Below are 71906 nucleotides of genomic sequence, written 5' to 3' on the forward strand. Positions count from 1 at the left end.
CCCAGCCAAGAGCTGTGGTTGTCTGTGCAAACCTTGAATCATGGAGTCACAGAATGGGTTGGATTTGAAGCCACCGTAATGATCATCCACTTCCTAAACCCCTGCCATGAGGGGTTTAATCCTCTAGATTAGGTTACTCCAAGCCCCTTCCAACCTTGAATAAGTGTTCAAGGCAGCCACAGCTTCTCTGAGCAACCTGTGCCATGGCCTTGCCACCCTCAAAGAGAATTTATTTTTAATATCTAACTGAAAACTGCCCCTTTCAGTCTTTCCTCCTTGTCCAAAGTCCCTCTCCAGCTCTCCTGGAGCCCCTCCAGGCCCTGCAAGGGGCTCTGAGCTCTCCCTGGAGCCTTCTCCTCTCCAGGTGAGCACCTCCAGCTCCCCCAGCCTGGCTCCAGAGCAGAGATGTTCCAGCCCTGGAACATCTCTGTGGCCTCCTCTGGACTCTATTCCAACAGCTCTGTGTCCTTTTTGTGTTGAGGGCCTGTCCTGGATTGCCAAGATAATTGTATTCTATTTCCCATCTGTATGGCAGTTGTCTTCTGTTCAGTGGGCAGTTTTCCTTATCTCTTCCACAACTGAGGGGACACCTGCTGATAACAGCTATTGAATGTCACTGCACGGCTGATAAGAACTACAGCATCCCATTGGGAGATGTGAGCCCAGAGGGAGGAGCCAAGCATTCCTACCCAGATATAATCCAGAGGTTTTTGAGACACCAGCACGGCTTCTCCACTGGATTCCCCAGAGGAACAGCAGCTGCCTCTCCTTCCACTGGATCTTCAGAGGAAGAATCCATCCTTCTCTACAGGATCCCTGCTCCAGCAGAACCACCCCTGACACTGCAGGAGGGCTGAGCCACAATTCCAATGGGACTGCTGCCAACACCCTGACCCACAGGGTGTCAGGTTGGGTTCTGACTCTGGCAGTGTTGTTTTAGTGCACTGCATTGTTTATCCTTTTATTTTCTTCCCTATTAAAGAACTGTTATTTCCCGCTCCCATATTTTTGCCTGAGAGTCCCTCAATTTAAAATTTATAGCAATTCAAAAAAATGGGGAGGGTTTATATTTTCCATTTCAGGGGAGGTTCCTGCCTTCCTTAGCAGACTCCTGTCTTTCCAAACCAAGACAGGGCCCCAGAGCCTGACACAGCACTGCAGGTGGGGCCTCACAAGGACAGAGCAGTCTGGAACAATCCCCTCACTCTGCATCCTGTTGGATTTATGAGACTCCAGCCAGGCAGTGCTTTATCAAACCTTGGGTCAGTGCCCCTCTCCCTCCCTTCTTAGCCTGCTGCCTCAGATTCAAGGGCACAATTCCCACAGTGTAAAGAGTCACAGGGTGATAGCTGAGCCCTGGTTGCTGCATTTCCCAGTGCCAGGTGTTCCTCACAAAGGCAAGGTGGCATTTTCACCTCATTTCTTTCACTACAGCTATAGGTGTCCATTCCTTATCTCTTTAAGGCCCTGTAAGTCCCAGAATGAAGACCAGGCCTAAGGGTCACATGAAAAGGAATTTTTTAGCACAAGGTTGCAATGATGTCACAGATAGTGCTCAACCCAGGATCACCCAATTCCCCCATAAGTCAGAAGGATTTTTGTGGGGGAAAAAAACCTGTTTTCCTAAGTGCTTTTTTTTCTTCCTGGGAGTTCAGGCTCAGCAGGAGTTGGCTGCCTCTCCCAAAAACTCTGTGTCAGGTTAGGCCAGCTCTGAATTTGTTCCTGCAGCTGGTTTTTGTGACCACACTCCCATAAATAGGAGCTGAGCAACAATTGCAGGCAATATTGTGGGTGCCCCTGCCAGCACCTTGAGGCTTTACTACAAGGTGGTTATTGATCCTGGTAGATAACAGCCTTTCCTGTGGAAACCAACAGTATCTCCCACAGCTGATTAGGCTGTAAATTACTGGGGATTATTTTCATAACTTTGGACTTGGCTCTATCTTGTTGTCTTTTTCCGAGGGAAGAAACAGTCATGGTTTATTTTCATAGGAATCTTCTTAAGGTTTATTGATGGGAGTCAATTTCAGGGCTCATTTAAATGAGACACATCCTCAAAGCCTTTGTTGAATCAAAGCTCAGAGCTCTCCTAGCATTTCAGGCTTTTCTTTTTTTTCCTTTTTTTCTTTTTCCTTCCACTTCACCTTTTAGTTACGTGATCCTGAGGGCAGAGATGGTGTGATAGGAGCTCCAGCTGTGAGGCTGGGGGTGCTGGGATTGCCAGCAGGATGAAACTGGTGATAAGGCACAGCTCCCTCCTGTGATAGGTGCTCCCAGTGCTGGCTGCATTTGATCCTGAACCATGCAAAACAAGAGGAACATTGCATTCCTCTGCCTCCCATTCATGTGTTTCACCACAAGGGCTGTTCTCTGGCTGCTCCACGGTGGGTGTGAAAGATTAGCATCTGCCACAGCAGAGCCAAACCCTGGCTGCAGATAATTATGCAGAAGGTATCTCATCCTCCCCGGGGTCACTCTTCTACCAAGTGTTTTCACTCAACCTGCCAGTTTTTTGGGGGAGATAAACCTGCTTGAGCATGTCTCCTGAGCTGCAGAGCAGAGCTGTTAATATTGGATAGAGCTGGCTGCTCATTTCCTCTTCTACCTGCTCTCTTCTGTGCTTTTGACAACAAAAAAGAGAAATGCTTTGTGCTTCTTAAACTGCAGTGAGGATCTTCCCATTCCTCATAGCATGAAAGCACCCGGGCAAAGAGACACTCAGCCACTAAGGCTTGGTTTGGAATGCAAAGATGTGCCCAAAACAGCATCTTCTGTCTCCAGTATTTGTTAGTTCATTAGGAGATTAGGGGAGCAATGATCATAAAATCCTTGGTTTGAGCTGCAAGGGACCTTAAAGATCATCTCATCCCACCCCCTGTCATGGTCAGGGACACCTTCCACATCCCAGGGTGCTCCAATCCCTGCCCAACCTGGCCTTGGGCACTTCCAGGGATCCAGGGGCAGCCACAGCTGCTCTGGGCACCCTGTGCCAGGGCCTCCCTGTGACAGTGTTCACAGGGGTCTTAGGATGAGGGAAGAGATGAGAATGTTCACTCCACGTTTCAGAAGGCTGATTTATTACTTTATGATATATATATATAATATTAAAACTATGCTAAAAGAATAGAAAAAAGGATTTCATCAGAAGGCTGGCTAAGAATAGAAAAGGAATGATAACAAAGGCTTGTGACTGACTGAGACAGTCCGGACAGCTGGGCTGTGATTGGCCATTAATTAGAAACAACCACATGAGACCAATCCCAGATGCACCTGTTGCATTCCACAGCAGCAGATAATCAATGCTTGCATTTTGTTCCTAAGGCCTTTCAGCTTCTCAGGAGGAAAAATCCTAAGGAAAGGATTTTTCATAAAACATGTCTATGACACCTCCCCACCCTCCCAGGGATGGATTTCCACCTGACATCTCATCTAAACATCCCCTCTGCCAGTTTAAAGGCATTGTCCCTTGTCCTGTCTCTTCATGCTGTTGTCAAAAGCCACTCTCCAGCTCCCCTGTACCCTCATTTATTGATGAAGCCAAATGGCCTCTTCTTTGGGCTTGTCCCCTTCCCACAGCCCACAGAGGAACCTGCAGAAGATGTTCAGATCCCTCCAGGTAAGAGGTGAGACTCACCTCACCCAGGATTTTCACAGGAGTTCTCTGTGCCCAGGCTCCCTTCAGAGCCAGGAGTGAGAAAATGGCAGTCTCTGAGGGGACCTAATTTAAATGTCAATTTTGGGATTAAATTAATCATGTTCCAGCAGTTCCCATTGCTCTCCACTGTTACAAGCAGGGTTTTGAACACCCCAGAGAGACAAACTCCCCACCAGTGCTTGCTGTGAGCGTTGTGGTCCCCTCTCCCAGTGAGATGCAGCCTGTCTTCATGTGAGGAGCAACAGGAGATGGGGCTAGGCTGGGTAAAAATAAGGTTATTTCCCTTTCCCCTCACTGTTACTGAAGGACAAGGAAGGCAGCTCAGATTATCTGCTCCTCTCAGGGCTTCTGGCTTCGTCTTTTAGCTGCTGTGATCATTAATTGATCAAATAGAGAAGCAGAAGAGGGTTTGGGATGTGTGGCTCTGCCATCCCAGCTGGTGAGACGAGCAGACTCAAAGCAGAGAATTGATCCTGCTCCTGCAAAGGGCCTTCTTAAGATGTCTAAAGCTGCATGGACCAATCATTTTGTATTAAGTTGATTTGGCACAGTTTGCTCTGCTGCCTCTTTCATAGAGAAGAGCAGCCTTCCTCCAGAAACTGAAAGCCACCAGCATTTTCTAGAAGTGGGCAGTGACAAAAGAAAAGGAAAATAGAAAACCAGACATAAAAAAAAACCAAAAAAAAAATCCCAAAAAAACAAACAACAAAACCTTTTAAATAGCAGCTGAAAGACATATCATGCAACTTCCAGGGAACTCAGACAAACCTTGAGATGCTCCAGCCAGCAGAGGTGAAAATGGAAATGTAGGAAGTGTGGTGTGAAATTGCAGGACCCTCCTGGCTCTGCAGCCCGCGCCTTGGCGTGATTCTGGAGTGCAGATTTAGCACAGCATCCTGGGAGAGCACATTTCAGTTCCTGCATTTCATTCATTTTTATGCCTTTCTAATGCAGATGCAGCTGAACTATACCATTGATTCATGCACACACCTCTTTTCCATATAGATGATGACTGCATCAAAGGAGCCAGCGCTCTGAAATAGCACACAGTGAAATACCACAGCAATTCTCATTTGGAGTCTATAGTGGGAGAGCAATTTCCAAAAATGAAGGGCAAGGTTCCTAATCCATAGCAGCTTTCTGCCAGAGAGATGTGGGAGAGAAGAAACAGGATGCATCCTGCATGAATCATCGCTGTAACCACCCTGGATTTATTAACTGAAATTATGAGGAATAACCAAAAGTGATTAAAAGCTCAGATGTCTGCTGAAAGGCGTCGCCTCAAGCACTGGCTGTTGTGAGATAGTGCCACAGTCTTCCTGTTGATTTCAAAGAATTGAGGGCTAAAAGGTCAAGCTTTCAAGAGCAAATAATTCATTGTTTAAAATTGTGGGACAACCACCTATCACAGAGAGGGGTAAAGACATCCCCAGGTCCTGGGAGCCTCGTGCTTCCCCAAAACAGGGTGACTGCAACCACCCCTTCTCCTTTTCACTCACTGGTATTTGCACAGCTGCTGCCTCCCACTCCTGCCTTAGAGACCCCAAATTCCCCCTTCATTTCCACCACCACCACCTGTAGATTCACCCTCCACGTCCTTTGCATGGAGAATGTCCAGGTTTGGGGCCCAGGTTTTGGCAGAGCAGTCACAGTTTCTCCTTGAGGTTCTTCCTCCAGGTGTTGCTTTGTGAACCCATCCCAGACTGCCTGGCCAGGAGAAGGGCACAAGCCACCCCACACTGGAATAATTTTCTGTATCCAAAATTATGCTCAGTGCTGCACATTCTGAGCTGCTCCTTTGACCTTCCCCCAAAACAATTCCTGAGATGCCAGAAGCTGGGAGCTCTGTGAGCTCAGGGGGTGTGAAGGGGCCATGGGGTGATCAGTGGAAGGAGCAGCAGGACTTTTCTTGCCCTTCAAGTCACATCCCTTGCAGTGCCCTCACTCCATATTTTACGAGCTTATTTGTGCATTCAAATTCTCCTGGGTTGTGTCCTGGCTATCGCGGGTTCCAAATCAAAATTCCTGCTCTATCCAGCTGGTTCTGCAGGGCTGTCCTTGGCAGCTGGTTCCTGCAGGCTCCTGGAGGGAATCAGGGATGCTGCTTTCCTTTGCTGGTCATCTCCCAATATCAGCTTCCCCTTTCCTTGTCCTTGGACATCTTCACTGTGCCCAGGCTCCAGAGCCCTCCCTGCTGTGCTTCAGCCCCATGAGCTCCCTTTGGTATGAGTGCAGGAATCTTTTCCCTCCATCTGCCACATCCTGGCCTGAGCTTCTGCCCACTCTCAGCCTCATCCAAACCTCTCAGGAGGGAGTTTTATGGTCCTGAACAGGGAAATCATCACTGCAGTGAGAAATGCTGGAGAGTCCAGAGCACCTCCTGAGCGCCCTGAACAAGCTGGAAGAAAATGGTCACTGGGTAACATCAAGGACACACATCAAGGACTCCCAGTGAAGCTTGGGGCACACAGCCCTCATCTCTCTCCGTGCTCACTCAAGGGGTGGCTCTGTTTTTCCGTCCCTTTTTTCCAGCTGCTGATGGAGAAGCGAGGAGGGAAGCAGAGATGGAGATGTTCCTCCCACAGGGGTCTGCTTCTCCTTGGGCAGCCCTGAGGATCTGGAGATAACAATGTGTGTTTCCCCTGTATTTTAGAGAGGCAGGGAAGCTCAGAGCCAAGTCACCAGCCAGGTCATTTCCATTTCATGCTGTCAGAGCTCAAGCAGAGGGAGGAGAAGGTTTTTGTTTTGTTGGTTTTGTTTTGAGGGTTTTCTGTTTGTTGGTTTTTCCCTTCCCTGTGCTCAACAGTGACACTCCAGCATCCTGGAAAACACAGCAGAGGTAGGTGGCTCTACCCAGGAGGAAAACAGCCTAAATTGTAGCACTTAAACACAGGGACATCCTGTCAACATTACGGTTTCTGTATAAACCAACCAAGGGGTGAAAAATCTGGAAGGGATGGGCATGGATTTGCCAGGCATGAAGGGAGGGTGAGGAATTCCTGGGATCAAGGACTGGAAAGGGCATTGGGAGACCAGGCAGCCTCTCCATGGCCTGCATGGCTCAGCTCTGGGCTCTGCATCCCTGAAGGCTCTCCCCACATTCAGGGCTGTTCATCTGGGGAGGCTGAATACCCACTCCTTGCTATTTTTAAAGCTGAATGTTAATATCTTTAATTGCCAGAGCTCCAGGAAGGGAGCCAGAGCTAAAAAGTATCTACTAAGAAACTGCCAAGAAACACTGTTAAACAGGATCTAGGAAAAAAGCCAGGCACAAAAATTTATGATCTTTATCTCTGCAATAATAATTTCTCAGTGGTCAACCGAGGAGCGGAACAAAGGTCACTGGTTTTGTATCAGCTGGAGTTTGTGAAATCCTTTGTTTCCTTCACTCTGAGCTTGTCCTGTGGGTCTCTACAAATGAACACAAAAACCTGACAGTCCTCACTGACCCATTTGTCCCCATTCTTTCCCCAAGACCCAAAAACTCTGCAACTCCAAATCAGAGACCCTTCCCAGCCCAGGGAAAAGCCCAGCCTGGATCCTCATCTTGTTTCACCTCATTTACTAAACAAGATATCCATAGGAATGGTCCAGTGAACTTCTGTATTGCTAAAGCCACCTCACATGAACAGTCAGGTTGATTCTATCTAAGAATTTTGCATTTGCACAGATGCAGGAACCAACCTCATCTCAGGTTTCCTTTGTTCCAGCATGATGGGGGACAAGCAAGGGACCCATGGAGACTTCTGCAAATAAATTAAAGGAGAAGGGGCTCTTTTTTTATTATTATTTCCTGGTTCTATAGTGGAAACAATTCTAGGCAAAATATACACGGTTTGCTTCTTGACATGGCTGCCAAGATTCCCAACTTTACAACGAGCATCAGATTTCAGAATGCTTCCAAACCAACCCCCACAAAAAAAAAAAATTAATTGACTATCCAGGAAACTCTTGGCTTTGGATGTTGTTTATTTTTAAGGTAAAGTTCTGATCCCAGTGAACTGCAGAGGGGAACACTGAAAATATGATCTCTGTGAGCCTGAATGACTCAGGGGGTGGCATCCAGTGCCTACACACAGGGGCCTGGTGCCATCTGAGATGCCCTTGTGCATCTGAGACATCCCACAGAGCTGGCAAAGGGACACAGAGCCCAGGGAAGACAAGCAGGAGCTGGAGTCTGGGGCTGGATACCCCAGAGCTCCTAACTTGGCTCTGGGAATGGTGTTTGGACAGCCCAGCCCAGCCCTAACACACACACAGAAAATGTATATAATCAAATCAATCAGCCACTCAATCAATCACGGGAGATACTTCCAGATCTTGGGGTTTCATGTCAGCTCTGGAGGCAATTTAAACAGCATTTCAACACTCAGGGCTGTGTTAGAAACACACTATTTGCTTCACTGACACTTCCAAGCATGCTGAAGCACTCAGCTGGCCCGGGCTCCATGCTCCCACCCTTGCTGCTCACATCCTCTCTCCATCCTCTGTTCCTTCTGCAGCTCCACCACAGATTACAAGAGAAAAAGAAGAGATTTTTATTATTTTTTTTCCAAAGGAGAGGTGTGCAAAATGCAGGAGGCAAAGACTTTCCACTGGGCAAGGCTGTGATGAGGTTTATGGCACCCTCAGGGACTGTAGAAGGGGCTGGCACACGAAGCACCAGCAGCTCTGGGGCAGCATTACCTCAGAAAGTCAGCGCCCTCACGGAAAAAGCAGGATATTTTTAGTTTACCAGTGTATTTAAATCATCATGGAGTACATTAAAATTACAGTAATTATCCCACCTTCTCATGTGGGATCCTGGGAGGTGACGGATTGGTGGATCGTGTGCTCGTTGGAGTCATCTTTGGTGAGGTCCTTCTGCAAAACAGAATTGTTTTGTTTTCCCCATTTCACAGCTGCAGCATTCCTGGCCCATTAATGCCTGTCATTTGAATTCTGGGATCTGTTCACAAACCACCCTTCCCTCTCCAGCAGCCAAGACAACCCCTGTGACACCAACTCCTTCAGAACAAAAATGCATTTACACGCTCCTGGAGTTGGGATTTCCACATGCTGATGCTTTCTGCATGGCAATATTTAACCTCTGGATTATTTCTGCTTCCCCTTGCGTGGCTGCACTGAGGGGAAATGCAGGGAAACCTGATGGTCCCTGCTCTCATCTCACCAGTGCAGGCAAGAGAAGGGGATTTGTTCCACTGCAGCAGCAGCAGTTTTGGGAAAGAACTGTGAAAAAATGCAACTTTTTTCACAGAAAAATAAGAAAAAAAAGATGCATTCTTTCCCAGATCAGAAGCTTCATGTTTCTGATTGCAAAGAAAAAAAAAATAGGGAGGGATTGAACAGAAAAGTCTTGACGAAGAAATAATTTCGCTTATAAACTGTCATCACCAAATTCTGGGCTATCTCCATTTTTAAACCCTCTCTTGAAAGATGGTGCATCTGATTTCAAGACGAGGTCTCTTCTTCTTCTTTTTTGTTTCTTTTCAGGAGAACAAGAATATTTGTCTTAAAAATGGTTTCTTGGTGGATCAGAGGTGTGGAGAAGTCCCCAGCATCTCTCCTGGTGGAGTTCCAGGTTTCTGCCAAGCCTTGAGCTGTCCCCTAGCCCAGCAGCACCTTGCAGGTCCCCCAACCCTCACGGTCCCAAACCCTGTGGCAGCTCTGCATCCCTGTGGGGTGGGAGATGTCCCCACTGTCCTCCCCTGCTCGTGAGGAGCCTTGCCAGCATCCCCTGCCTCACAGCCCTGCTCTCTGCCCCCTTCCCAGCTCCTCCAGCAGCATGGTCCTGATTATTTACTCCCTCTAAATGCTGCAGAAAAATGCTGCTTCTCCTGAATACTAAGTAAGGAAGTGGAAAAAAAAAAAGCCCATTCCCTTTCTGGACTGTGTTTGGTCTGTGGTTTGAAGTTTGCTGGTGCTGCTGAAAGCTTTTCGACCCTTGTAGGTATTTGATCCAAGGGACCTCTGGTGTTTGGGGCACTGATACAGTCCCACACCGAGCTTGTTCTTGCATAGATCTTAAATATCTGTGCATCCATCTATCCATACATAACTACCTTCCTCTCTCTCTCTCATTCCAGTGCTATCTGATCAGTTCTTGGCTTTCCTTACACTTCTTTCATCGAATTAATATCATTCCCCTGAGGATGTGTTCTCCCTCTCCCGGATTTTCTCTTTTTACATCCTGTCATTTCCCTCTCCCTGCTGACCCACTCCCCTTCCCTCCATGCTGCCAGTTTGCAGTTGCCTTATGTAACTACAATATTTTATATTTATATATATATATATATATGTGTGTGTGTGTGTGTATTTATATAGTTATATACATATATATATATGTATTTATATAGTTATATACATATATATAATAGAAATATATTATAATATATAAATACAATATATTATAAACCATAATATATATAATATATATAATATATTATCAATATTTATTATTTATATTATATATAAATATATAATATGCTATATATAAAAATATATAATATATATAGGGTAAATATATAATATACTATATATATATATACACAGTATATATATTTATAAATGGTGTTTTTTTGTTTTGGGGTCGGGGTTTTTTGATTTTTTGGGGTTTTTTGGTTGTTTTTTGTTGTTTTGTTTTGGGGGTTTTTTTGTGGGGGTTTTTTGGGGTTTTTTTGGACTTTTTTGTGGTTTTTTTGTGTTTGGTTTTTGGGTTTTTTTCATTTTTTGGGTTTTCTGGTTGTTTCTTTGGTTTTGTTTTTTTTGTTTTTTTTTTTTTTTTGGTTTGGTTTGAGGCTTTTTTTGGTTTTTGTAGGGTTTTTTTGGTTTTTGTTTGTTTGTTTTTTGGGTTTTTTTAAATTTTTTTTTTTTTGTTTTGGGGAGGGGGTTTCGTTTTGGTTTTTTTTTTTGGGGGTTTTGGTTTGTTTTTTTTTTAATGGGATGATTTCCACTCCTGTATGTAGCCTGGCCCGTTAATTTCAATAGTGGAGCTGCCAGCCCAGGCCTGGAGTCTCCTTGCCTGGTGCCACATGAGTTCAGCTGCTCCAACTTGACAGGGAACTGTTTCCAGCGCCCCGGCTGCACATCTGCAGCAGGAAGGAAATTCTTTCTGCAGCACTGGAAAAAATAAAGCTGCTTAGATTTCCCTCCCTCCCCACCGCCCCCACATGATGATATTCATCATTCAAACGTTTCAGCTGAGTGGGTGTTTAATTCAGAGTTTGGAGGGGACGTTTGGGGTGTGTTATGAGCTTTGCTGTTCAGCCTTTGCTCCAGCCAAGGTGGTGCTGCTTTTACCAAGGGCTTCTCCCAAACCTCTCAGAGCACCAACCTCATCCAGCAGTGCTGGGGACCCTGATGTTCTCAGAACCAGCTGCTGGATTAAAATGGAGGATGTGTTTTTCCTCTATGAGGTGGTTATGTTGATAAATTAGAGCAGGGGGAAAACAGAGGGATTTATCTGACATGGCTTTAGCAGGACTTGAATAGACAATGCCAGTTATGGGCCAAGTCCTGGTCTGAGGCATCACTGAGGGCTTAAGGGCTTTGAAGATCATGAAAGGCCTAGAGGAGAAGCCATATGAGGAGCAGCTGAGGTCACTTGCCTTGTTCAGCCTGGAGAAGAAGAGACTGAGAGGAGACCTGACCATTGTCTGAAGCTTGAGGGTCAGGTACTGCTCTCTGCTCTCTAGACCAGAGACAGGACCTGAGGGAACAGCTGGAGCTGTGCCAGGGCAGGTTTAGGTTGGATATCATGGAAAGGCTCCACACTCAGAGGGTGTTTGGGCACTGGAACATTCTCCTCAGGGAATGGTCCTGGCCCTGAGGCTGCCAGAGCTCAGTGCTCCCAGCCATGGGGGCTGATTCTGTGGGCTGGGATGCGCAGGACCAGGAGTTGGGCTCAGTGATCTTTCTGGGTCTCTTCCAGCTCAGGATGTTCTGTGATTCAATGATTTTATGACCAGCTTTGCTGATGGGACCCAGAAGACCACATCAGCAAAGCTTCAGGAATTGACTCAAACTTTTCAGGGTTTCGCTTCCAGCTGTGCCAGGAAAATGTTTCCATTAACACCAAAAACCCCTCCAGCTTTTCCTTCTCAGAGTAAGCTGAGTATTCTCACCCACCACATCCTCAGGTGCCCAGAAGGACTGAGATACCTCTAGGGGAGGTTTTGTGCTGCAGCCTTTTGGTGACTTGTGCTCCCACATTTCACCCTGCATGTCATCTTCTCCTTGTTGGATCTTCTCCTTGTTGGATCCTCCTCCTTGTTGGAGGAGGAGAAGGACCATAAATGCCACTCATAGGATGCAGCCATGGGGGATAATCAGTTCAAACCTGAATGAACATGAAAAGAAGGGAGAGCCATGGAAGCAGGGCTGTTGCTTTCAACAGGACAGCAAGAGAAGCCAAGTCTGCAGGATAGACTACACACTCCCCTCCTTCAGAGTACAAACCAATGTTTTCAATCTCTGGTGTTGCTTTCCCATCTCTCTGAGCAAAAATCAGGTGCTGAGGATATTGTCACTATTTATATAATTCACTATTTATACAATTCTTGCTGCAGCATGCAGCAGCTTTGCCTGGAAATGGAGCATGAGCACAGGTCTAAATGTGTCACGAAGTGTCAGAAAGTGCATTAAACTGAGCAACTCAAGGTGGGACACTGAGAGCTTTGGGCTGGTTTTGGAGGGTAATCAGCTGCTTTAACGTGGAGGAAAAAGAAATAGCTGCCACTGAATTTGTGGGGCTGGAATTCAGATGATATTTAGAATACTAGTGAGGAAATACATAGGGAAAAGTCACCCAGTCTGCTGTGCTGCCAAGATCTCCCTGGATTAGGTCTTGGAAGGCAGAATTTTTACACAGTTCCTGCTGAAGGAGAACAAACTCATTTCTGAACAAACAAACTCAAACTTATTTCTGAACACAGGCTGAAGAAGTGTAAAGATATGAGCAACTGTTGAAGTTGGCCCTGCTTTGAGCAGGGGGATGGACTGGATTATTTCCAGAGGGCTCTTCCAACCAGATTTTTTTCTATGATTCTGTGGTTCTATGCTAACATTTGCTGTATCTAGGTGGAAGCTGAATTCTGTGCCTGCTAAAATACAGGGGGCTAAAGAGTTTTGACCTTTAGGTCAGAGATCTTGTGGGAGACCTCATCCACCCACTCTCCTGCCAGGCTTTGGTTCCTTCTTCTTGATGAATAGAGAATTTGTACCAAATAGGTTTGGCAGTGCCTTGTACCATAGATACCATGGGCTTTTTTTTTTTTTTCCTGAAAAGAGACAAATCTGGTCTAAATTAAAAAATCAAGATCATCTTTCAGAAATCTGTTGGAAAGGCAAAAGTAAGAACCATTGTTCTGTAACTGAATAACCAAACTCCAAGAGCCAGTTGACTGATCCAGGGCACATATTTGCATTCAATAATATGGACATTTATTGCACCTTGTGACCTACTGAAACATGACCAAGGGTTTTCCTTTCCCTGCATTCCACTGAGTTTCCTTCCAACACTGCCCCAGACATTTGACATCATGAGCTTGGATTTTCCAGAGAAAGCTCCTACCCTGTTTTGTAGGCTTTAATTTTTTATCCTTTCTGGAGCAGTAAATATCCTAGTCTAGGTGATAATTCAGAGGTGGGAGGGAAAGGAAATTGTTTTCCTTGAAACAGTTAAGAAAACCTCAGGTTTTGTGATGCTGAGATACCCAGGGAAGGTGATGGGCAATTTACACAAATACCAATGCTGAGCCACACTCTGCATGAACAGCTTTAAGGGTCTGTGTCCAAGCACCCTCTTCTTTTTGGTTTGGTTCAGAGCAGGTATTTAGGTGTTTCTAGTTTGTTCTCCTGTCTCATGGTTGATTTGGGGCTGAAATGATGCAACCCCAGCCTGTGGTGGTGGTGGTGAGCTGAACCCTTGTTGGGAGCTCTGTTGACTAATCCAGATGGATCCCAGGGGCAGGAGACCAAATGATCCAACAAAAGTCTTCTCAGCCACATTTTCAGGTTGCATCTCCATTCCCACCACCTTTAAAAGCACATTTAAAGACGCTGCTGTCTCTGGTTGCTTCTTGCAGAAATCCAGCCCTACTTGGGTGTGCTGAAATATAATTCCCTTAAACCTGCAGTAGCCATGTTGAAGATTGCAATACAAGATGTTTTCCATTACCATCTGTATGGCAGATTACCTTTGTCAAGTGGGCAGTTTGCCTTATCTCTCCCTTTGAGTGCTCACAATCACTCCTCCCTCGGGAGGGGACATCTGCTGATAACAGACTATTGAATTTCACTGCATGGCTGATAAGAACTACAGCATCCCATTGGGAGATGTGAGCCCAGAGGGAGGAGCCAAGCATTCCTACCCAGATATAATCCAGAGGTTTTGAGACACCAGCACGGCTTCTCCACTGGATTCCCCAGAGGAACAGCAGGCACCTCTCCTTCCACTGGATCTTCAGAGGAAGAATCCATCCTTCTCTACAGATCCCTGCTCCAGCAGAACCACCCCTGACACTGCAGGAGGGCTGAGCCACAATTCCAATGGGACTGCTGCCAACACCCTGACCCACAGGGTGTCAGGTTGGGTTCTGACTCTGTCAGTGTTCTTCTAGTGTACTGCATTGTTTATTTTATCCTTTTATTTTTCTTCCCTATTAAAGAACTGTTATTTCCTGCTCCCATATTTTTTTGCCTGAGAGCCCTAAAATTTTTAAATTTATAGCAATTCAGAGGGGTGGGGAGGGTTTACATTCTCCATTTCAGGGGAGGCTCCTGCCTTTCTTAGCAGACTCCTGTCTTTCCAAACCAAGACATCCCAGGAGTCCAGTTCTGTGATTTTGGAGCCACAGGACAACAAGCAGAAGCTTGTCCTCCCCTCTGAGCCTCTTTTCCCAGCCCACAAGCACTGCCAGTCCATGGCCCTGCTACAACTTTCCCCAGAACACAGGGGATGATGATGTCTAGAAGGATTCAGACAAGATCAGGTGCCTCATGCTGCAGAAATGAGCCCTCCATAAAATAAAATAAAATAAAATAAAATAAAATAAAATAAAATAAAATAAAATAAAATAAAATAAAATAAAATAAAATAAAATAAAATAAAATAAAATAAAATAAAATAAAATACAGTGTTTTGGTGAAAGATCATGTTGAAAAGCAGGTCAGAGAGAACAGTCAGCCTTTTCCACACAGGGAGCCTTCTATGACCTCTCCTCTATCAGACATCCATGGTGTGGCCATCTAAAAGCTGGTGAGATGAACCCTAATCCAAGAACACAGAGAGATTCCTCCTGGGACCTGGGAGAAGAAATTGGCCACATTCTTTCCCATCCTTGCTTTCAGCTCTTTTGGGCTTGTTGGCTTGTTGCAGAGCAATAAAGTAAATGTATGGCTGCTCTCTTGCCTGTCTCTGACTTTGAATAGGTCTCTGAAACAGCAGGAATGGTTCTGGGCTGCCTTAAAACGTGGATCACATGGTAAATTATTTATTTGCCTGTTTATACCCTGCAATAAAAAAAATACACAAACAAAACCTTCCTTGTCTCCTCTTAAATGTCCCAATTTATGTGCATGGATAGTTTACACAACCCCCAGCTCGGTTTGTTTGGATCAAACTCAGTGTCTGAACAATTTGCAAGTACTTGGAGAGCTTCAGGGGCACAAACAAGTGCTGGTGCCCCTGTTCCTGCAGAGAGGGAACTGAGGAACCTTTGGAGCCAGTTCTTGCCAAGGTCACAGGCAGAACAGCATTTCAGGTCCAGAAGAGCAAACGTGGGAAGATCTGCAGAGGATCTGAACTTTGCAGGACCCAAGTCCAGAGGCTGTGGTGTCCTGCCTTGCATCTTGTTTGTTACTCTGGATGATTCACACTCCTTTTTTCCAGAGAGTTCCTTGGGTCAGAAGATTCTCTTAACAAATTTGCAGCCAGTGCAGGATAGCAGGATCTTTCTCTCGAATAACATCCATCTTACATCTCCCTTCCTGACCTAAATGCTGAAGGAAACACAGCCAGAGTTTTCCTGACTTTGGCACTGATTGTGAACTGAGCTGTGCTGGGATTCACTCAGTGAGGGATGGATTTTACAGTGTAAAATGTGTAGGGTGAGGTGAATCCCACCAGGACACAGGGGGTTTTGAAAATGGGCATTGCCCATGAGTCTCACAGGGCAGATTTTTTCCCAGAATTAATGTAGGTTGTAGACATCACCTTGATAAGTAAAATCAGGCTGGAAGTTTTGCTTCTATCCAGCTGGATAAGTGCATCCCATGAGTCTGTGCCATGGGGAAATGTTGCAGCATAACTTGTCTCCTAATCCCCTAAAATGAATGCTCAGGATGTCCAGCTGGGACTGAGAGCTGAGCTTCACATGAGGAAGGACAGAATCATCTTTCTGAGCTGAAAGGAATGAAAATAAAATAAAATAAAATAAAATAAAATAAAATAAAATAAAATAAAATAAAATAAAATAAAATAAAATAAAATAAAATAAAATAAAATAAAATAAAATAAAATAATAAAGTAAAATAAAGTAAAATAAAATAAAATAAAATAGAATAGAATAAAGTAAAATAAAATAAAATAAAATAAAGTAAAATAAAATAAAATAAAATAAAATACAGTGTTTTGGTGAGAGATCATGTTGAAAAGCAGGTCAGAGACAACACTCAGCCTGTTGATAGTCAATCAGCTCATCTTGCTCAGAGTGGTTTCCACACACCATGGGATGTGTTTGTCCTCACTATGGGGCTGTCACAGACAAGGAGAAAGCTGCAGTGACTGTCTTCCTCAGATCTGCCTTTATTTGTGTTTTCCCAGCTCAAACCTGACCTTTTCTTCCCTTTAAGTCACCTGCTGAGTGGTGGGGGGACAGGAGGCTGATTTGGGCAGGGCTGGCCCAGAATTACCAACTCCACCATTTAAGTGATGCCTCCAACCCCATCCACCCTCAGGAAATCTGGGTGTTCTCATTGATCAGCAATGATCCTTCTGAATCTTCAATGCTGACCCTTTTCTTCATCACCACATGAATCTAAAGAATACTTTCCTCAAAAAGTGAAACCTTGAAGGGCCTGGTAATTGCCTGACCCCAGGGAAATGGAAGCAAAGCCACAAACCTTATGGGTCTGCCAAGGAGAGATGGAGGTGTGTTTTCTTTTGTGTCTGGTCAATGGTGCCTAAAATGCCACATCCACTAGAGACATGCAACTCTTGATGAAGTCTGAAGGAGAACTGACCTGAGGGTTGAATGTGCTGCCTTTTCCTTGTTTAACGGCACTTCTTTCTGAGCAAGGAGAACTTGCTGATGATTTTCAGAAACGCATTTCTTCTGCTTCCCATTTTCTGCTCATACAAAGGCTATTGTATGTTTTTATAGTGGCTTCAGTCACTATAGCTACAAGAACATGATTGGTACCTTGATATTTGAGCTTTGGTGTCCTTGCTGTGCACGTTGGGATTCAGCTCTTAGGCGCTGAATCCTTTAAAATTGTGTCAGCATTAAAAGTCGTGGTGGCATTAATGTTGCTGCTAAAACTTTGACAAGCTTCAAAAACAAGCATGACAACAAATTCAGATCTGATGTGGCCATCTGAAACTTCCTCTGGGGCCACCACATCCCTGCCAGACACGGCCTGTTACTATAGGACATGAAATAATACAATGCAGACACACTGCTTCTTTCAAGGTAAAAAGGGACTTTTAAATTTCTGACTCCAACATTTATAGATTTCCAAAAGTGACAGTGGATTGGAGGGTGACAGTGCCACCTCTCCAATGACACTGGACAAACCAACAGTCCATCAAATTTCTCCTTCTCTATAAAATAATGCAAAACAATAAGTTATTTATATAAAGTGTGTGAGAAAGCTTGGTACAAGAATGTAAACAGCAGAAGGCTCAGAAAATCTTAAAAAATCAGGGCAACAATGGCCACTTCTGTGGTTTCTGCCTTGGCTGCCAGCAGGTCATTCCAAGAGGGAGATGTCCATGGATGGGCCACAAGGAAAGCCCAAATAACCACTGTGGCCACACTCAGGAGCACAGCTCACTCCTCTCCCCTGGGACGGGGCAGGTGCTGCAGAACATCTTCCTCAGGCTGAGAGGAGCCACGAAAACCAGGGCAGTCATTTCCTTCTGAGGAGGATCATTCTCAGGATCTTTTGGTCGCTGTGACCCCAGAATTTATTAGAAAGTCTCTTTTCCCAGCCCAGCACTTGAAGAAGGAGTCAGAGCTCTTCAGTTCTCAGTCTCAAGGTTGTTCATTGTATCTTATCTATGAAAATTTTCTCCTGCCCTGCTGAGGTCTGTCCAGCAGGACAGTTCCAGGCACTCTGCCTGCCCCCAGGGCACTGTTATGTCTTTATACCAAAAACTACATGTACAATGTTTACAATTACTTCCCAATACCTATCACCTGTGTTAGACATTGAGCTTCTACTCTAAACCAATCCAAAAGTGCCACCATCACAGCAGAAGATGGAGGCCAAGAGGAAGAAGGAGAAAGGCTGGGCACACCCAGATCCCTCCATCTTGCCCCCTGAACCCCCATTCCAGAACCCCCCAAAATCTACTTTTTCACGCATGATAACCTCACTATTATTCTACCTAAACTGTTGTGGCTTGCTGATCTTCATCTGAGGTTGGTAATTTGCTCCATGGGTCATAATCAAACCCACAGGGGCATCCTGGGCTCTGTGACAGGGTCTCTGAGCCCCCTGGCAGGGGTCTTGTCCATCCTGGACAGCCAGAGGGATGTTCTGGGCTCCCACATATCATGGCTTTGCCCAAGTCCTCACCACATGCCAGGACCTAAATTCAGGTAACTCAGTCACTGCATTGCAGTCATGGGGCTCCATGTGTAATTATTCCTCAATCTGCAGGAGACTGTGCCCAGGGAATGTGGGGTTTATTGTTAACATTCTTCATGGAAATCTCTGCTGAGAAAGGGCCTCTGGTCCAAAGCAGACCTTGCTAATCTCCAGCTGCAGGAAACATTTCCACATGCCCGTGCTAGGAAGCATCTAATTTGGTTTATCTCTGTAGATGTCTACCTCTAAGCTTTTCAACTTGCACATTCCTATTTTTTTACAATTCAGATCTGTCTAACCAGTCTGGGCAATGGAGGATGACACACAATTCATCCTGGAGCTGGCATCTAACCCAGAGCAGATGAATCATGTCTTAAAATGTCTGTTCCAGTCCCCCGACTGAAGGAGGGAGCTGGGACAATGAGCTCAGAGACAGACAGAGGTGCTGGAGCCATCTAAGCAGAGGTGAGTGGGATTCAATCTTTGATTTCTGAACCATCCCCACTTTCACCTGTGTGAAGGAGCAGGGCAGAGCTGCACACACAGGGAGGGATCATTTCCACGCTCACTGGTGGGCACTGGAGCCCAGAGGGCTGTGAGCAGCTCCCTGCCACCTGCAAGCCAGGCTGAGAACCAGAAGCAGATGGGAAGATGTGAGACCTTGGTTGATGATGATTTGAATGCCAGCTCCCTACAAAAGGCAGATCTTATCAGCAGCTCTCAGCGTGTCTCACGAGGGTGTCTGAGGAGTTACCTGTGATCCCTGTGCAGCCAAACAAGTCTCTGGAGACCCAAGCCCAAATTAGCACCACGTGTGTCTCCTGAGCAGACCAGACTCAAACTAGCCTTCAAATGCATAATTTTGGAGTCAGATCTGGAGGTTGTCTGCATGCAAATTCAGAGGCAGGTCAGGCTAGGGATGGCCTGAGGCACAAGACACATGTGAGGGACAGCTTCATGTAGGGTTTCTCTTTTTATTCTCTTCCATGCCAATCTCCTGGCCTTTTCTCTACCTGTCCTGCCATCTCCCTGCCTGTTCCCCACCCTCCTCTCACTGAAATTCTTGTTGCCTGGTAGGGGACTCAGACTGAAAAAGAGACATTTCTCTTTGAGAGCAGGCTCTCCTTGGGCTGCTCAGCAGTTTCTGAACTTCTCCACCTTCTAGCTGTGAGAGGCATAAAATTTTAGCACACCACATGAAAAGCCTCATTTAGAACCAGCATGACCTGGGGGCCTCTGTGTCTCCCAGAGCCCGTGTGTGCTTCCCTTGCAGCCTGGTGTTCCAGACACATTCCCAGCACCCGAGCAGCCTCGGCAGATCCAAAGTGTGTTTGCACAACTGCTGCAGCTGCACAGGCCCCCATGGCCAGGCACACATGCACAGGGCCTGCTGCACACCCAGAATTCAGCTGCGGGAAGCACCAGTAGCCCAGTGGAGCCATCCAAGCCTGTGGAAAACCTGGCAAGGTGGATGCAATCCGGCAAAATGCTTTTCTCCATCCGCCCCTTTGTGCTTATCGATTGGAATATTAATAAAAACTTGTTCAAAGCACCCTCATCTTCCCAGATTGCTTGGGAATAGTCCAAGGCTTCAGCCCCAGCCATGCTTGTAATGAGGGGACTTGGGGATCAAAAGCATTTTAAAATGGCCTTGCTAATCAATCATCAACAATTGGGTAAATTAAGCCCTGCAGTCTTTCCTCTGCGAGCGAGGGATCTGCCGGACGTGTCCTTAATGAGCAGATTCCTATCCCCTTAATATTCCCTAATACCTTTCTGGAGGAAATGAACCGCAGGGAGACTTTGTTGGTGGAATGAGAGGAATGCAGATAACCCTGGGCCTCTGCTTTCTCACACTGAGGGCTGAGAAAACCCTGGCTGGACAAGGGATGTTGGGCACGGCAGTTTCCTTCCCAAGATCCTGATAACGCTCCTGATAACTCCTTTGCCCACTGTCATTGCCAAAAGCAAGTGCTTGTTTTCCTTCTCATGGCCAAGCTGAGTCCTTTCCTCACTCATCCTCTCCAAGGATCATGTCCATCTGTGCTTTTGAGGGTCATGCCCATCTGTGCTGAGGGCTCGTTTCCTAAACCCACCAGGAAGAGGAGCACGTGCCCAAGGTAATGGCCCTGGAAGCAGATTTCTGTTAATTATTAACACACAAGAGGAAATGCAAATAATCCCAGGGAGGCAGTGAAGCTTGGCTCATCCTGGGGTTTTACTGGGATTGCTGGCATTCGTCACCTTTTTCCATAGTAGGAGGCATGGCTCATTCTCCAGCTCCCTCTGGGAGGCCTTTAATGAGTCCCTCTGGGGCCCAAGTTGTGCCAGGGGAGGTTTAGATCAGATATAAGAAAAGATTTCCTCACTGAAAGGGCAGCCAGGCTGTCCAGGAAAGCGGTGGAATCACCATCCCTGGAAGTGCTCCAAAGCTGTGTGGATGTGGCACTTGGGGACAGGATTTTGTGGTGAGCAGGGTGGAGCTGGACTAATGGTCAGACTTGATGATCTTGGAGGTCTTTTCCAACTTTAGTGACCCAATGATTCTATGACTTAGTGCCCCTGTGTGCCTTCCTTACTTCCTGTGGCACATTTTACTTTTACTTTTGGTCTTCAGCGTGTGAAGAGGGGGTTAGGAAGAGTTTTGTGGCCTATGGGATGATGGGTCCTGCAGGCCTTCTCTGCCCACAGACACCTCTCTCACTACTGTAACCCACCCTAAAAACCAGGACACCAGCACTTCTTGGCAAGTTTCAGAAAAAGGGCAACCTCTAAGCCTGGAAATTTTACCCGTGTCCAAGCAGCACGTGTGTGAAAAAGGATGGGGCTCATGAGAAGGGCCTCTGGTGCAGAAAAATGGTAGAATCACCATCCCTGGAAGTGCTTCAAAGCTGTGTGGATGTGGCACTTGGGGACAGGGTTTTGTGGTGAGCAGGGTGGAGCTGGACTAATGGTCAGACTCAATGACATTGGAGGTCTTTTCCAACCTCGGTGATCCAATGATTCTATAACTTAGAGCCGCTGTGTGCCTTCCTTGCTTCCTGTGGCCCATTTTACTTTTACTTTTGGACTTCAGTGTGTGAAGAGGGGGTTAGGAAGAGTTTTGTGGCCTGTAGTAAGCCTTGGCTATGGGATGATGGGTCCTGCAGGCCTTCTCTGCCCACAGAAGCCTCTCTTACTACTCTAACCCACCCTAAAAATCAGGACACCAGCACTTCTTGGCAAGTTTCAGAGAAGGGGGAACTTCTAAGCCTGGAAATTGTACCTGTGTCCAAGCAGCACCTGTGTGGAAAAGGATGGGGCTCATGAGAAGGGCCTCTGGTAAATTCAGGTGCATGCAGACACAAATAATTTGGATTCTTTGGGCACTCACTGGAAGATCACCTGATTATGAGTAGGGAAACTGTGCTGTCCTTACATGCAAGGACTGCCCTGGTCTGAGCCCCGGGAGAGGATTCAGAGTGGAAGTTACATTACAGAGATGTTTTCCAGCTGGAGGGAGCACACGGTGTGGGCAGAGGATTCCAAGTGTGGGCAGAGGATTCCAAGGAGCTCTAATTCCTCCGAAGGGAGCCCAGCTCGGCAGTTTTACCCCTGAATTGCAGCTTTACCTCTGCAGTGATGGCACAGCAATTAGCACAAGCAGCTTAGCACCCTCCTGAAGGGAGCGGGGGTGGGCAGGGCGAGCAGATCCCAGCTGGAATGGAAAACCCTGGGAATGCTGTGACCACCTGGGCACCTCTCCCTCCTCCTGCCTCTCCTGAAGCATCCGTGCTCTGCTCCTCCTGCACAGCCACTCCGAGTAAAAAGGGATTTATGAGATTCTGTCCACAGGCAGCGAAAGCCGCTATCGATTACTGCAAGGCTCTTAAATGAGAGTAATTCACAGCCCTCTTCAGTTTGGAAGGCAAGCTCTAATTTAATATCATTATGTCTTCATGCCCCCACACATTCCACTGTCTCATTCACTGAGCTTTTATTGGGCTCTGGATAATTTATGGCTAGATATACTGCCTTTTATCTGACCTATTTTTAGCTATTCTTGCTTTTTACATATTTTTTTTCCCTGCCATCACAACTGGCAATTAAAGTGAAAAGATTTTAAAAAAAATTATAAAATTCCACCCAGCATTAACGTTTATTTCTTGTCTTTTGTGTGCTGGAGGATGCTTTTGTTATTGCTACAGCATTTCAAAGACAGGAGATAACAATAAAAACAATTCCCCCAGATTTTCTTTCTTTCTTTTCTTCTTTATTTCAACAAAGTACAAAGTGACCCAGTGATTGAGTACTCTTAACTCATTCCATTTTCCTTCTGTAGTTGAGGTCCATAAACTTTCAGGGACTTTTCCTGCAAGAATTCAGGTGTCCTCAGTCCTCAAAAGCTTCAGAGGAGGTTGATGATGGACAACCCCAAGGCTGGACCCCAAAGTTTTCAAAGCTCTTTGATTCAGAAGGAAAAACATGGACAGCTTGTACCTAGGGGTCTGTGTGGGTGTGCTTTTTTTTCTTTTTAATAAGGAATGTTTGGTTTCTGATAATATAAATATAAATAATGTCTCAGGTTTATTATTTAATTCTACAGGAATAAAGTATATAGTGTACATAGTTTTACTTATAACTGACAAGTTATTATTTAAATGTTGCACTTAAGCATTGGAATTATTTATCTGAAACAGCTGAAGAAATTAAAGAAGTGTATCAGACTTTGAAGACTGAAGATGTCCTTGTGCCCCTGAACCCTTGTTCACTTTTTCCAGTAATAACAGTTGATCTGCCTGTGGAAAAAGCAACCCAGCCACTCCAGATATCTATTTTTCATGCTGTTTGGATTACAAGTAAGGCCACATGATGGTGTAAATCACTCCCACTGACTTCAAAGCTCTTATTTCCTAAACTTTTTCCACTAAAAATTTTGCTCCATCGAATCTCTCTGTGGGGAAGGGTTTTCATGAAGGCTGCAAACCTTGGGTGCTGCATCCCCTGAGTTCGCCTCTGCTCTCTGGGGACAAATCTGGGTTTTCCTGGGCTGGGATGCCCAGGATTGGTAGATGGAGAGGAGGGTGGTGGCACTGCTGTGGCACTGGGGGCACAGGAAGCCCAAGGGGGACACACAGAGAGCATTTTAGCCAAGGGCACTGTGTCACCATCACAGGAGGGACCTGCAGTGGGTGGAGATGGATCTTGTCTGGAATCTTAGGTTGGAAATGGGGCTGTGTATTCTGTTCCTGTCTGCTGGAGGTGGGGCAGTTCTCTCTGTTCATTGGGCAGTTTTTTCTTTCTCTCTCCCCCAGCCAACCCTCCCTCCAGGAGATCTCTGCTGTCCATGGCCACTGAGTGTCCCTGCAGGGCTGATCCAATCCCAGCATCCCATGGGGAGATGCTCCGCCCAGGGGAGGAGCCAAGCATTCCTCCCTGGATCCAATCTGAGCCTGGCACAGCACAGCAGCCTTTGCCCCCTGCATTGCCAGAGGAGCAGCTTTCTGCTGCCCTGCATGGCCAGAGGGAGCCCAGGCCCATCTGCAGCAGCCCTGGAGCTGCAGAGGAAAACTCCCCCCTTGTGCAGATCCCTGCTGCAGCAGAGCCACAGCTGGCACTGCAGGAGGGCTGAGCCCCCCTGGGATGGGGCTGGGACACCCCCTGACACACAGGGGGCAGGGACTGCTCTCACTCTGGCAGTAGTTCTTTTGTACAATTGCATTTGTTTGTTTAATTTTCCTATTAAAGAATTGTTATTCCTACTCCCATATCTTTGCCTGAGAGCCCCTTAATTTCAAAATTATAACAATTCAGAGGGAGGGAGTTTATATTTTCCATTTCAAGGGAAGCTCCTGCCTTCCTTAGCAGACACCTGTCTTTTCAAACCAGGACATCCAGACACATAAAATTTGCCATAGGAATGGGAGATTTTGCTGGGATCCACATTACCTGCAAGGCCTTTACAGTTTTTGCAGAAGTCATCCATGAGAAACTTTTCTCTTGCCTCGATGCAGCTCAAGGCGCTCAGAAACATTTCCTTTGGTTGAGGAATTTTATAAAGTTTTTCATTGCTTTCCTCCCTCACCTTTTCTCTTCACTCCCCACCTCTGTAAACTGAGGCAAACCCCCAAGCTCTGGAATGTCTCACTTCAGCCCTCCCACATTTACTTGCAAAAAGTTCAGCTATTCTGAGGCTTTTCTGATATTTTTAAGAAAAAATGTCATTATGTTGATATTTCCTCCATACAACAATTCCAGTTTCTGGATGTATTTTTAGACATATTTGGTTCATAACTATTAGATCACTGCCATGTTTCTTTTTTTTTTTTCCCCTTCTGCATTTCTGCTAAATTGAAAATTACTTCGTATTATGTCTAAAAACACACATAGCTGAGTGCAACACTATAAATATTACTCGTAATTAACTCTGATATTGATATAATTATCCCAGATGAATAGAAGGGTGTTAATTAAACACATTGAACGCATCCAACTTGCCAAGTGCCAAAAATCCATCGTTAAACTCCTGGTGAGACATGCCTTGACTTCCATAGGTGGCTGACCCTGTGACCCTGTGCCATGGATCCCCCTGGATGTGCCAAGAATTCCGTGGGGATTCCTGGCTCACCCCAGTCCCTTTGGGGGGAGATAAAGGATGCTGCGCTGGTGCTTTGTGTTGGAGCTGCACATTCCCGCTCGTGACAATGGTGACAGTGCCACTGAGGAGAGCCCAGGATCACGAGGCAGATCTCCCTCCCCGCAGCCAACACAGAAATATCATGAGACTGGATTTGGAAAAAAACCACAGGGTTTTAAAGACCATGAGTGTTAGTTGTTTTCACAGATGAGTTTCTTTCAAGCGGCTTTCTCCGGTCACGAGGGTGAAAAACGTTTTTTTTTTTAATTTAAGAAGGAAAAAAAGTTCTTAAACTGATAAATAATCACCAGGTTCCAGGAGCTGGGGATTTTCAGCAGGCACTGCATGAAGCCATGGGTGAAAGGTAAGTTTTAAAGGATATATTTTGTGCTTGAGTCACACTGCAGCTCTCCAGTCACGATACACAGAGAAGAAAATAACAGAGAACTAAATCTAACATAAACACTCTAATCCTGCAACACTAAAATATGAGGAGGAAAATATGTGGCAAGAGTTTACTCTTGTGTCTGCCTGCTTATTGTGTTTGCCTGCTTGTGAGACACTGTGCAGGCTGTTGTACCAACCCTCAGGCAAAATCTTTCCTGGCTGGAATACGCAGCAAAAACACCATAAATAAATAATGTGAGGGTCTTTTAAAAAAGAAAAAAATACAACCTTAAATCACCTGATACCATCTGATTGGAACATCCAGCTACTGTGTTTAAAGAAAAGGAAAAAAAAAAAGATGAGTATTTTATCACTGAAGGTAATGTGGAGTTACTTTGGAGATCTTCTTAGGAGAGAGGAGCTCCCTGACAGCAGCAGTTGCTGTAATCTGTGCCCTGCAGAAAACTCAGAGATGTAGAAAAAAGGGAGTGAAAAAAGTGCTGTGTGCCTTGGCTCATCAGAAGGGCTCTTTTTAGGTTATATGGTGCTTTCCTCATAGCTTATATGGGCTTTTTCCAGGATATATGGTGCTCTGCTGCTGGGTTATAGAGGCTCCTGTAGGATGCATGGCTCCTGCCCGCTGGGTCATATGGGTTTTTTAAGGATATATGGTGCTTGCCTGCTTGGTTTTACTGAGGTGCAGGGGTGAGCAGAGCTCTTGCACTCCATGTCACCCAGATATTGTGGTAGCAGGACAGAAAAACCACAGCCACACCAGCTCCAACCTCCCAGCTGCCCCCAACGCTGATTTTTGAGTCGCAGGGCAGGCTGGTGGCACATGCTGAGGTGGGGAAGATGGAGTGGTTTAAATTCCTGGAATGGTAAAATCATCAAGGTTGGGAAAGGCCTCTGAGATCACTGAGCTCAGCCCAGCAGTTTGCCCTGGAAACCAGAGCAGGTCAGGCCCCACCAGGGTCAGGAGGAGGATGGGGCTGTGCTCAGCACTGTGATGAGTGCGCACGCGCTCTGCAGGGAGAGGAAGTTCACCAAAATCCATAAATTAGCTGGGTCTTTTATCACTTTTAAATCAACAGTGCGCTGGCACACTGAGCACTCTGATAACCTCCAAAACAGCATAAATAATAAATGCAAACAGCAGCAATTTCTCATCTCAGTGTGGTCTGGCTGGATCAGTATCGATCCCTCTTTATAACTACATATTGTCACAGACAAAAAAATAAAACATCCCTTACTCACAGAGTGGTTAATTACTGCCTGAAATAAATCAATATTAACTGGCCAAGAAATAGAAGCCATTAGGTGTGTTTAAAGTGAATCAGTGGATGGGATTTTTTCAGGAATTATTTTGGAGGGGAGGGTTATTTACATTTTTAGGTGTGAGGAATTTGGGTCAAAGAAACCTGATAACAAGCACTTCGTTAAGTAATTAAGCTGATAAAGCAGCTCAGTGACTGGTATAGTTCACTGAAAGTTCAGATTTAAGCTAACCAGAAATGCAGTTCTCAGAAAAATTTGAAGAGAATCAATCAATTAATAAGGAAAAAAAAAAACTTGCTGAAGAAAGCATTTCTTTTAGCTGGGAACTAAGGGAGTTCTTTTCACTTGTAAAGATTTGAAACACTTGTAAAAGGTAGAATTAGGAAAGCACTAAAACTAAAAAACTAATTTTAAATGAAATATTTTTTCTTGATTTAATAATCCTGAAAGGCAAATATCAGATTTTATTGAACATAATTCCTACGGACTCTTTTTTTAAAAAATAGAACTGTTATTTTAGACAATTCAACAAAAGCTGACGCAAATCTGCATGGTGTTTCTGCATAGCTCAATTTCTTTTTTTTCCCCTAAAAAAAGATTTGGTTAAAAAAACTGGCACTGCATTTTAAAAGTGCTCGAATAAGAGCAGAACCTTGTGTTCCTTTCCTCCTGAAGTGTCCCTGTGCTTTGTGCTGAGGATATTATTAGGACATTGCTGTCCTGCAGGAAAAATCCCAAACTGAGCTCGGGGCCTCACCGAGTGCCTTTGCAAAGGAAGACTTTCTTCAAAGCCCTTCAGAAGGGGGGATTGAAAACCTCAGAGGAAGGATGGAATTGAGGGGGAGGAGAGGACAAAACCCATCTTGTGGCAGAGCTCCTGACACTGGCAGGATGCACCTCCCTTAACTTCAGGTACCCTCAAGCTGCCCTGTGCCTCACATCCATTGGCCTCAGAATCACTTTATGCTTCATGAAGGAAAATAAACACCTGTAGGATGAGCTTTTTCTGCCCTAAATTATGTGATAGATTTAGGAGAAGAAACCCATGCTGGGCTCTTTGACTGTGGAGGCCAACCCAGATTGGTCTGCTCTTCTCCATGTTTGGGACCAGGAGCAGCAGATGGAGCTGCTCTGTGCATCCCCTCACCTCTTCCTGCTCAGGGCCTTTTATCTGGGAATGCTTCAAAAGGCTCATCACCTCTGGCTGAGTTACAGTCTGCCAGCCAGAAGAACATCCAGACGTGACTGAAGAGCTTTGTGTGCAGTTGTGAGGTTTTCACCTTTCACTGGTTAATCACTGGTGCTGTTAAAAATTCTGTTTCATTTCTGCTTTTTTCTGGCTCTGCCTCTCACCCTTTGGTCACTGCCCAGCAAGGGCTACCTGTCCTCCAAAATCTGTTCCCTGCATAGATGCTGTCAGATAATTCAATATAAGATATTCAAAGCTTTGTAATTTTCTGTTGGATAAGCCAAGTGGACCAAACTACTTAATTCTTTACTATGGAGCAAGTGGCTGCTCCCAAACAGCCTCAGAGGCCTGGGTTTGGTCCTTTTCCAGAGGCTGGAGGCATTTTTAGCACTCTGCCAAATGCCTGGAGCCCTTGGGTCTTCTGTGTCCATGAAAACCTTGAACCGCAAGCAGGGTGAAGGACATACACCTTTGTCACAGGCAAGCTGAAAATTCAGATTTTCATTGACAAGATCAGCAAAAGCAGCAGCAGATTCCAGGTTAGGAGCCATTTTCCAGGTGCCCATTGTAACTGGCAGATGCCAATCACAGAAACCTCTGAGACCTGCTGGGAATTCTGTCCTTCAGGTTTCACCACTCAGCCTCAGGTCCAGCCCACCCAGAAACTTCTTCTGAGGCACTGAGACAACCTGGTGATCCAGCACTGCCTTAGTGACCCAAAGGAAGCCCCAAAATGTGATCCAGCTCTTTCCATGGGGGTCTGAGGGGGAAAGGCAAGGTGGGTGGTTTGCCAGCACAGGCAACTCTCAGGATGTGATGTGAAAGCAAAAACTGACTTGTGAAAGCAGTAATGGAGCAAAACAGGCTGGAAATTGTGGTTTATTCCAACCTGGCAGGACCCAGGACATCCCTCTGGCTGTCCAGGATGGCCAGGACCCCTCCCAGGGGGCTCAGAGACCCTGGCACAGAGCCCAAGATGCCCCTGTGGGTTTGATTATGACACATGGAGCAAATTAACAACCTTAGATGAAGATCTGCAAGCCATAACAAATTAAGTAGAATAATAGTGAAGTTATCATAGAGTGAAAAAGTAGATTTTGGGGTTTCTGGTATGAGGGTTCAGGAGGCAACATGGAGGGATCTGGGCATGTCCAGCCTTTCTCCTTCTTCTTCTGGGCCTCCATCTTCTGGGTGATGTTGGCACTTTTAGATTGGTTTAGAGTAGAAGCTCACTGTCTAACAAAGGTGATAGGTATTGGAAAGTAATTGTGAGTATTGTACACGTAGTTTTTAGTATAAAAAGATAACACTGCCCCGGGGGGCAGGCAGAGTGCCTGGAACTGTCCTGCTGGATGGACCTCGGCAGGGCAGGAGAAAGAATTTTATAGATAAGATACAATAAACAACCTTGAGACCGAGAAATGAAGAGCTCTGACTCCTTCTTCAACCGCCGGGCTGGGAAAAGAGACTTTCTGACTGGGAAAAGAGACTTTCTGACACATCTTGGGGTCACTCTGAGCAGCTAAAGATCCCGACACCAACCCAGCAGAGGGGCGGCTGCAGTTCTGTGCTGCACCACGCTCAACCCCACAGCAGATGGTCAGGAAGGCTCTGTCTGGCTGCCCTGGGTTTGAGCAGCCTCCCAAAGTGCTTCCCTCTGTCACTCCTGACCGGCTGCACAATCATCACTGCCCTGGCAGGTGGTGGGCTGGTAAACAGAGCACTTGGACATTGCCTAGTGATGTCCTGGCACATGCTCCAGAGTCCTGCCTTTTGGACAAATACCTTGTTTTTCTCAAGTTTCTCAAGAGTAAAGAAATTATTCAGCTTCTGTTCAGTGGCAGTGGCCAAAGGGACACTCAGACACTTCAGTCCCTTGTTGGTTCTCTGGGTTTTGCACCATCACCCAAGGTGTCTAGCCAAAAAATTGCAGTGCTCTGGTAAAGTAATTCTTGGAGTATGTGAGATACCAAGAGTCCTTGTGAACACGAATCCCAGATGCTCCTCAAACATTTGTTCTCAGACACAAAGCTGGATGTGGAGTCCAGGTGGGAGGGAATCTCCCCTCTGCACCAGAGAAGGGAAACCAAGGAGAGGAATGGGAGCAAAACAGTAGTGAGAATGTCTTGGGATCTCTGCTGGTCACAGTGACCCTGAGATACGTCAGAAAGTCTCTTTTCCCAGCCCAGCACTCAAAGAAGGAGTCAGAGCTCTTCATTTCTCAGTCTCAAGGTTGTTTATTGTTCCTTATCTATAAAATTCTTTCTCCTGGCCTGCCAAAGTCTGTTCAGCAAGACAGTCCAGGCACTCTGCCTGCCCCTGGGGTGGTGTTATATCTTTATACTAAAAACTACAAGTACAATATTTACTATTACTTTCCAATTCCTATCACATATGTTAGACAGTGAGCTTCTAATCTAAACCAATCTAAAAGTGCCAACATCACAGCAGAAGATGGAGGCCAAGAAGAAGAAGGAGAAAGGCTGGACATGCCCAGATTTCTCCATCTTGCCCCCTGAACCCCCATCCTAAAAACCCCAAAAATCTATTTTCCACCCTGTGATAAATTCACTATCATTCTACTTAAACTGTTGTGGCTTGCAGATCTTCATCTAAGGTTGTTAATTTGCTCCATGGGTCATAATCAAACCCACAGGTGTTTTGGGCTCTGTGCCAGGGTCTCTGAGCCCCCTGGCAGGGGTCCTGGCAATCCAGGATATCCAGAGGGATGTCCTGAATTCTGACAAGGATGCACCTGAACATCTCCTCCTGCAGAGATGCAGGTTTGAAGGGGCTGGAGCAGACAGCCTGGTGGTGTTGGAGAAGCTGCTCTAGCCTGGGAAAAGGGAACAAAGGAATGAGTAAGAGACTTGCTGTAGGAGCAATGGGGGGTAGGACGGTCGGGACGGATGGAGATGAGAGATCTCTGCAGTCAGGGCTTGGAACTTGGGGTTTATTGCAAAGGGCCTGGGTGCAGGGCCCTGCTGGGAGCTGCCAGCCACAGCTCAGAGCAGGCCCCAGAGAGGAGCCCCAAAGAGAGAGAGAGAAGAATAAAAGCAAGAGGGAAAGAGAAGCAAAGTTCCCGTTACAATGCAATAAATCATCTTCTGTGTTGAATATTCTAATTTTCACTAACCAATCTAGTACAGGATACAAATCCTATAGCATTTACATACAGCCAATAAGAATCATTACATTACCATACTGTGTTACATTTTAAACCCTAAAAACTCCTCTTTGGGCCCCTTCTGCCAAGCTGGCAGGGTCTGCTTTGACCCTTGGAGCTGTCTGCAAGCAGAGGGTGTTGTTCCATCAAAAGGGAATCACCTTCAGCTGGTCACACCATTGTTTTCCAGTTGTTCAGTAACTGAGGTATCTCAAAGCTTGCTTTCATTTCAATCTCGCTTATAGTTTCTACATTCTCAAAATCTTTTGTCAGGCAATCATAATTATAAGGCTTTCCTGTTTCATCTTCCCCAACAACTTGCCCCGTCTGCCTGTCCTGGGACAGGCTCACATCCAAACCCATCCCTGCCCAGACTGGGGTGAGGGCTGAGTGCAGGGTTCTGGTTTGAGCTGCTCTCGAGCAAAGACGTCAGGCACACTGGCTCAAGGCTCTCACTTTTTACTGCAGCACTGCTGCCTGCCAAATCAGCTGAGCGGGGAAAACAATCTATAATTGACTGCAGAGGCATGAGGTTATAATGATTTACTCCTTTCCTGAAGCATGCACATAACCTCTGCCAATTAGCCAAAAGTTGGGAAGATTTTTAATGACAAACCACCCAGAGGAGGAGGCACTTGGGTGGGGTGGGGGGAACTGTGACTGGGAATTACCAGTCTGAGCTGCAAGTCATGGGAGCTGGATGTCTAATGATCAAAGAAGAGAAGGTACAGTGAATAGATTTTCCAGTTGGAGATTGGAGGCAGCCTGGAGCTGGTTAAAGGGTTTTCCTTGCTGGTTTGGAGGCTTGGTGCTGTGCCCTTCTTTCCTCACCATCACCCAGCACCTACACGTGACACTGTGGGTCAAGGCAGGCAGAAAAAGCAGAGTTAGGAATGGACATCTGTCCTCTCCCATGGACATCTGTCCTCTCCCATGGGAAATGTGGTGGCTGAGACCTGCAGCAATGCCAGGGCCAGCTCTGTGCTGGGACAAAACCAGCTGGCCCCAAGGAGCAGTGCCAGCATGGCAGCAGCCAAAGGGAGCTCCTTATTAATGGGGAAAGAGAAGAACTCTTCTCCACACATCCTGAGGAGGTAAAGTAGCTTGGAGTGAGTAATTTCACATTGAGATTACTGGCAAGTGCCATTACCTGGGACCAGGGAAGAGACAAAGGTCCTGCTTCTCTTCCCATCCCTCCTCTCCCTCACTCCCAGCTCTGCTGTCCTCCTTCTTTCCTTGTGGCTGCTGGATTCCACTGTGAGTGGCTTCAGGGAGAAAACTAACTTTGCCAGGAAAAAGACACAAGAATAGGGTTTTTTCCAATGTCATGAGTTGAACTGGCTCAGCCAGACCTTGAAGAAAACATCTGGGCTGGGCTGCCTGGTGTGAGCAGTGCAAGAGGATCAGGTGCCCACAGAACCTCATGGAGATTTGCTGCTCTCATCATTGCAGGGAAGGCAGGGAAGAAGCTGGGGGAAGGCCAGAGACCCTGTGGGTTCATCTCATTGGAGTCTGGTTTATTTCTTCACAGAATTACAGAATGGTTTGGGTTGGAAGGGACCTTAAAGATCACCAACGCTTTGCCATGGGAAGGGACACTGTGCTTCCTGGGATGGCATTCCTACAGAAGCTGAAGAAAAGCAGCTTTGCCATAAAGCTCCAGAGCCCTGAGTCCCTTGGTGCAGTGAGTGCAAGAGAGAACCTGCCCACTCCAACGCCTCTGAGATCCTGCTCTGCTGCACAGCCACGAAACCAATGGTCTTAGCTGGGTATCGATTGCACCCAGTGGGTGTAAATCTGACCTTGACCCTCTTTAATCTTGATGGATTGGCCACAACTTCATCAGCACAGAGCCCCAAGGTTGGAGTTTGGGAGCCCAGGTTTGACAGCATGTGCTGCATTCTCTGGTTTTTTGGATCCAGCTGTGCTGAAAACATAAATCACAGCTTTGCACTTCAGATGTTCCCATCTCAATACATGCAATAAATAAAACAGATAACAATTACTGCCATATACTCAGACCAGGGTACATAGAAAAGGAGTGATTCCAGCTTCTGGCCCTTCCACATCAAAAAAGCTACAGAATTAGGGTTGATTGAATACAGGTGCAGGATCCTGACAGTGTGCAAAGTGCTGAGAGGAGTTTTGTGTGTTTGCTGCATGCACCACACTCCCCACTTGGCCATGGCAGCCACTGCTGCTTCTGGATGGAGACCCAAAGATCTGACGCACTCAGACAAGGAAAGGGAAATATCTGAGGTCTTGTTCTGCCCATGAAACCAGCCCAAGCTTGAAAAAAGAGAAGCCAAGCCAAGCCAGCTCCTCTGCTGAAGATAGGCAGCCCCTTCCCTCAGCTCTGCTGGCTCTGCATGCTTCTCACCCCACCTCTGGTGTTTACTATCACTTTGGGCACAAACATATTTGTTGCTAGGAGGAGTCCTGGGCAAGATTAGCAATCTGGAGAGCCAGAGCACAGCAGGCTCCATGCAGGGATTGCTCCAGCTGGAAATTCATGGCTGGTGGGAGTGAGGGCTCAGCACCAGATCCATGTGGAGGCTCTGAGCAGTGACAGTGCCAGTGAAGCCTGCAGCCCCTGCTCCTGCAAGACCCAGGCCTGTGATGCCAACCTGTGCAGGGTCAGGGTAGGCAGAGGAGCCTTGAGGGGGAACAGCCACACCACAGCCTTGGGGAGGTTGTTGGGGTTCCTGTTGGTGATTCCCTGAGTTCTGGGACTCTGACTGGGCCCTCCCAGGGGGCTCCTCTGTTGGGGAGACCCTCCTGGAGTGGTCTTGTGTCAGGAAAGAGATGCACAGGATCTTTTTGGTCTCCAGGTTCTTGTTTATTGTTATCTTATCTAGAGTTTTGCACGCTGTCCACACAAGGCTCAGCGCACTGGAAAAGCACTGCAAAAATGGCCAACAATCTGTTGGTACAAGGTATTTTCAGACTAAACTATTCAATGAAGAACTGACAGGTAGATTATTTCCCTTTTTAACCCAATAACTGATCCCACAGAGCTGCAATGGGGACTTTTCTGCCCAGTTACAAAATGCCACCCAAACCCAGGGAGAAGAAGGAAGAAGAAGCATGGAGAAGAAACCCAGGATGACACCCTGTGCCCTCCATCTTGCTGCCATCCACAACACACTAAAAACCCCAAACCCTCAATTTCTCACCAAGTGACACACCCACACTGCTCTCTATAATCTATTGCACACTTTTGTGGATTCCAGTCTATTCTGCAGTTTAGGAAACTTTCTCCATGACTGAGGGTCAGAGCCAGTGCTGCCCTGGGGGTCAGGGCACCCCAGAGCAGACACAGAAATATTCCCAGTGCCCTGGGTTTCCACAGGAGCTCTCCCAAGGCTACAGAGCCCCTGTTGAACAAGGTGGCCCTGTGCATGGCAGCAGCAGCAGAGCAGGAACCTGCCTGGCCACAGCTGGTGTCCCCCAGGCCTACACACATGGAGCTCAGTCCCCCAGCCTGTGCTGCCCTCCAGGCTCACCCAGGGACCTTGGTGTGGTGCCCTCAGCCCCTCAGGCACATCTGCCTTCCCTGGCAGCCCACTGCACAGCTCTCCTGGGAGCACAGGGCTCTGGATGCCCTGTTCCTCACCAGCCTAGTCATGGCCTCTTTGACTCCTGGGCAAATGCTGTAGGGGTGATGCTCTGGGTAATGACAGCCAGACCCTATCTGTGCTGATGTAGGAAGGCTTTAGGACTCAGCTGGACAGAAATAATTCCCTTGGCAGTAGCTTCAGAGAGAAAACACACAGAAGGGAAAGCAGGCAGTGTGTTGCCTCTTTATTATCTCGTGAAAGAAAATTTATATCATACCCCAGAGGGCCCTAAAGCCCTATGGAACACATTTGCAGAAGCTTTCATGGGCTTCTGGCTACGTCCAGAGCAATCTGGGCTTGTGGGGGGAATAACTGTGCCCTGGCACAGCACCTTGGCCTTGGCTTTCACTGGTGCCCAGCTCAATGCTGTGAGATGCTCCTCTCCTGGTGCTGTTCCCCAGCTGCAAAAACTCCCCACAACTTCAAAGGCCTCAGAAATCCCAGTCTGTGCTCCAAGCCTGTTTGTTTTCCTTGGGTCCCTCTGCCTGACTAATTTGCTGTTGTGTTTATTGGAAATGGGAGACACATTCTTGATGAAGTGGGAAGCGCTGTGTTTAATGGAGCTCTCCGAGAAGGTTAGAGCAGGAGCATTTCTTGAACAAACAAGCCTCACACTGCACCATAATCTTCAGGCTGAAATGAATCACGGGCTCCAGATAGCAGTGGGGACTGTGACACGTGCAATTTGCATCAGACCTTCACTAAACAATCATTTAAGGGCCCGAGAATGTAAAGGAGGCTTGGCTCATATCAGCTTTGATCGCACAAGCGCTCGCAGGAAAAAAATTATTAAGCATCTACGTGAGCAAAACTCTTTGTCTTCTTCAGCTGAATTGCTACTTTCATTTGTCTTTAATAACATGGTATTTGCTCACTCTCAGACAGCGTTTGCAAGGTTGTTCAGATCCAAGGCTAATTTGCTCAGGCGCTTGGCTCTCCCAGAGTGATCACTGAAACTCCCGGTACACACAGTACTTTTCTTGAATGTTAAAGCATTTAAAGCTTTTTTTTATTTTTATTATTTTTTTTCCTGCTCTGTGCCTTGAGTAAGTATTTACACCTAGTCAGAGACAGCATATAAACAAGTTAATGTTTCGACTGGGGAATGTTTTACACCTCGTTACACAGGTGGAAACGGGGCCTGTGCAGAGCAGGGCCAGGCTGTTTCCAGTAGGTCATTTTCTTGTTCTGGTCAGCCCTTATTTTAGGCCAGCCCTGCCCCACAGAGGTATGTGCAGCCATGCCACTGGGTCCTGCCTATTTCTGGGGGCTGCTGCTGAGTTTGCATCACACAGAGCCTGGAGTTATTTTCAACCCAGCTTTGGCCACGGAGCAAAAGCAAGCAGCTCTCCATGCACAGCCTTCTGTGGGGGCACCAGCTTGGAAATCCCACCAGAGAAAGTTGTCACAGGTGGGTCCAGGGCCTGTCTGACCTGAGATTGCCACAGCAGGATCAAGACTCGTCTAATTTTTTATTCTCTCATTGCACAAATGAGAAAAACACTCAATGTCACATCCCACGACATTTGGGCACCAGCCCTTTGAACATCAGGGTGTGCAGCTGCTGATCAGGCCTTGGGCTGGTATTTTTGGTTAGAGGAAACAAGCCTGCTTGGAGTGGTAACTCTGTGGTGTGGGCTGTGGCCACTGAACATCTGCTCTCCTCCTTCCTGCCTTGTTGGGAATGATGAGGAAGCCTGGAGCCAGAAGGCATCACTGCATTCTCTGTATTCTCTCCTCTGAGCTCCAGGATCCATCAGACTCCGTCTGTCTGAGGCCCAGCACCCAGGATCTGGTGGCATCATGAGGAAATGCTCTGCCTGGATCCCAGGAGATGGAGCACAATCCCCTCCCCAGAGTGTTTTAACCTTCACACTTAAGGGGAATACACAAATCCTTTTCCTTACCTGGCATTTGACTGGCCCTGCACTCCAGCACCAACTTCTTGCTGTGGCTCCTCTGACAGATTAAAGACATACTTAATACCTGGTTTTGCTTTGGTTTTGTTCAAGAGGAGGTACATATGAGCTACAATGTCCTCTCCATCTTCTTCCTGATAAGCTAAACAGCCTGAGCTGTGCAAATCTCACATAAGCCATTTCTTTCAGCCCCTGTATCATTTTTGTGGCTGTTTTTGGCACCTTCCTCAATTTTTCAACTTCCTTCTGAAAACGTGGGCATCAGAACAGTACTCCATGTTCCAGCTCTGGGCTCAGCAGCTCTGACACTGTCTAATCAGCAGGACCATTTCCAGTGTCAGAGCCTCAGAGGAGGGAGAGGGGGAGGGAGGAGGATTCCTTGGCAGCAAGCTGTGCTTCATCCAGGGCCCTCTGCTTTGGGATTCACACTCTTTTCCCAGCTACAGAAACCAGCCTCTGTCAGAGCAGATCTGTTTCCACAAGCTGTCTCCTCAAAGTGCAAGAAAACCTTGTCTTGTACCCTCCAGGACTCCTGACTGGGCTGCCCTGGAATTTAGCTGGTTTGGTGTTTGCCTCTGCATCGTGCAAATATGTACAGGGAAAGCCTGACAGCCACCTTTCACAAGCCTTAAAAATCAACATTCTGGCCTAATCCTGCTCTCCTGTGCCTCCTGGCTCTGTGACAGGTGAGCCCTGAACAACCCTGAGCCTGAGGATGCTGGCCCGAGGCAAATTTCTGCCCATCTGCGTGGAGGCTGCAGAGCCCACAAGGGAGCAGCAGGGTATTTATAGCAGTTCCCATGTCCTCAGCAGCTCTCTCTTTCGAGGATGGTGTCACCAGTGCTGTGCTGCCCTGTCACCACGCCAGGGCTGAGCTCCCACACCAGCTCCAGGCCACCCTGGCAGCACAGGAGCAGATGACTGTGTGGTTGTTGGCATCCCCGTGCCCATCAGGGAGGCAGGCAGGGCAAAGGTGCCCGTGCAAGCCATCTGCAGTGACAGCCTCTCCATTCCTCGCTGCTCAAGCAGGGTTTTTCATCACAGATGGACAAAATCCCCAGGTCCTGTGTGCTGCTTTTGGCCCTGCTGCATTTCTGCAGCTTCTCCTGAACTCCCACGATCACACCCAGGAGCTGATCCCTCCACCAGGGCTCCAGGTAAAAGAGGTGTCGTTGATAAATGATCTTTGTATTCTCTGGGCCCAAGACTTCCAGGCTGCCATGCAGAAAATCAGGCTTTCCACAGTGCTACATATTTAATCAGCGCATGAAAAGGCAACTCATCCAGACAGACAAGCACAGAAGTTCCTCCCAACTCTGTCCTTGTGGCTGCATCCACAGGCAAGGCTGTACAGCTCTGCAAAGCAAGTGAAGTAATGTCTTATTGCAAGAGCCAGGCCGTTCCAGTGCTTTCCTAGAATGGAAAACACTTTCAAATTTCGTTTCCTGAGCACCACCCTATTCATTAGTAAAGTCACGGATCACCTTCTGCTGCCCACCAACAGGCAGCCACTTTTCCATGAAAGCTTTTTCTTTTTTCACAGTGGTCTTATTCTTTGAGTGCAGGAATAAGGCTTAAAATAGCATGTTTTGGAATGAATTCCCTTCCCAGCTACGTGAATGGGAAGTTCAGGTTTCTCTCCCTCGACACCTTTGCTGTTCAGCCCATGTTTCCAACAGAGCAACCGGACCAAGCAGGGACTCTGAGCCTGCATGAAATGAGAGCTGTGGCTGAGACCTGTCAGAGGAGCCACAACCCTTCAGAGATCCCTGATCATGGAACAAGGGAGGGAAAACATCAGATCCAGCCAGCTATCAGCATGGCCACCAAAGGAAACACTGAAGAAACAGACCAATAATGGAAAAAATCTTTGGGAATTAATCCAGATTTTAGTGCAGATTTGATATACATAGCTGTGAGTGGAGGCTTTACCCACTGGAGCAATGTGAGATTTTCCTTTTCCCCCTCATCTTCCCCATCCTCATGCAGCTGAGGAATGTGTTCCCCATGCTTGGTACCCACAGGTGCTCTGGGAACAATACCAGCCTGAGCTGGATTCAAAATACGCCCAGAAAAATCATCACTCATCACTGCTAGACATTTTTATGGAGCTCCTCAACTTATCCCTCGAGTGTCTTACAAATATTAATACACAAATCCTCACACTCCCTTCCTCTGAGAGGCTGTTACTGCCTGGGCTTTAAAAGTAAGGAAGCTGAGACTGAGAGGGGAATAGACTGGCTGAGATCACAGAGGAAATGGGTGATCTTTGTGCTCTGGACACTCCTGACCAGCAAATCCTCAATGTGGCTTCTTGCTGTGGCAGATAAGGCAGGGTAAAGGTTTCAGTCATGATTTTAAGGGGGAGATTCCACCAGCTTTAGTGTCCCCTGCAGAGACAGCACAGGGCTGGTGTGTCACCATCCGGGCAGGGGCTGGTGGGACAAGGACCCCATGGGCACATGGCAGGATGAGAGCTCTCCCCCTGCAAACACCCCAGAGTTCTCTTAGGAATCCAGTGGAGAATTCTGCACTTTTATTTTTATTAGAGCCATTACAAAGCCAGGTGACTGTGGCCTGCCCCATCCAGCTGGATAAAACTCAAGGGCAACCCAATAAACCTCTCTGCGCCCCCTGCAATGGCTTTGCTTTGTTTAAAGCTGGCACTGATTTAAAGCTCAGCATTTCAGGCTCTGCTCCTGCATCTTCCCTGAGATGACAGTGAAGATGGCAGCACTTGGAGGAATTCCTGGCTGCAGCACAGCTCTGGCTGTATGATTTTCATTAGCACTAACGAGCGTTAAGCAGCTGAAGTCCTGCTCAGGAAAATGACTGAATCTCCAAGTATTCCTCCCAAATCCACATGCTGGGGGAACAACAGGCTCTGCAGCCTTGGATTTCTCAGCTCTGCAAAGGGATTTACCTCTCCCTGGGTTTTCCTTCCCTTGGTCTCTTATAGTGGTGCTGACATTTGATAACAAGCCTGTGTACGATTTGGAGCCTGCTTTTCCAGCTTCCCCAGCTCCCCCAATCTGTTTGGTTTTTTTATTTAAATGAGTCCATGGATCCTGAAGCTGAAAACTGTGTGACACATCATTTTGGTTTTTTAAGATGATTTTATGAGTCTCTCATCCCTGAAAGGAACACTGAAAAAGCAAAAAGCACCACAGCAGCACAGAGCCCAGCCCTACACAGTGCAGCCAGCCAGGCAAAGCACCCCATGTATCTTATTTTTAAAAAATAAAATTTGATGGAGGTGTTATTTCCTCAGCTAATCTCAAGATGCTTTAAAGTCTGACTTACAATTTTGGGGTGGTTCAAGGCTTCAGGAGGCCTGGGAATTGGCTTCTGGTGAGGCTGGAGAGATGACAGGATGCTTAAATTGAAGAGGGGCTGTTGCTCTGCCCTTGGCTGTGCCCAAGTTCACCCTCTGCCTGCAGAGAAAGGGCTGGGGCTGCCTTACCCCACAGCTGGGACAAGGATGCTCTGCTGACCCTGCCTACTCCTGCAGCGAAATATCTTTGCCCCATCTTAGGTTTAAAGATGTGGCAGGGGGTGTGTATTCTATTTCCATCTGTCAGAGGTGGGGCAGTTATCTCTGTTCATGGGGCAGTTTTTTCTTTCTCTCTCCCACAGCCAACCCTCCCTGCAGGAGATCTCTGCTGTCCATGGCCACTGAGTGTCCCTGCAGGGCTGATCCAATCCCAGCATCCCATGGGGAGATGCTCCGCCCAGGGGAGGAGCCAAGCATTCCTACCTGGATACAATCTGAGCCCGGCACAGCACAGCAGCCTTTGCCCCCTGCATTGCCAGAGGAGCAGCTTTCTGCTGCCCTGCATGGCCAGAGGGAGCCCAGGCCCATCTGCAGCAGCCCTGGAGCTGCAGAGGAAAACTCCCCCCTTGTGCAGGATCCCTGCTGCAGCAGAGCCACAGCTGGCACTGCAGGAGGGCTGAGCCCCCCTGGGATGGGGCTGGGACACCCCCTGACACACAGGGGGCAGGGACTGCTCTGACTCTGGCAGTATTTTTTTGTTTTTGTTTTGTTTTATTTGTACTATTGCGTTTATATTTTTAATTTTCCTATTAAAGAACTGTTATTCCTCCCCCCATATCTTTTCCTGAAAGCTCCTTAATTTCAAAATTATAACAATTCAGAGGGAGGTGGTTTGCATTTTCCATTTCAGGGGAGGTTCCTGCCTTCCTTAGCAGACATCTAGAAAGCCAAGACAGCCCCACATAGCAGTCCCTGGGGAATCACTGCCTGCAGCTAGGCTGATATTCCCCCTGATCTGGGTGGAAGTAGCAAGGAGACAGCTGGGAGACAAAGGGAGGTGAGTTCATCTTCTGATCATGATGCTTGGCCCATACATCTTGCAGACTCTGCTGCGTGCATTCAGAAATTCATTAATTGAGCTGCGTTGGGTGAATTTATTGCTGACATCAGTGAAATTCAAAGTACTGCTGCACAGGAGTGAGTGCTCACCCTCATCATGGTTAGAAATTCCCTCTGGTGCTGCTGCCCATCCCATCACTACCAGCAGCCCTTGCCTCACCCTCAGGGTGAGGGGTGGGTCTGGGAAAAGCTGGTGAGCCTGGCATGGTTTGGGCTCACAGCTCATCTCTGCCATTGGTATTCACAGAATCACAGAATGATGAGGTTGGAAGAGACCTCTAAGATCACTGAGTCCAACCTGTGCCCTAACACCTCAACCAGACCATAGCACCAAGTGCCATGTCCAGTCTTCTTTTAAACACATCCAGAGATGGTGATTCTACCACCTACCTGGGAAGAGCATTCCAGGACTTTATTATTCTTTTGGTGAAAAAATTTTTCCTAATATCCAACCTATCCCTTCCCTGCCATAGCTTGGACTGCGTCCTTTGGTTCTGTCAGTGCTGCCTGGTGGGAGAGACCAACCCCAGCTGTCTGCAACCTCCCTTCAGGAAGGTGCAGAGAGTGATGGGGGCAGCCCTGAGTCTCCTTTTCTCCGGGCTGAGCACCCCCAGCTCCCTCAGGGGCTCCTCACAGGGTTTGTGTTCCCAGCCCCTCTCCAGCCTCGCTGTCCCCTCTGGATGTGCTCAGTGTCCCCAGGTCCTTCCCAAGCTGAGGGGCCAGAGCTGGGCACAGCCCTCGAGGTGTGACCCCAGCAGTGCCCAGGGCAGGGGCACAATGAGCTCCCTGCTCCTCTGGCCACTCCATCCCTGAGCCAGGCCAGGAGCCATTGGCCACCAGGGCACTCTGCTGGCTCATGGTCAGTCACTGCTGACCAGCACCCCCAGGTCCTTTTGTGCCAGGGCACTGTCCAGCCACACTCTCCACAGCTTGTAACGTTGTACGGGATTTTTGTGGCCAAAATGTAGAACTTCGCACTTAGATTCATTAAATTTCACGCTGTTGGACTCTGCCCATCCATCCAACCCATCTAAGTCTCTCTGCAGAGCCCTCCTTCCCTTCAATAGATCAGCACAAGCTCCCAGCTCAGTGTCCTTCATTGCAGTTCGCACTGGGGTCCCAAGGAACGAGGCCACTGCACCTCTCAGAGCAGCCTGGGAGCTGCTGGGGTTGTTTTATCCTCACTGTAGCCAAGCTAGAGGCAATAAATAACACCTCCATCCAGGGAAAAGGCAGGTGTTATGTGTAACAGGGGAATCCAGCCACGCTGGTGAGTGGGACTGCCTTCCAGGGAGAAATGAATAATAACACATAGATCTCAGCTAAATGGCAGCCCTGAGAGGCAGCACTTGAATCTATATGCTTTTCAAGAGCATACCCTTATATGAAGAATATTTAGTGGCAGGCCAAGGGGACAGCAGTGAAGAAAGTGAAGTTTTTTCAGCCTGTCTTAGTGTGAAGAATAAAATCCATATGGATGCACTGGAAGTGAGCAGACACCTGGAGAGTCTGAGCACAGGCAAAGCAGCCAGGATGGAAACAGCAAGTTTGCCTCTGTGGTGAGTGGCTGGGCTTATCAAGGCTTTAATCAGCCACGGTAAAGCAATACCAAAGAAACAGCCAGAGCACCAGGCTCTGCACATCCTGCAAGACCTTCCCTGCAAGAAAAATCAGTTTGAGATGCTGGATGAAGGTGAGGGATGGGGACAGGCAGACACCAGAGTCTTATGAGGGAGGAGCAAGCTGTGGGCTTTGCTGTCCAAATATCCCAATTCCCAGCTGTGCTGCCAACTTTTACATGCCCTTGGGCATTCTTCACCCCATTTCGTATGTGTGTAGTGAGGGTGAAGATGCCACCTCTGTTGCAGACATCTTTTTCACTAAAAATCCTTTTTTAGGGTTTTCCCTTCTGGGAAACTGAGGCCCCAGAAAAAGAATGTAAACAATGGTTATCTGCTACTGTGAAATGCAACAGGTGGATTTTTGATTGGGCCGTCTTGAATGTTTATAATTAATGGCCAATCAAGGACTGAGCTATCTCAAACAGAGTCTGAGAGAGCTGGCTTTTGTTATCATTCTTTTCTATTCTTAGCTTAGCTATCTTCTGAGGAAATCTTTTCCTTTCTATTTCTTTTCAGTATAGTTATAATGTAATATATATATATCATAAAATAATAAATCAAGCCTTCTGATCATGGAGTCAACATTCTCGTCTCTTGACTCATCCAAGAAGCCCTGTGAATATGGTCACACCACCTCCCTAAAACTCTGCAGAACCAGGATCTATGCTGTGTAGAGCACAGACTTTGTGAGGCAGAGCAAGCAGAAATGCTGCTCTGTCCTCCATACACACTGAGGGTCTGCTTGGAAAAGGTGAAATCATGAAGCAGCAAGCATGGAAATGAGAGAAATTAAATATAACACATTTTTAAGACAAATATGTGACTTGTAGAAGCCATCAGATGATGTTTAATGACAGACTGAACATGTCCTCTGTCCCATGCTGATCAAAATACCTGGAAAAGCTCTAATCAACTGCTTGTGAGCATTTTTTTCCTCCTGTAAAAATGGAATTTAATTAAAAATGGAGAGAGAGAGACTCAGCTGACTCAGTGGGACTTTGGCCCCTGCCTTGCAGAGCACTTGAGGACACATTTTAAGTCCCAGCTGATGGCTCTGGAGAATCAGTTACTGGCTGCAGGATGGATTCCCCACAATGTTTGAGGGCTGTGCTCTTGGGGGTGGATTTAAGCACATGCTTAATCTTAAGCATGTGCCAAGCATCCTGCTAATTGAGGATTTTTCTGAGAAGGTCCTGATGTTATTGTTTCTCCTTGGAGCCTGTCCCCGTGCACATGTGAGCAGGCACATCAAAACAGTCTGGAAAAGCAAAGCATTTCTAAATGCTTTCCCAGACAGTAAACTCAGGACAAATTTATTTGGTTTGAACGTTTTGGCACTGGTGAATGTAAACGTCTCCTGGTTTTTATTTCCCTCTGCTTTCCACTTTGAGCAGTATCGATGTCAAGCTGCCCATGGACTGAGTTCTCCAGCCCTTGGGCAAACAAAGGGAAGCTGTAAATGGGTAAAGGTGTTTGCAGCAGCCCAGGGGTGAGCTGGGCACTGCATCCTGGGGCCAGGATGGGGCCAAAGTGTTCTCAAGCATCCCAAAGCCCAGCCCTGGACAGCAGTGACTGATGGCAGAGGGTCCTGTGCTCAGTTTGCTGCTGGAATCCCCCTTCTCAGACCTTTAATGGTTCCTGCCTGTCAGAGGGGATATAAATGGAATTACATCAACCCCATGAGTGAAGGATGTGATAGATGAGTAATGTGATGATTGACTCTCACAATTAATGGACAAATATCATGGATATTGGTTAAGAAAAGTGTATAGATTTGTAGTTATGTTGTACCCCCTCACGTAGTTATCAAGGGACATCTGGAGTTGGGACATCTGGGAGGGCTGGTTTGTCACTATGGAAGACCTGACCTCCAAATCAGGATTTGAGGAAGAGATCTCCACCACTGGACAGCAAAAAGGGTCTGATGGACAGAACTTTGGGAGGGGTTAAAGGGTTAAAAGGGAAAATCTCCATTGTGAGGGGGCTAAGCACATGGCAGGGAAAATCTGTTGCTCCTAGCGCTGTAACCTTTTTTCTTTATCCAGTCTTCTGCTGTATTTTTATAAGGTTTAATAAACCTTCCTAAACCACGAAAAGTGAGTAGCTATTTCTCACAAGAACCAGCTGCATGGCTGTGCCAGAGATCACTGGGGCCCTACAGCAGGACACACAACCTGAGGGAGAGATGGCAAAGGCTGCAAACAGCCTGCAGGAGCTTCTCCTGAGGGTGGTGGTGCTGATGCCCTCAAGGATGCTTTAGTCCACTGTCACCATCATATTTTCTGAAAAATCCCCTTTGCCAGGATTTCTCTCCTGGGAAGCTGAGAAGCCTCAGAGAAAAAAGGAAAACAATATAATCTCATTTGCTTCTCCTGTGTTTTGCTGCTTTGGAATGTGGTTTGGAGATTGTTTATCCAAAAGGTGGTTGGTTGACTGGTTTCATGTGAATTGTTTTGACTTAATGACAAATCACAGCCAGCTGTGTCAGGGCTCTGGCGAGAGTCATGAGTTTTCATTATTATCTTTTAGCCTTCTGTGTGTATCCTTTCTCTATTCTTTAGTATAGTTTAGTATCGCAGAATAGAATAGAATAGAATAGAATAGAATAGAATAGAATAGAATAGAATAGAATAGAATAGAATAGAATAGAATAGAATAGAATAGCCTTCTAAGAACATGGAGTCAGATTCAATAATTTCTCCCAACCACGGGGAACTTTGAATATACCACAGTCCACTCTCTTGTCCTGGGATGATTTCAGTGTGCCAAAGACATGTTCAAATCCCGTTTATCCTGCAGGTAGCCAGTGGCTAGCAGAAGACCTGTGACAATTTGAGTGATTAAGCAAGCGCCTAATAGAGAGCCGAAATTTCGTCATGTTGAGGTATTTGATGGTGCTGGGAGATCGATTAGGGCGTCGTTGATGATTTTCAGGATTTGGTGGTTTTTACGAAGGTTGAGGGCTCTAGCACCGAGGGTGGGATATTCTGTTTAGGGGTATCTCCCATGCTTTCTGCCTGCCCAGCTTGGCACTGCTCCCCTCCTGAGCCCAGCACTCAGAGCCAAACCCATCCCCAGTGCCTGCTCACTGAGGGGCACTGAGCCCTGCCTGATGGGGAATGCTGTAATTAACGCTGCCAGTGCAGGCTGAAATGTTAACGCTTCTATTAACACACTTTTGGGGCTTGCTTTTAACACCACAGGTGGCTTTTCAAGAGCTCAGGCTTGATTTAATTCCCATCCACTGCTTATTGCTTTAATTATGGAAATGGACAGAGCAAGGGAGCAGTTTCTGGGTCTGGACCCCCAGGAAAAGCATGAGGGAGGCAAAGTGGTGGGATTTTGGTTTTTGAGTGGATTTATGGAGATCAGGGAGAGGACTGGGCATGGATGGCTCTCCACAGCCTGGCCTGGACCTTCCTCAAGGATTTGCCATGAGCATAAAGAGAATCCACCACTCAGTGTTTTCCAGCGGGGTAAAATTGTGTCTGTGGTGGAGCTGGGGTGAGAAATACAGGAATAATACAGAAATAATACAGAAATAATACAGAAATAATACAGAAATATAGAAATAATACAGAATTGCAGAAATATAGGAAATAATACAGAAATACAGAAATACAGAAATAATACAGAATTACAGAAATATAGGAAATAATACAGAAATATGGAAATAATACAGAAATACAGAAATATAGAAATACAGAAATAATGCATAAATAATACAGAAATAATACAGAAATAAAGAAATAATACAGAAACACAGAAATAAAGAAATATAGAAATACAGAAATAATACAGAAATATAGAAATAATAGAGAAATATAGGAATATAGAAATACAGAAATACATAAATGACCTTATCCTTCAGCTCAGAGCAGAGAGCTGTGATTAAGCTCTGGCCCCAGTGCTGCTGACAAACCTGGATCCCATCAGGCTGGAAAGCTGAGGAGGTGCAGGACCTCAGCTCCAGCCCCCAGACAGGAGCAGGAGCTTCCTCTGGGTCCATCTCCAGGGAGATAACCCGTCCCAAGGCTTTGCTGCTCTGCTCCTGACTGGAAATCCCAGGAGGAAACAAGTCCTCTGGCATGTCAACAACCCCTCATGTTACCTCTCACCTAAATACAGAGCTGGAATTGCAGGGAAAGAAGCTCAGCAGGGAGGAGCAGAGCAGGGAGGGCAGAGTTCCCCACCAAAGGATGAGGGAGAGGGACTCATCTTCACCCTGACCCCCAAAGTGCTGCCATGAAGGAAGGTGTAGGGATGGCTCCTTACCTCTCCCTGCACAGCATTCAGCTTTCCTGCAGGGTCCCTTCACTTTGCAGGGGCTGAGGAGGGAGCAGGTGAGGCCAGAGCAACCCCCAGAGAGGCTGGGAAATGGGACAGCACTGCCTCTGCCCCTCCATCCCAGTGCCAAAGGGATTTTCCTGCCCCTCGGTGTCCCTGGGGGTGCATCCAGCGCTTGGTTCCCATCAGCATTTCTCCCACTGCCTGCTCCAGAGGCATCTCACAGCTCCTCCAGAGCCTCCCCCAGCACATTCCCCCTCCCTTCCACCCTTCCACAGGCTCTGGACTCTGAGGGAAAGCCTTTCCCCCCTGTTTTTATCTGCATACCATTCACGGCACTCAGCCCTTGTGCTGTCATGCAAAACTGTGAGGAATGAGCAGGGTGATAAAGCAGAGGGAGCCAAAGCATGAAGGCCGTGAACCCCCTGGTTATATTTCGGAGCCATAAATTACACCCTTCAGCCAAGGGGTTAAGCAGGTCATTAAAAAGCAAAAAAACACTGGGAAAACGTTCAAAAATCAGCATCCCTCCCTCACTGCAAGGGAGGAAAATCCCAGCCCCCTTACCTGTGCTCTGCTATGCCAGGTATTTTTGGCATTGCCTGAGCTGTAAATCTTTATTACCTTGCCAGAAAGGTTTGTTGTGGGACAAACTGAGCGACCATGGGGTGGGAATGAGGAGTTGGGGATGGCAGGGGCTGTGTGTGGCTCCATCTCTGCAGTGCCAGGTCCATTCCCACTGTTCCTCACTGTTCCCAAGGGGAGGCACTGCCAAACTCAGGGCAGCACCTTCCCCTGGGCAGGGATGTGGGAGGAAGGGGTGCTGAGCAGAGTTAACACAGGTAAGGACCAGAAAAGGCTGGTCCATGGGTACAGCCTGGTACTTTCCAGCAAGTTAGAGCTTATAAATCATTTTGACAAAATAATTAAAGCATGTATATGCTGTGATTTATAACACTGCCTCTCGCTGCAGTGCCCCAGACTGGAGTGATGCTGGATACAGGGAAGGATCAAACCAAGGGAAAACCTGTCAGAGGTGCAGCTCAAAATAAAGCTCCAAATCCAGAGTGACTCCAAATCAAAGATGCTGCCCTGGATCAACGTGGGTGTAGTGCGTGACTCCAGCTGAGACTTGCTGAGATCAATCTCCATCACAAGTAAAAAAAATTGGGGCTTGGCTGCTTGGCTGCACCCTCTGTGCTGCTGGAGTGGGAATAATGAGGAAGAGAGAGTAAAAACTGACGGCACAAACACAAAACCCATGTGGTATTAAAGCAGAGGGAAAGCCTTTTGCAGAGGCAATTACACAAATGCAGGTCTGGGTTGAGAGCAGAGCCTGACCTACAGCTCTCAGGGACGGGCAGACATTGTTATTAAAGCTCATCAGGACAGACCCCGTGCTGTGGAGGCCAGATGAAAACATCTGAAAGATATTTACTATTTGACTTTGCTCCATATGTCATAAAAGGGAGAAATAAAAGAGCTCAGCATCAGGACAGTCCTTTGGGTGGAAACAGAGCACTGGGGGTTTAATAGGGTTTGGACAGAAGGGAATGGCTCCTTCTTCACATGCACTGATGAACCACATCATGAGGTTTTATTTTTATTGTGGCTAGACCAAACATTAATAATTTAAAATTAATGTAGGAGGTTATTTTACCAGGGAAGAAAGAGGTATGTGGGATTTAGACAAACTGTCAGATCTTCTCTAAGAGAAAAAATGTAATTTCTCAGCAGCTTCATCTCAGCCACCCTTTGAGGATCTTGCTTTTCAAAGTTTCCCTTTTTTTTTTTGTCTAGACTTGATCAGTTCAAGTCACACATTCATTTCCCTCTCCCCTTCCAAATCATCTGCTGGTGACTGACATTTCAGTGCAGTGCCATCTTACTGGCATATAAATGAAACTTTTCAGCATTCTTAGAAGGGGTGGTCGTCTTCTGAGATTCTTGGAATTCAAGTTGAAGATGAAAAAAATATTTTTTTTTAAACCTGCAAAACTTAGGAGTTTTTTTTCCCCTAACAGATGCTCTATGCAAATGTTGAAATAAGTGTATTAATATCAAGCTCAGCCATCTGCCTAAATAATTTCTCAGGGAAAAAAAAAAATTGCAGCATAAGAAACATGAAAAATAAAAGCTGGATAGCAGATTTAAACAGGGAATGTCCTGTCAGGCTGCATGGATTAATGGATGAGGCAGTCAGGGCACAGAGCAGTTCCAAATCCAGCAGAACTGGTGGTTTTCCAGCACATGCTGCACCTTGCATGATCATCCTCTATCCCAGCAGATTAAATTCCTGCAAGGCCAGGGTGCTGCTCATTTTCCAGGGTATGAAGAGCCTGATCCAGCACCAGAGATGCTCAGCTCAGCTTCCATCCAGGAGCTGAGGAGGAGATCCAGGTGATGGGAGGATGTGAATCAGCTGCCCTGCTTTGGGATGGGCTGAATCATATCCTGGGCCCTTGGGAAGGAGAGGGGGGAAGGAGCCTCCCAAATATCCCAGCCTTGCTGCTCAGGGGGTCCCTGGAGGATGTGGGGAACAAACCTTGTCCAGCAGAGAGGCTGGAGGCTGTGCTGCCTTTCTGTGTGCCAGGGCCCTGTGGGATCCTGTGAGGGAAGAGATGAGGATCTGACTCCATGTTTCAGAAGGCTGATTTATTATTTTATGATATGTATTATATTAAAACTATACTAAAAGAATAGAAGAAAGGATTTCATCAGAAGGCTGGCTAAGAATAGAATAGCAAAGGATGATAACAAAGGCTTGTGGTCTGGATTCTCTGTCTGAGCCAGCTCACTTTGATTTGCCATTAATTAGAAACAACCAACATGAGGCCAATCACAGATGCACCTGTTGCATTCCACAGCAGCAGATAATCAATGTTTACATTTTGTTCCTGAGGCCTTTCAGCTTCTCAGGAGGAAAAATCCTAAGGGAAGGATTTTCCATAAAAGATGTCTGTGACAAGATCCTCCATCCTCAGGTGGGGCAGGGCAGTGATCAATCCACAATCTCCATATTTCATGCCCAAAATTGCTGGGGAGTGCAGGGGGGCAGCCCTGCCTGCAGGGAGGGTGTAGGGCTCTGTTCACACCAAGCAAACCTCCAGCAAGGCAGAGCCTCCTTAAAAACAATCCTCTGAGCCCTCTCCAGCTCTGGAAATCTGGGAAGGGCATCCAGCTGTGCTGATGGAGCCCCTTGGAATGAGCCCAGGGTCATCTGCAGAGCACCCTGGGGCAGCAAATCCCCACCAGTGGTTCCTGCACTCCTCAGGGCACCTTCTTCCATCCCTGCCTCTGGTGCTGGTGTGTCCCAGTGGGAAGAGCTGTAGGAGTGGCACTGTGCAGGGGGATAGAACGTAAGTAAATAAAGGTAGTATAGAAAGTAATCTTACCCCCCAAAGAGTTGCAGCTGGGTTGATTGCTAAGGATTAGAAGGAGGTCTGATGTTAACAGACCACACCTGTAGCCAATAAAGAAAAGTGTTATAAAAGAGTGGATTGGTGGGGACTGGAGTCAGTTGGCTGCTGTGAGGACAAGGAAGAGCCAGTGCTAGAGGAGATGCCTACAAGAAACATCAAGGAGGTGTGAAACTCTGGCAATATGGAACTTTTGCAATATATGACAACAGCACTACACCCTCCAAGCTCCACTTTCCTGTCCCAATGAGCCTCCTTCCATATCCCCGGGTTCAGCATCAGGCACTTGCCTGAGCTCCTTTTCAGAGTGAGGATGGGGGAAATGTATCAGGCAAGGGAATAAGGGAGTTGGACTGGCTTCCAAAAATCCTCTCTCTCTCCAGAGATGGGAGGAAGGAACAAATAAACAAATAAGAGGACTTTTCCCCCCAATCCTCTTCAAAAATTCCCCCTTTAAGAAGGTTTAGGAGATGAGCAGTGACCATGAGCAACCTGTGAGGGTCTCACCCAGCCCTTGCCTGCACATCCCATTGCAGCAACCCAACCTGGACCTAAATCATTTATTCCAGTCCTTGTTTGGGTTTTTACACTAAAAAATAAAGCTGATTCAGGAGGTTTGTGAGTGGAGCTCAGCACCAGTGACTCAGGACATGGGTGGTGGGGACATAGCCAGCCTTGGTGGCCAGGGTCCTGCCAGGAGTTTTGTGGCTGGTGCTTAATCCAGAGGAGAAATTTTCTGTGCTTTTCTGGGCAGATTGGACACAACATTCTGGAGGCTAATGAGGCACCGAGGAACCCACTGGGCTTGGCTCCCAGGTTGTTTTTTCCAGCTTATTTTTGCCTTGGATCAGAGTTCCCAAAACATCCATTGACTCTCAAAGCCCAGGCAGTTCTGCAGGGGAACAATGGCTTTGGCTCACTTTGTTTCTCTCATGCAGAGGTGAGTCTGTGGCCAACGTTTCTACCTGACTGACCTTCCTGCTGTCCCATCCAGGGCTGCGGTGTTGGGAGTGACACTGGGAGGGAATTCACTGACACCCCAGAGATCAGGGAGGTGAGAAGAGCAGCAGGGAGCAGCTTTTGTTTACTGCAAGCACAGGGAATTGGGGAAAAGATGAAGCTTTCCTGCCCAAGGAAATGTTTTTATTAATCTTTGGGGGCTGTGAGGTTAGATCTCCCACCCTGTGTGCAAAGGAGATGAGCACTCATGTCTCACCCTCTGGGCAAATCTCAGTGCAGGCAATCAGTTGCCATTCAGAACCATCCCTGGGGTTTCCCTTGCACCTGGAGCCCCTTCCCTCATCCCAAACTTTTTTCTCATTTACCCCAGGATGGACAAGAGTGATTGCTCCTGAGATAACAGCGTGACCCAAGAGACTCAGCCCATGTCTGCAAAGTGATGTAAAAAATCTCTCCTGCACACTGTGGTTAAACCAAATCACCCTGGGCTCAGACAGAACTGCATATTATCAAATATTAAACAAGTGAATATAATTTTTATATATATAATTTTTCCCCCCTCATTTGGGGCTTTCCTGATCTCTGGCCATACAGATCTGTTTCCCTTCCATTAGGGTAGGGAAGAAGATGCCTAAAATCAGTGCAAAAAGCCTTGGGAAAGGGCTTCCAGGTGAGAAGCCCTAGGAAAGAGAATTATTTCAGTGCCAAAGCTGTGACAGGGTTCATCCCACTCACACCAAGTCCTCTCCATGAAGCCCCTAGTTTTACAGATATCTTTTACGAAAAATCCTTTCCTTAGGATTTTTCTTCCTGAGAAGCTGAAAGGCCTCAGGAACAAAATGTAAACAATGGTTATCTGCTGCTGTGGCATGCAGGAGGTTGATCTGCGATTGGCCCATGTTGGATGTTTCTAATTAATGGCCAATCACAGCCCAGCTGGCTCGGACAGAGAGCCTGAGCCACAAACCTTTGTTATCATTCTTGGTTATTCTATTCTTAGCCAGCCTTCTGATGAAATCATTTCTTCTATTCTTTTAGTATAGTTTTAATATAATATATATAATAAAATAATAAGTCAGCCTTCTGAAACATGGAGTCAGATCCTCGTCTCTTCCCTCATCCTGAGACCCCTGTGAACACGGTCACACCCCTGGTGTTTCTCAGTGGTTCAGCATTACTCCTAGGAGTCATTTTCACTCTTTTTTCCTGGAGGACAGGCAAGGGCTGCCAGGCTGGAAGCAGGAGAGCACACCCAGAGCAGCAACAGGACCAAACATCCCATCTAACATCACCAGCAGTGACAGATTTTTGGGTTTTGCCTTGTTTTCTCTTTCCCCATCCCCCCTTCTCCAGTGTGGCTCCAATCCTTTTTGCTCTGTGTTCCATTGCATGTGGGGTTTCTTTAAAAGCAAAATTTTAAAAAAAGCACATTTTACACCACTCCAAACATATAAAAATAGCAAAGGGAGCCTTGAACAGAAGCTGCATTCTGTTTGGAGCAGGTTCCTCCTGCCAGGCGTGACGTGATGCTCCTTTCCAAGCCTTGGCATGTTTTGGGAAGGGTTCATCCCTCCTGCAGGCACTCAGGGGAGCTGGGGCCAGAAACCCAACAGCTCCACTCACAAATTCCTGTGCAAACCTCATGGGCAGCCAGCCAGGCCATGAATCACAGCCCAGGTTGAGGCTTCCGGGGGGATTGAGGCTATTTTTGTCCCCTTTTGGCTAATGCAAAAGAGGAGGTGTCCTAATGCCTCTGGCTTAGCCTCTTGAGGACAGATCCCTTTGTCTGTGCCTTCCAAAGCCTTTAGGATATGAGTGGGTGGGTTTATTATCCCCATAAAGGATAGATTAAACCAGGCATGTTGAAATCCAGCTCATCACAAGGTGACCATGGAGACCAGCAGCAGCATAAAATATTTTCTACCTTGGGCTCACAGTCCCTAAAGTCCCCAAGTCCCCAGGGGTGTGACAACTTGGGGATGCCACTGGGAGCTCAGTGGGCAAGGCCAGGTGCTTCTGGAGGTGTGATTCACCTGGCAGCTTTTGGACAGCCTCTCCTTGGCATTCACTGGGTCTCCATGGCCTGGCAAAGGGAGCTGAGATGATGAAACCCCACCAGGACATCCCTGCCTGTGTCTGGGAGGAGCAGATGGAGGTGTGTCTTGGTTTGGAAAGACGGGAGTCTGCTAAGGAAGGCAGGAGCCTCCCCTGAAATGGAGAATGTAAACCCTCCTCACCCCTCTGAATTGCTATACATTTAAAAATTTTAGGGCTCTCAGGCAAAAAAATATGGGAGCAGGAAATAACAGTTCTTTAATAGGGAAGAAAAATAAAAGGATAAAATAACCAATGCAGTACACTAGAAGAACACTGACAGAGTCAGAACCCAACCTGACACCCTGTGGGTCAGGGTGTTGGCAGCAGTCCCATTGGAATTGTGGCTCAGCCCTCCTGCAGTGTCAGGGGTGGTTCTGCTGGAGCAGGGATCCTGTAGAGAAGGATGTATTCTTCCTCTGAAGATCCAGTGGAAGGAGAGGCAGCTGCTGTTCCTCTGGGGAATCCAGTGGAGAAGCCGTGCTGGTGTCTCAAACCTCTGGATTATATCTGGGTAGGAATGCTTGGCTCCTCCCTCTGGGCTCACATCTCCCAATGGGATGCTGTAGTTCTTATCAGCCATGCAGTGACATTCAATAGCTGTTATCAGCAATGTCCCCTCCCAAGGGAGGAGTGATTGTGGTCACTCAAAGAGAGAGATAAGGCAAACTGCCCACTTGACAAAGGTAATCTTCCATACAGATGGTAACTGAAAACATCTTGCATGGCAATCTGCAAGAAGGTGACAAGGAGGTGACACCCTGACGCTGCATGGGGAGCTGCTCCCTTCCCAGGCAGGAGAACTGGCTGACCCAGTGACAACACCTTGCAGAGCCCAGCAAAGGAGAAAAGGAGGGAAAGGAAGCACAGGCAGCAAAACATCTCAGCAGAGCTCTGGACTTTTGAACTGTCAGGATATTCCTGAGCACTTGGGTGCATAAATATTAAATAAGCTGCAGCGAGGAGGAGAGAGATGTCTGTGCTGCTGGCAGCCTGGGGCAGGGAGCAGGGATTTGGCCATTGCACACATCCCAGCACAGCCTTGGAGCAGGAAGGGCAGCACTGAGAGCCTGGGGGGCTCCGCTGTCACACAGCAGCTCTGTGGCAGAGGCTGGCCCTGTGCTTCTCTCTTGTTGTCGGGGCTGCTGAGACACTTAGCAAATCCCATGTAGCTAATTACACTCTGGTTGGATGCCTCACAGCCTCTGGTGCTTTTTCTTATGTTAATTAGCAGTGCCCAGCAGGAAGAGCACATCCCCACCATGTCTGTCCCCCCCTCACCAGGAGTGAGGGATGGGGAGAGCTGGTGGGAGCTCTGCTCCACATCCCTCAAAGATGAGAGAGGGGGACACATTCTACCGCACAGCCAGGACTGCTGCAGGCATTTCTGTGTGGCACCAGGAGGAACTGTCAGAAAATGTCCCTTATTGGACATTTTCAGGACCTTGCACCCAGCAGGAGAACTCACGGCAGGGGATATGGTGTGGCTGAAGGAGGATCAGACATCTCTTCTCCTTAGGGAAAGTCTTCTTTCCCATTACACGTGGCACTGTTTCCTGTGGGCTGACAGGCTCACAGAAATTTTAGGGACCTGCCTGTGCATTAATTTAGTCCAGACCAATCCTCTCCTGGCCCTGTGAGGGCCAGCTCAGCTGGCAGCATCTGAAGGCCCTTGACAGCACATGAAATCTAAGCAGCACTCCTGCAGGCACGGGTGGGGGACTGAGTTTGCTGCAAAACCATTAAATCTTGGCTCAGAGGAGGAGATGGGAGGCAGGCACCTCCAGCTGGCATCATCCCAGCTGTGCCCTGGCACTGAGCACACAGCCAGTGGCACGGGGAGGGCCTGCACCCAGCTGTGAGCCAGAGGCGCTGGGCCCAGCTGGGATGGGTGACACTGGGCCCCAGCTGCTGCAAGCTCACCTGCAGAGATGTCTCCTGAAGGAGCAGGAGGAGCTGGATGCACCTCATGGGACAGCCAGGGGTGGTCAGGACGCAGGGCTAGACCCAGGTCACTGGGCTGGTCACCTCAGGCTGTGCCTTATTTCCAGAGGAGAGGATGGAGGGGAAGTGTGTGACAATGGTGCCTGAGCCCAGAAAGGCCTGGGGAGGCAGAGGGGACCTGCAGAGTGCCAGACTGTGGAGCAGTGTTGGGGTGAAAGCTGGAGAGCAGCAGAGCAGGGAGGGCTGACCTGGACCCTGCTCTCCTCATCAGCACAAGAGCATCCCCAGGGTGTGAGCAGGGGTGTCACAGACATCTTTTATGAAAAACCCTTTCTTTAAGATTTTTCCTCCTGAGAAGCTGAGAGACCTCAGGAACAAAATGTAAACATTGATTATCTGCTGCTGGGGGATGCAACAGGTGCATCTGTGATTGGTCTCATGTGGTTGTTTCTAATTAATGGCCAATCACAGTCAGCTGTGTCAGACTCTCTGTCCAAGACAGAAGCTTTTGTTATTCATTCTTTCTTTTTCTATTCTTAGCTAGCCTTCTGATTAATTTTTTCTTCTATTCTTTTAGTATAGTTTTCATATAATATATATCATAAAATAATAAATCAAACCTTCTGAAACATGGAGTCAGATCCTCATCTCTTCCCTCATCCTGGGACGCCTGTGAACACCATCACACAGAGGTTCTCCAGAAACCTGTGTGTGTCCCCTCGGTCAGCAAAGGCCAGGCAGGGTCCTTCCCTCTCAGGATCTCTTTAGCTGGTCAGAGTGACCCCGAGATGGGTCAGAAAGTCTCTTTTCCCAGCCCGGCGGTCAAAGGAGTCAAAGCACTTCAGTTCTTGGGCTCAAGGTTGTTTATTGTTCCTTATCTATAAAATTCTTTCCCTGTCCAGCCGAGGTCCGTCCAGCAGGACAGACAGAGGCACTCTGATGCCCTCAGGGTGGTGTTATCTTTTTATACTAAAAACTACATGTACAATATTTACAATTACTTCCCAATACCCATCACCTATGTTAGACAGTGAGCTTCTACTCTAAACCAATCTGTAAGTGCTAAGATCACAGCAGAAGATGGAGGCCCAGAAGAAGAAGGAGAAAGGCTGGACATGCCCAGATTCCTCCATCTTGCCTCCTGAATCCCCATTCTAAAAATCTCAAAAATCTACTTTTTCACCCTGTGATAAATTCACTATCATTCTACTTAAACTGTCGTGGCTTGCTGATCTTCACACAAGGCTGGTAATTTGCTCCGTGGGTCATAATCAAAACCACAGGGGCATCCTGGGCTCTGAGCCCCCTGGCAGAGGTGCTGACAATCCAGGACAGCCACAGGGATGTCCTGAATTCTGACATCTCCCTCCAGACCACTCCTCCCATGGGGGTCTGCAGTGACCTGACTGTTTTATACCTGCTCAAACCCAGCTCTTGCATGGTGAAAAACCCCAAACTGCAGCCTGGAGCTGGCTGAACCCCACAGACACCCCCAGGCTCCCAGAACAGGGGGGAGCTGCTGGGACACCCCCTTTTTGCTGGCAAAGGTGCTGGGTCCTGCCCTGGCTCCCTCTCTGTGTGGCTCAGAAATCTGTCTGTGCTCACCCCACCCCAGCAATTCTTTTCCTTTTCTCCTTGGATTAAACAAAGCCCGCGGTGTTTCCAGCACGACTAATTCCATAATGACAGCGATATCCCCTGCCTCCCGTGCAGCCCAGGAAGGTGCCAAGCACCATTAACGTGCTGGAACACATTGCTGTTGCATAATCAGCTGGATCTTCCTGGGGGAAAATGAGCTGAATTAGACACTCTCCTTTGCTGCAATAGCAGGGACCAATGGGGATTTCCACCAGAGAGATGGTTATAAAAGGAAAATCCTTATGATGCTGCCTTGAGAAACTGCTGTTGTCTGACAAATGCCAAAAGGGAGCCTGTATCTCTCCCTGACACACATTCATGTGGCTGTGAAACCAAAGGGGCTCTTTTCTTCACTCCTCCCATGCTCCATGGGCTCCTGCTCTCACTCTCCGTGTGCTTCTCTTCATTTCTTCACTTGGGGGTGGAACCTGTGGCAAAGGCTGCAGCAGGGTTTCTTCAACGCTGCTTGGGCTGAGCTGAGCTGACTTGTGCCCCATGGGTGTGTTCACCCCAGCCTGGGATGTGTTCCTCAGCTGGGATGTGTTTGTCAGCCTGGGATGTGTTCCTCAGCTGGGATGTGTTCTCCTCAGCCTGGGATGTGTTCCTCAGCTGGGATGTGTTCCTCAGCTGGAGGTGTTCCTCAGCTGGGATGTGTTCCTCAGCTGGAGGTGTTCCTCAGCTGGGATGTGTTCCTCAGCCTGGGATGTGTTCCTCAGCTGGGATGTGTTCCTCATCCTGGGATGTGTTCCTCAGCTGGAGGTGTTCCTCAGCCTGGGATGTGTTCCTCAGCTGGGATGTGTTCCTCAGCTGGGATGTGTTCCTCAGCTGGGATGTGTTCTCCTCAGCTGGGATGTGTTCCTCAGCTGGAGGTGTTCTCCTCAGCTGGGATGTGTTCTCCTCAGCCTGGGATGTGTTCCTCAGCTGGAGGTGTTCCTCAGCCTGGGATGTGTTCCTCAGCTGGGATGTGTTCTCCTCAGCCTGGGATGTGTTCCTCAGCTGGAGGTGTTCTCCTCAGCTGGGATGTGTTCCTCAGCTGGATGTGTTCCTCAGCTGGGATGTGTTCCTCAGGTGGAGGTGTTCTCCTCAGCCTGGGATGTGTTCCTCAGCTGGGATGTGTTCTCCTCAGCCTGGGATGTGTTCCTCAGCTGGGATGTGTTCTCCTCAGCCTGGGATGTGTTCCTCAGCTGGAGGTGTTCTCCTCAGCCTGGGATGCCCAAGGAAAGCTTGGGATCACACCTGGAGAGGCTGAGCACCAGGCACAGCCTCCAGGTGAGGTCTCAGCACGGTGCCCTGCCCCACAGACACCCCAGCTCTGCTAGGAGGGTGCTGATGTGATCTTGGTGTGTGGCATTTGGCTGTCACACACCAGAGGAAAGGACTGGCACAGTCTCTATCCCATTATCCCAGATCGATTTTGGACAAGCAACAAGGTAAAGAACAGAATTAATTATTCTGCTTTGCCGAGGAAGACGCTGCCCATGAAGTCTCATTACTGATGCATTGCCGTGGAAATGCTTGGCAGGAGGGAGGAAATCTCACCTGCAGTACTTGCAAAGTAATTCCCTCCTTTGTGCCCGAAATTAAAAGCCAATGACTGGAAATGCAGCCGAGAAAGGCTTTAACTGCAGCCGTTAAGTGTTGAAAACTGACACACCTGATGATGGATAGCGAAACATCTCTTTAATTTCATTGCTCCTGCCAGCAATAACAGCCTGTGCTGGCTCTGATCTCTGGGCTGGCAATTCCCCATCCCCTCCTCCAGGGATCCGAGCCTCTGGGTCCAACATTCCCCTTTATCCTCGCAGTCCCTCTCTGCTCATCCGCTGGATTTCCCTGACTTGGAAGCACTAACCCCTGCCCAGGATGCAGGAACGTTCCAGACGACTCTGTTTATTATTAATAACTTTCTATACGTGTGTGAAAGTCCCTGCATCTCCCTGGAAATGAACCTCCAGAGGCAGATTTTGAACTGCTTCCCTTGGCTGCCTTCCCCCCTCTCTGCAGAGCACAGCACAAACAGGTTTCCAGCAGCACACAGGGGCTGAGGAGCAAGGAGGAATCAAATCAGCCCTGGGGAGCTTTGTTTGCTTGTGACCAAAGGTGTTTTCTCAGTGATGGCTGAGCTGTGAATTGGAAGTGTTACCTGCTTTGCTTCCTGCCCACCACAGCCGTTGTTTATAGCCCAAAGCTGGCTCACCTCAGTTTTGTTTGGGAGGTGAATGTTGGCCAGGACTTCGTCCAAGCCAACCCAACGTGTCTAATAAGATCATTCTGTGGTTGTCAAATGCTTGTTGGAGAACCCTGCAATGTTCTGTAAGTATGATTCACAGAATCATGGAATGGTTTGGGTTGGAAGGGACCTTAAAGCTCATCCAGTTCCACCCCTGCCATGGGCAGGGACGCCTTTCACTTTGCCAGGTTGCTCCAAGCCCTGTCCAGCCTTGGACACTTCCAACAACATCCCTCAGCAGTGTGTTCCAGTGCCTCACCACCCTCAGAGGGAACAATTTCCTTCTCACATCCAATTTAAATCTACCCCCTTTCAGCTTAAAGCCATTAATGAACCTCCCCATCTTACAGAGAGGAGACAGAGAAAGGCAGAACGAGTGGCCCAAGCAAGCTCAGAGCTGGGGTGGGAGCTGCAATCACAGCCCAGCACGGTGCCTTTCCTGGTGATTCCTGTCAAAAACAGGGCAACAGGAAGGTTTTTAGCAAAACCTTTTGTTTTCCTGGGCTAACAGCAGCCTTCCCAGTTTGGATGAATTGTCCTCCAGTGCAAGCTCCAGTGCTGCTGTGCTGTCAGGCACCTTTGATCTACAGCACAGCAGTTACCCAGGAGGAACCCAGTGAGGAACTCCTGGTTCCCTCTCCCATAAACCATTTTTCCCCAGGTTTTGGCTTGCACACATCCAGAGGGCTGTCACCATGTATTCCTGACATCCACAGCTCCTGAGCTGGACTTGCTTTGTGGATGTAAAATCCCAGCTGGGTTTGGATAGGCACATTTACACCCCTGTCACTATAGGACATGAAACAGCACAAACACACACTGCTGCTCTCAAGGGGAAAAAGGGAAGTTTATTTTCTGACTCCAACATTTATAGTTTTCCAAAAGTGACAGTGGACTGGAGGGTGACAGTGCCACCTCTTCAATGACATTGGGCAAACCAAGAGTCCATCAAATTTCTTCCATAAAAGAATGTAAAAAAATAAGCTATTTACAGAAAGTGTGTGAGAAAGTTTGTTACAGGAATGGAAACATCAGAAGGCTTAGAAAATCTTAAAAAATCAGGGCAACACACCCCTACCTGTTGAAGGAGGGGATGGTTAGCAGGGTGGCTGCCTGGACAATGTCGGGGGGTTCTCACACAGAGAAACCCCTTCCCTCTCACAAATGGCCCATCACAAGAAATTGGATTGACCTCCACTTTATTTATTGTCACCATCCCTTGCTCTGCTTTGTCAGAGACTGATGACTGCTCCCAGTGTTTGCCATCCACCCAGACCTCAAGGAATGCTATAAGGCTCTTTGGAGAGATGCAATCACAGGGCTGTGGGCAGTTGGCCAGATTAATTCCTGATTACAGTGTAGAATATATGGCCAGTGATTTCTCAAATCCCACTATCAGCTGTTTTAGGCAGCCATAAAATATAATACTGCTCATATAATGACTAAAATCCATCTACAACATCAGGAGGATTTAGTCCCTTCTGCTGGGGCTGGCTCTCCATTCCTCTGACCTTCTTCACAATCCTTTGGGTGGAAATCCCCCTCCTTCTACCCAGGATGAAAACTTCCAAGCTCTCCATAAACATGATGAAACACTCTTGATTTTGAAAGCCGGGGTAAATCCGTGGTTTTCTGGCACATTTTTCCACAGTCTCTTGCTGATTTTGTCACACTTTGTGGGCTTGCTTAGATGAGCAATTAATTGGTCAAGGCAGGATTGCCTGGGAAAAGTCAAGTGAGAAATGCCTTTCATAGAACATCAAGCTGGATTGAGTGCTCAGAAATGCTGTCACAGGACATATCTGCATGGTAAGCCAAAGGAAAAAAAAAGGTGATGAAGAAGGACACTGAAGTGAGCTGGTTTATACTGGCCAGCTCTGGTGGTGGGAGATCCTCACAGGAGCTGAAATATCAGTGCTATGGCTGCCTCTGCAACCTGCTCTGTGCTGTTGGACCCCTCAAGGTCCTGAAGGGGTCAAAGCCCTAAAGTCTCCCTTGGTGACCTGTGCTAGGGGCTGCCTCTGGCAGGCAAAGCTGTTCCCAAAGGATTAGAATCCCAAAAGGATTACCCCAAAGGACACATCTTCCCCAAATCCATCCCAACCCAGGAGATGTTACTGCTCTGAGCAGCCCATGGTTCTCTCCCAGGAGGTCTCCCCCTGTGGGAACCCAGAACATCCCTCTGGCTGTCCTGGACTGCCAAGACCCCTGCCAGGGGTCTCAGAGACCCTGGCACAGAGCCCAAAACACCTGTGGGTTTGATTATGACCCATGGAGCAAATTACCAACCTCAGATGAAGATCTGCAAGCCATGACAGTTTAGATAGAATAATAGTGAAGTTATCATGGGGCGAAAAAGTAGATTTTTGGGGTTTCTGGAATGGGGGTTCAGGGGGCAAGATGGAAGGATCTGGACATGTCCAGCCTTTCTCCTTCTTCTTCTTCTTGGCGTCCATCTTCTGCTGTGATGTTGGCACTTTGGGATTGGTTTAGTGTAGGAGCTCACTGTCTAACATAGGTGATAGGTATTGGACAGTAATTGTAAACATTGAACATGTAGTTTTTAGCATAAAAAGATAACACTGCCCTGGGGGTAGGCAGAGTGCCTCTGACTGTCCTGCTGAGTGGACCTCAGCAAGACAAGAGAAAGAATTTTATAATAAGAAACAATAAACAACATTGAGACTGAGAACTGAAGAGCTCTGACTCCTCCTTCAAGCACTGGGCTGAGAAAAGAGACTTTCTGAAACATCTTGGGGTCACTCTGAGCAGCAGAGACCCCAACATCCCCAAAACTGCAGCCACTCCAAGCCCCTCTCAGCTGCTGGCACTGCTCTGTGTCCCCAGGGCAGCCCTGTGGCACCCTGCCCACCCACAGGCACGGTGCCCGTGTCCCCAGCCCGGCTGCTCACAGGGCAGGGGTCCCTCTGTGTCCCCTCCAGCAGGGGACACACATTCCATGCCAGGGGCAGGAGAGGCTTCCTGAGGGCTCTGCTCCCCTCCCTGCCCCTCTGTCGGCACACAGGAGGTGCTCACACAAACGAGGGAGCATATGTGTGGTTTGGAGGGAGCTTTTGGACACCTCCCTTCCCCGACACCTCTCCTACCTCTCTGCTATCCTTTTATTCCTGTGCGTGGTGGAGAGCAAAACCTCTCTGCAAGCCTGGCTTATTTTTAGAAGGCTGCACAGCCAGAGACACCCTCTCAGTAGCCAAAGTAAGAGGACACCAAATGGTGCTGACCTTTCTCTCCAAGGCCCCATGTGGGGCCCGTGCATTGAGCAGAGTGCAGGTGGAAGCAGGGCAGGAAGGAAGGAAGGAATTTGTGTTTGCTTGGCCGCCTGCCCTCGCCTGGGGCTTGGGTTTATATAAAGAGGATGAGGACACCGTGCAGGGATGAAGGTTTGCTGGCCATCACAGGGTTCAGGAGCTCTGCTGACAAGGTCATGGGCTTGAAAACGCTTTCAAAAACCTCCCCAGCAGATCCCTTGGGAATGCTTCTCCTTGTCTCTCCCAGGTGCCAACCTGAGCATGCACAGGGACTCTTCCTAGAGCCTGGGATTTTTTCCCTGTGTTGTTGTGACACCCCAGTGCTGCAGCAGGAGCTGGATGCAATTCTTCATGCATCTGAGCCACTATTTGAAAAAAAAAAAAAAAAAGCAAAATAGCAAGAGGTTGATCCCTGCTTGCAGATAGGAGGCAGAGAAAAGGAGTGCCAGATTTGCTCTGCCTTATGTAGACCCTCTGATGTCTCTCCCTTTATTTAAATCCAGTCTCATCAGGCTTGGTGCTGTGACCATTTCCCTGGGGAACCTGTTCAGTGCCCCGCCACCCTCTGGGGGAAGAATCTTTTCCTGATATCCAACCTAAAGCTCACTCCATCCAGCTTCAGGCCATTCCCTCAGGTCCTGCCACTGGTCAGAGAAGAGATCAGAACCTGCTCCTCCTCTTCCAGACCTTGATGAGGTCAGACCTGGTTCTCTGTTTTTGCAGAGCATTTTGGAAATGCGCCACCTGCCATGCTCTGTCCCTTGGGCTCACAGCTGTGCAGTGGCACTGCCTCAGTTTAAGTGATGCCTGTGGAGCAGGGTCCTGCAGTGCTGGATTCTACACAAACACTGAAAAAAAGGGAAACTCTGGCTCCAACAAACTTGCAAGATTATTCTAACACAGGAGTGAGCACACAAGTGCAGGTGAGCAGGGTAATGAGACGCCTGCTGAGCCTTTTTCCCTGCCTTTGTCACCTCTGCACCCATCAAAGCCCAGCAGTGAACACACAGAGCAGGGCACAGCAAAGGGCACAGACGTGTTCTCAGCTTGGATAATTGATAAAAACAGCCCTCAGCCCCGGCCTGGATGTGACAGCCACACCAAGGAGGCCTTTAATGTGCCTGGAACTGCTGCAGACAATGGGGAGGCTGGATCCCTGTGGGGGCAGCAGGAGAAGAGGAGGAGCTGCTGCTCCATGACCCACCAGCTCTCCAGAGCATAAGGATGCCTTTGTTTGCTTCTCCTTCAGCCTCCTGCTACCAAGAGTGGCAAAGACAGCAGAAACCTGGGATTTTCAAACACTTTCTGAGTCAGATGCAGTGGGAGAAGGGGAGGAAAGCATTCCCACACCCAGCCAGGCTGAAACAAACAGGCAGTGCCTGGCTTGGCCCAGAGCAGACACCTGAGAAACACCAGCACCTGTGCAAACCCTAAGGGTTATGGGGGTCTGTTGCAGACAACTTTTATAAAAAATCCTGTCCTTAGGATTTTTCCTCCTGAGAAGCTGGGAGGCCTCAGGAACAAAATGTAAACATTGATTATCTGCTGCTGTGGAATGCAACAGGTGCATCTGTGATTGGTTTCATGTTGGATGTTTGTAATTAATGGCCAATCACAGTCAGCTGGCTTGGACAGAGAGCCCGAGCCACAAACCTTTGTTATCATTCTTTGCTATTCTATTCTTAGCTTAGCCAGCCTTCTGATGAAATCCTTTCTTCTATTCTTTCAGTATAGTTTTAATGTAATATGTATCATAAAATATTAAATCAAGCCTTCTGAAACGTGGAGTCAGAGCCTCCTCTCTTCCCTCATTCAAGAACCCCTGTGAGCACCACCACAGGGGTCTGCTTGCTTATCTGCCCCAAAATCCATCAGGCAGCCCCTTGCCTGGAGGCAGCATCACCCACAGCCTCCTGTTAATGAAATATCATTATGGGGGTGGAAATTTTCCTCCAGGGAAGTGCAAAATGCTTTGGTTCCACTCACCTAGCCACAGCCTACTCCGACCTCAGGATGTCTCCTCATTGTGCTGCTCCTTCCCCAGATGGAAAAGTTTTCCAGCCCCAGGATCTGCTCGGAGAGAGAGACTCCCCAATAGGTTTACCCAGAGGTTTGTCAACTTGGGGATTTTTCCCACCCCAAATTATTTCAGAGAGGAGTTTTAAATTCCAGCATCTGCCCTTCCCTCCTTTTCCTCTTGTGCAAATGTTGCATGGGACTGGAATTACCTGAAGGTTGGGTTTCCATCCAAATGCTGGGAGAAAGAAGGCAGAAATGCCATTCAGTATCTCCAATTTATTTTATTTATTCCAATGCCATTCACTATCTCCAATTTATTTTATTTCTCAGGCACAAAAGAGCCACTGGAAGCCAAACAGAAGTTTGTGTGAGTAAATATGTTCAAAGGGGCTGCTCTCATTTAATGATAAGGAGCTTTAGCATGAGGTGATGCTGGCACAGAACTCCAGGTCTCCTTTCCCAGGTCAGGAGGAAAAGCTGAGGACAGCTGCACTGACTTTGGCTCAACCCAGGGAAATATTGCAGTGATTGTTTTTAACTTGCAGTCAGCTTGAAGGCAGCAAAAGCAGCTCCAAACCTGAAGGAAAGATCACATGTCTGAAATCCTCCCTGATTTTTTTCCAACTATATCATCTAGTCTAATAAAAGACAATAACTCCTCCTCCCAGCCTTGCCTTGCTCAGAGCCTGAAAACACCAGAGCTCCAACAATTCTCCTGTAACAAAGGGAATGAGTCATTCATCAAAGCAAGCGTTTGGAGGAGAAGAAAAATTCTGCATATTCATTTATTCTGTTATTTAGCTAAAAAGATTTGGTTTACCTGTAGAAAAAGATACTAAAAAAAAAATTAAACTCAAAAAGCCTAATCAATGGCTCTTGAAATTCAAAGTCTGGGTGGAAATGGCTAAAATATATAAAACATAATTTTTCAGGCATAGGCAGAATAGTGGGAACAAAGGACTTGCTGCAGCTAGAGCAAGATCTGGGGAAATCATTTCAACAGACAGATGGATGGAAGGACACCCAAATGTCAGGAAATGGCACCCAAAACCTGACAATATCCAGATTTCCTGAGCACGCTGGGCAATGGGGAAGCTGCTGCCACCTCATACTGCACATATGGATTGTCTGCTCACAAGAATGAGAAAGCCACGTGGCTTTGAGACATTTTCTGGAGCGACAGAGACGCGGTGACCACAAGGTGGGCACAGTGTCAGCTGCAGAGTTGTAACAGCACTCCAACACCCCTTTTAAAAATGCCCTCTGGTCTGCAAGGCAGGCAGAATCCCTGGCTTCAGTGACATTTCCCTGGATCTTCATAAAGCTTTTTTTTTATTTTTTTTTTTAAGTGGGATCTGTGCTAGTTTGTAGCTGTAAGCACTCAGGGCCAGCACAGCCTGGAGCTGCAGCGGTGCAGAGCATCCCTCCTCCAAGCTGGGGCTGCTGCTGTCTGAACAAGGTGTCTTTGCCCCAGCCCCTGAAGAATTGTGGGGTTTTGGAAGCTTCAGTGAATCTTAATTGCACCCATCCAGAAGCAGTGACCTCAGCTGTGCTAGCCATAAAACACTGCTCACTGCTTGGGCTTAATGGTGTGTGGCCTGCCAAGGAATCTTTTTTTCTCTCCCTTTCAGAGACAATCTGTGGGAATTTATTGGCTTTTTAAAGCTGTCTGATCTTTCACTGAAGGAAACTAATGGAATATCAATGACACCAGGTATTTGTCACAAGTATCATTTATGGAGGAAATATGGGCCTGGCTGAGAAGGGCTCTCCTGCACATGGTTAACCAATTCCACACACAGGTCCAGGCAGCAGCTGGGATCAAACCCAGGCTTCTCTGTGGCTGCAGGCTTATCAGCCACTACCAAACACAGAAAAGCAAAGAGCATTCCTAATTCAGTTGACTAATTCAATTTAAAAACCCAAGGAGGACAAGGCAGCTTGAATTTTCATGGGAGCTTTAATTCAGGACGACACCTTTGCAGCTGGAAGGAAGAGCCTTTGGTTGATTTTAAGCACCTTTTGAAAATAACAGGTAAAAAAAACTCCACTTTTAAAAAGATGAAAACATTCCTTTTCCTATTTTTTATTGGCATCTCCAAAAGCTCTGCCTTTTCACTGAGCTACACCCTGTTTGGAGAAAGGTCTGCTCTTTTTTCATCTATTTTTCTGACAGGTTAAGAGTTACCTTAAAGAAAATGAATGCCTCAGAAGTGTTGTGATAGATGTGAGGCTTCAGTTTTTAACAAAAAAAAAAAAAAAAAAAAAAAAAAAAAAACCACAAAAAAAAAACTTTAGAGCTTTTTACAAAGGCTGCATCCTTATGGGGTCACCTAAGCTTTGGGGAGCCTCCTGTGAGATTTGCAAACATCCCAAGCTTAAACTCTGGTTTTTTGGGACACAAATCTTCTTTCAGGTTTTCTCCCCAGCCTAGGTTCTCAAGAGCCTGCTAAGGACTGTGCCCAGTGATGAGTCTTTTTCTGCAACATGGTGGAAAAACTGCTCTTAATATATGAAATGTGCCAGAAAGCAACAAGCAACATGGCTCATTCCTCAAATTTTTGGAACAGGGCTTGACTAACAGAGGGTATGGTGGCAAAGGGAAAAAAGGCCTTTTTTGTGCTCAAAGACTGGAGAAATGTTTAAGTACTCAGAGCTTCGTGTTAAATTAGTGCAAAACACGGTGATTTGCTGCAGGGTTTGAATTTCAGCTGCTGCAAAACTCTCTCAGGGGAGAAGGGAAAGCGAAGGTCCTGGGTCTGAGAACAGGGAATAAATGAAACCTGGGATCCTTTAGCCCCAGGAGAGTGTCAGGAGAAGCCTCCCTGGGACGGTGAGGGAATTTCCTGCAGAGCTTTGGCAGCACAACCAGCAGTGGGCTTGATCCTAAGGCAGGGAATGGGAGCAAGGGGATTGTTTGTGCCTCTGAGTGCAGAAGCTTCTGTTGCAGATATTCTCTTAGACCTCGCCTAAACCATGGTGCTGTGTGGCAGTCTGTTATTTTACAGTTTGTTCTTCTGTAATACTCCACGTTACAAGTTTGTAATGGTTCGTTCCATGTACCCCATTTGACTTCCCTGACAGTTCAGGCCTGAGCTGTGTGCACCAACATTTTCCTGCCAAGTGCATGTCAATCCCCCTGTCAGTCTCCTTGTACCTCCCTTGTTCCCTCCTCTGTCAAAGACAGCACACCCTTTTTGTTCTGGAATGTTCCCTGTCCTTCATCCCTTCCTCGAAGCAAGATTGGATTGTAAGGTTTGCTCCTTCCCCATGTTGGCTTCTATTGCATAGCCCTTACCCAGCACCCCTGCCCTCATGCCTTCCTATAGGAGAAAATTTGTGTCCTCCCCTTATTCCCTCCCTTCCTTAAAACAGTTCTGTTGCCCTCCATTATTGTCACTTGTCCCTGACTCCCCTGGGGAAATAAACTTCCTTGGAACTCAACAAGTGATCACTCCCTATTCCTTTGCCTTGGTTCTCCATCCTGTGCTGCTGCTGTGCCACCCACACCACAGCCAAGAGCTGCAAGGAGCTGTGGGCCCTTTGTAGGCACCCTGTTCCAAATTGCCAGGCAAGATGTTTTCTATTACATCTGTATGGCAGTTGTCTTTTGTCAAGTGGGCAGTTTGCCTTATCTCTCTCTCTGAGTGATCACAATCACTCCTCCCTCAGGAGGGGACATCTGCTGATAACAGCTATTGAATGTCACTGCATGGCTGATAAGAACTACAGCATCCCATTGGGAGATGCCCCACACAGAGGGAGGAGCTAAGCATTCCTACCGGGATATAATCTGGAGATTCTGGAACACCACCATGGCTTCTCCACTGGATTCCCCAGAGGAACAGCAGCTGCCTCTCCTTCCACTGGATCTTCAGAGGAAGAATCCATCCTTCTCTACAGGATCCCTGCTCCAGCAGAACGACCCCTGACACTGCAGGAGGGCTGAGCCACAATTCCAATGGGACTGCTGCCAACACCCTGACCCACAGGGTGTCAGGTTGTGTTCTGGCTCTGTCAGTGTTGTTTCTAGTGTACTGCATTGTTTATTTTATCCTTTTATTTTTCTTTCCTATTAAAAAACTGTTTTTTCCTGCTCCCATATTTTTTTTGCCTGAGAGCCCCTTAATTTTTAAATGTATAGCAATTTGGAAGGGTGGGGAGGGTTTACATTCTCCATTTCAGGGGAGGCTCCTGCCTTCCTTAGCAGACTCCTGTCTTTCCAAACCAAGACACACCGGCACCCGGGAGAGTCCCCACACCAATCTGGGTATGGCCCCTCTTGATCCTGCGTTGGTCTCGGGGAGTGAAGGGCCAGAGAACATCTCCCTGTGACTGTAGAAACACAGTGTCAGTGCTCTGTCCTGCAAATCCAACCCCTGGGCTCGCATCCATCCACCATCCCACCAGGAATTGCTCCTGCCTTGCTCTTGTAGCTTGCCCACCTTCAGGGGAGATGGGTCAGGGATGGCTCAACACCCCCGAGCCCTTTGGTGCCTCTGTTCTGGCAGAGCTTCCCAGAAATGAGCTGGAAATTAGGGTGAAAAGAGGGTTCAAAAGAGGGTTCAATTTTTTTAAAAATGCCATGACCACATTCCATGGGTTTTGTGATGTTTGTGGAGTGATCCCTAAATCCGAGCCCAGCCGTGCTGTGGGTTCCCATCTGAGCTGGGTCTGTGTGCAGAACGTGCTGCAGCTCCTGGGACACAGAGCAGGACAGAGGGAGGAAGAGAGAGAACAAGAGGGAGACATGCTGCCGATCCTTGAACACCAGAACACCACGTGAACATGTTTAGTATTTTTCCAGAGGAAAATATCATCCAAGAGGCATAACTATATCTTAGGTTCCTTTTTTTTTTTTTTTTTTTTTTTAACAGGGCTTTTAAAGCAGTTGTTTTGTTTCATTCTTCTCCTTTTTCTATTTTTGAATTACAGAGTTTGCAGAAACAGGAGGAGGATGACAGTGAACACAAGAGAGAAGCCACACAAGAGAGGGGTCCCTGAGAGGGAGAGAGATGCTGCTGTTCCTTGCCATCCCTGGAAGTGTCCAAGGCCAGGCTGGATGGAGCTCTGAGGAACCTGGAAGGTGTCCCTGCCCATGGCAGAGGGGTAAGAGTGACATGATCTTTAAGGTTCCTTCAAGCCTAAACTGTTCTAGGATTCTGTGACTCAAAAGCAGCTAAATTTAGGCCTTGTTCTGCAAGCTGACTCCCCCATGGTAACTCACAAAGGGATTCTTGCTTGATGCTTGCTCTCAAAGGACAAGACCTTGGGAGGAGAGAACCTCTTTGAGTTCCCACCATCCCAACATGTCCAGAGCTCAAAATTTCCCTGGGAACACATTGAAGAAGCATCTCTGACAAGCTGGATATTTTGCACACCTCTACCCTGACAGGTGAGATGCTCACCCACAGGCACCATTGGTGATGCTCACCCTCTTCCCAGTCATCACTTGGAATCATTTTGTGCTGCTCCACTGGCTCAGGGCCCCAGCTGGATGCCAGGGGAGCTGGGAACACAGCACATTTTCACACACACACAAGTGCCCAAAGGCATTTAAGATAGCAAACTCACTCCTTCCAGGCTGTCACCACAGTAACAGGGGGCTTCCCAAAAATAATCAACAACACGGTTCTGTGCCACTCACTTGTCATCTTGGAATTAGCAGCTACTCAATATTTTGGCTGAAAAATGAAATACCCAGCAGGCGTTGGTGAGTGGGTGCTCCAGAGAGGAGTTTTACATCAGGCACCTTGTCCTTGGTCACCTGTGGGACCTGTGGCAGTGGAGGAGAGATCTCTTCCTGGCACCAGGATTGTCTGCCCTAAAGCATGAGAACTGTGACAGCAGGGAACCATGAAAGCTCTTACGGGTCATTAAGTCACTGGGGTGTAAAAACCTCTTTTTACTGTTTGAGGTCCCAGCTCTAGCCATTGCCTCCTGTGGCACAGACACCTTCCAAGGGGAAATTTCTCACTGTTTACTCTCCAGGCATGGAGAGGGTGAGGTTTCCAGTGATGCTTTTATTGCTCAGCTAACAGTGTTAACCTCTTCAGCGAGGATGTGCACCCATCTAGCAATTGTCATTTACTGAAATTAGCTTTGCACTTCAGGATCTGTCAAGCTGCAATTGTACTAAATGCTTTACTGGCTGCAAAGTGACAGTCCTGACACAGCTAATGCCATGACCCTTTGGCCTCAAAGCAGTGTGAGCAGACCCCTTGGTCCCTTTCCTCTCCTCAGGATTTGCATCTCCTGACATGTATGTCACTATCATTTTTTTACTTTTTGTTTCAGCAGGATACTTCTTTTTCATGTTGTAAGAATTTCAAGCTGTGCATGGATCATGTTTTCAAAATCTCTTTCATATTTACAATGATCAGAAGCCCTTTTTTATGTCTACACTTAATTACTTCCTCAAGCACCAGAGTTGGGAGTGGGGAACACACCACTGGGTATTTCAGGTGTCAAAATAAAATTAGGTGAAAGAAAGTGCAAATAACTTGCAGGGCTGCAGCAAGGACAAGAGACAAAGGTTTTCTCATGCTGTTCGGTAGAGGAGAAAGAGCCCAGTAGAGGGCAGGGGTTTAGGGCTCAGTCCTAGCTGGACTGGGGGCTGAAAAAGCAAGGTACCAGCTGGTCCCAGAAAATATTTAGTAGAATCAGATCTCCTGGTCCTGCCTGTTCAGGTACCTTGTGCTGTCTCACAGGGTGGTGTTTAGTGTTTGGAGAAGCCACCAGAAAAAAAAAAAAAAAAAAATTGATCTTAACTCAGAAGGTGTTTAGTCCTGTTCCTAAATCCATGGCACTGCCCAGCAAAGAGATTCTGTTTCCTTGAGCAACAGCAGCCCTTCTCCAAGTGGCACCTCTGGGTTGTGACACCGCTGAAGCTCACCTGGCTGATGAACATTTGTGATTAATTAAACCCCCACTGCCCTCCTGTTTTCCCTACAGATGTCCCATTAGGATCCAAGCAACAGCCACAGTCAAGAACGCAAAGACAATTATGCACTGGAATTTAAAGAAACCATTAATTACCAAGATACTCTGGCAGATGATGGCTCCAACAATGCTTATTACAAGAACCTTCATCAAGTTATCTGCTCTTTCATGTGAGCTGAGGTAACGATCCCCACTGAGATGGGAAAAATAATTAAAAACCACACAACAAGATGTTTTATTAATGACACGCACAGCTCCATAGCTCTAAGAAAATTGGGCAATCTGTTCCTACACCACAGCTCTCCATCAAGGGTTTGGATTTACCATCACTTTAATAATGGCTTGCTAAAGTGCTATCTAGTTCCCTTGGGTTGGCTTAGAGGAGGAGAGGACAAAGGGAGGGTTTATTTATTCCACTCTGTACCACAGATCTGCTCTTCAATGG

This window comes from Melospiza georgiana, chromosome 1, assembly GCF_028018845.1.
Source record: "Melospiza georgiana isolate bMelGeo1 chromosome 1, bMelGeo1.pri, whole genome shotgun sequence".
NCBI lineage: Eukaryota > Metazoa > Chordata > Aves > Passeriformes > Passerellidae > Melospiza > Melospiza georgiana.